This window comes from Populus alba, chromosome 7 (assembly GCF_005239225.2).
Source record: "Populus alba chromosome 7, ASM523922v2, whole genome shotgun sequence".
In the NCBI taxonomy this organism is placed as follows: domain Eukaryota; kingdom Viridiplantae; phylum Streptophyta; class Magnoliopsida; order Malpighiales; family Salicaceae; genus Populus; species Populus alba.
In genome coordinates, this window is record NC_133290.1 from 8135800 (window position 1) to 8207888 (window position 72089).

General features: G+C 33.1%; 3 protein-coding genes and 1 pseudogene across 7 annotated transcripts; 3 read left to right on the forward strand and 1 right to left on the reverse strand.

The window, feature by feature from the left end:
* Positions 1 to 1485: 1485 nt before the first annotated feature.
* Positions 1486 to 8337, reverse strand: LOC118030555 (protein S-acyltransferase 10). 2 transcript variants are annotated; one of them, XM_035034708.2, is made up of 11 exons: positions 8066 to 8333; positions 7869 to 7983; positions 7009 to 7083; positions 6779 to 6850; positions 6513 to 6650; positions 5925 to 5958; positions 4801 to 4910; positions 4255 to 4341; positions 3922 to 4005; positions 2175 to 2240; positions 1486 to 1922 (listed from the first exon to the last, which is right to left on the reverse strand). In XM_035034708.2, the coding sequence occupies exons 1-11, from the start codon at positions 8115 to 8117 to the stop codon at positions 1748 to 1750; spliced, it is 1008 nt and encodes a 335-aa protein (XP_034890599.1). In that variant the 5' UTR covers positions 8118 to 8333; the 3' UTR covers positions 1486 to 1747. The 2 variants fall into 2 exon arrangements, with proteins under 2 accessions (XP_034890599.1, XP_034890600.1); XM_035034709.2 differs by lacking the exon at positions 2175 to 2240 and having other exon boundaries at positions 8066 to 8337.
* On the forward strand, positions 8241 to 29677 carry LOC140955816 (uncharacterized; annotated as a pseudogene).
* An 18481-nt stretch (positions 29678 to 48158) lies between these two features.
* On the forward strand, positions 48159 to 55309 carry LOC118030514 (phospholipase D delta). 2 transcript variants are annotated; one of them, XM_073410467.1, is made up of 11 exons: positions 48159 to 49463; positions 49872 to 49988; positions 50231 to 50425; positions 50786 to 51091; positions 51200 to 51268; positions 51353 to 51500; positions 51991 to 52139; positions 52791 to 52943; positions 53787 to 53987; positions 54085 to 54138; positions 54950 to 55309. In XM_073410467.1, exons 1-11 carry the CDS (start codon positions 48504 to 48506, stop codon positions 55034 to 55036), a joined length of 2439 nt encoding a protein of 812 aa, XP_073266568.1. In that variant the 5' UTR covers positions 48159 to 48503; the 3' UTR covers positions 55037 to 55309. The 2 variants fall into 2 exon arrangements, with proteins under 2 accessions (XP_073266568.1, XP_034890537.1); XM_035034646.2 differs by lacking the exon at positions 54950 to 55309 and having other exon boundaries at positions 48160 to 49463; positions 54085 to 54920.
* Positions 55310 to 67324: 12015 nt separating this feature from the next.
* LOC118030566 (ankyrin repeat domain-containing protein, chloroplastic) lies at positions 67325 to 70466 on the forward strand. 3 transcript variants are annotated; one of them, XR_012170284.1, is made up of 8 exons: positions 67325 to 68073; positions 68420 to 68496; positions 68828 to 68926; positions 69071 to 69169; positions 69347 to 69445; positions 69542 to 69640; positions 69830 to 69955; positions 70164 to 70299. XR_012170284.1 is itself a non-coding variant. In XM_035034718.2 (7 exons), exons 1-7 carry the CDS (start codon positions 67377 to 67379, stop codon positions 70296 to 70298), a joined length of 1305 nt encoding a protein of 434 aa, XP_034890609.1. In that variant the 5' UTR covers positions 67325 to 67376; the 3' UTR covers positions 70299 to 70466. The 3 variants fall into 3 exon arrangements, 2 of the variants coding, with proteins under 2 accessions (XP_034890609.1, XP_034890610.1); XM_035034718.2 differs by lacking the exon at positions 69830 to 69955 and having other exon boundaries at positions 70164 to 70466; XM_035034719.2 differs by lacking the exons at positions 69542 to 69640; positions 69830 to 69955 and having other exon boundaries at positions 70164 to 70466.
* The last annotated feature ends 1623 nt before the right edge of the window (positions 70467 to 72089 follow it).

Here is a 72089-nt window from a genome sequence, read left to right on the forward strand (position 1 = left end):
ACTTGGGGAATAAGAGGCAAATCAACTCGAGTTAATTCAACAAACTCGTGGCCTCATGATATTGGGATAATCTAGTAGGAAAAAAAAAGATATAAAAAATCACAAAGCTGAAAAGAAAATAAAATAATAAAAAAAAAACAAACAATGTCAACTCATGATAAATTTTCAAACTCATGACCCAAGGTATTAGACTGAAAACACCATATCTAAAAAAACCATGAAGCTCAATTCTCAACCAATTAAATGTTGAAAGATCAAATTAGAAAAAGATATCAAAACAAAAAATAACAATTAAAAGAACGAGGATCAAAATAAAATTTATTTTTTATTGAAATGTGAAATTGAAAAGAAAAATCAATTCAACAAAAAACCTAAAAAATAATCAAAAGAATTAGGACTGAATTGAAAAAAATTATATATAGCAAATTAGGATGGAAGGAAGAAATTGATAATGAATAAAACTTTTATAAAAAAAGTCAAGAACAAAAATTAGAAATCAAAAGAGTAAGGACTGAAGTTGAAATACTAATAACAAAAAGGATCAAACAATAATTCTTAGAGAAAGAGAGATAAAATTAAAAGGGAATAAAAAAAAACCATAAAGAAAGAAAGGTCCAATGGCTACAAACTAGGCCACTACCACCTACTCATGTCGCTCCACTTAGAAGAGAATACAACAACATATCCTACCACATGGTGGAATAGAATTTATGGATGTCGAGAGGCACCACACACCCCGCCTGAAGGGTGTGGGTGCCTCCCATGCATGGGAAAGTGTGCTACATTTGTCTTTTCTTTTATATATATATATGTTCAAATACCAAGTAATCGTAAGCAAACTTGATAATGATAAAAAAAAAAAAAATTATGAAAAGATGAAAAAAAACCCTTTAATACTAATTTTAAATTTTTTTTTTACGGGTATTTTGATCCTTTCACTACCTTTAATTTTTTTTTTATATATCAAATACCAAATCTTCTCTCAGTTGGCATTATAATAATAATAAAAAAAACATTTGTGAATAAAAAAAATGTTCTTTAACACTAGTTTTAAATTTTTTTTCTTTTCAATGATATTTTGGTTGTTTCATTGTATAATTAAAATGAAAAAAGATTATTTATTCCTAGTTAATTTTGTTATAACTAATGGGCCTGTGAAATGACTTTAATGCCATTAAAAAAAAATTGTTAATTTTTTTGGTGCAGAGGCAAAATCATTATTACGAGTGAACAATGGGTGAAAAATGTTTTTAAAATGGGGTTTGAGAGTTAAAAATCTCATCCTGAAATTCTGGTATATGTTATAGTTCCATATAGTTAAAACTCAGTGTCAAAATCTCAGTTCCATAGCAAAATAATTGAAAAGGATTAAAAAAAAAAAAAAATCACGGTGACAACCAAATTAATGATTCTCAAATGAGCACTAAGCTTCCAGTCTCCCACTTGGAATCCTAATTATTATTATTATTTTACTTGCAATTTGAATTCGCAAAAAGATAAATCTGGGCATGAAAGATCCGTATACAAAACATTCTGAAATTTTCCAAGCAGAAAAAACAACAGAACCAGTTTCTACTGACTACAAAAATCTAAAAGCCCACAACAAGCTCCAACTTAACCACCTGCACTGCCATATCCTGTAGCTAAAACAACTGGATGCACAGGCACACACATTCACATGGATATCAGAGAACAAATTTGGGGGTAGAAGTTGTTGTAATTAATGTTACAATATGCCCTTACAACCTCAGCAACAACGGCCGGTCAAAAAATCTAAGCATGTGTAAGGCCTTGACTTTTCTTCAAGTTCCATTGCTGTGGGTAATCTTTCCAAACTATATATGCTGCTTCGAGCAAAACAAAAGTCATATAAATTTCTGCAGACTCCTTTACTGAATGGATACACTCGTTCAGGAATTCCTCTGCAGATCAATGAAAGTTTGAGGACAAAGAAATCAGAATATAAATAATGGTCAAATAATATTTGCTTTTGCTAGTAAAATATGGTGCCCATAGCAACAACATCCACCAGAACGCTGGCACCAAATAATGCAACAGTGATAATGAACCCAGCATATGGTTTGATTTTGATAGATGTCATTGGTCATTAAACAGAAATCCAACTCTAAATGAATGATGTAAAATAAAAGAAGATTACAGGACTGCTAGCAAACCTTAGATATGGAATGCGTCTACGTCTTACGAGTTCATAGGTAGTTTGATATGTCAGAATAAGATAGCTGCATCAAAACCCATTAAATTAGTATAATCCTGCTAAAGCAGGCCAGACGTATTTCATGCATGTAGACATTTTTTTATGATATGCATCTGATTTTTGGGATGAAAGGAAGTGGTTTTTAACAATAGTCATGGAAACTTTAGTAGTAAAAAACAAGTGCACACATAAAAGCCCTAATCTGCTTGTAGTTCCTTTTTGTACTGGCAAACTGTAACCAGGTATCATTTCCAATTCCTTGTCAGCATTTGCATGATCATTACAGCATGAGTAACTATTCTTGATCTATTTCCACCCATTAACATACATAGAAAAGCCATCAGCACGAAGAAACCAAAGGGGAATTGTTACCAAGGCCAAGGAAAGATTTTCTTTTCCTGCCTCCAGAACCTAGTAAACAATGGATTGTTTCCTGGTCGGTATTAGCAAACTGGACAAGCACTGTTGTAAGAAACACAATGTGTTAACTAGAAGTATTCACGGTCCAGTTCGGTTCAGTTAGGGCCCAAAATTCCAACTGAACCGGAATATGAAATTTCATAAGAAAATGACCCGAACCGAACCGGTTCGTTTTGGTTCGGTTCGGTCAAAGTTGTTTTTTTGGATTGAAACCGGAAAATCATCTATGAAATAAATAAGCAACCATTTTCCTTTTGTCCAGAAAAGATCTGGTCTTCTCTGTAAATGCATAAACAAGTGACTAAGGACAAAGCCAAGAATCCATAAAGAAAAAAGGAAAACAACAAAACCAGCAGTGGAAATGGAAAACCAGTAACATGCAATGAAGCCAATGGATTTGCTTCTACCAAATCAATACCACACAAACTAATTATATAGATAATAGTGGGTCTTCAATGAAAAAAAGAACAAGAAAGAGAAGGCAGAGGGAGATGGCATAATGAGATGTGGGGATGTGCAGCTACTGTAAGTCTGTATCCAATTGCTGTATCAAGAGGGCGACAACGAGAGGGGGGGAATGGAAGAGGAGGCAATCTATAACAACCTCTCAGGGGAGATAATAAAAAAGATTGAGAGAGAGATGGAAACGGGAGAGATGGAACAACTAGCGGCTGTTTTCACTGAGAAAGGGGAAATTTTTAGGGTTAGCTAACTTAGGCTAGGTTAGTTTTCTATTTATACCTCTTTTTTTTTAGCGGGTTTAAGGTTATATTGGGTCCGGTCTGGTTACCCGGTTTCAATTTCTAAAACTGAAACTGAACCGGCCCTAGTGAGTTTATGATTTTTAAATCAGTTGGAGCAGTTTTTTCTCTCAGTTTGGTGTTTTCAATTTTTTTTTTTTTTGTTTTTACAGTTTAATTGGTTGGTCGGTTTTTTTAAACACTCCTAACATCAACTAATCATATTTGGGACCTAGCCATTCTAATGGTCCTTGTCAAGTCGAATTCAGATTCATTCTTAAAATGGAAAACTTAATTCCATGCTCCTACTTTTCAGATCAAAACATGCCCATTCCATACAAATGATAGCATTAGAGAACTATAGAACCAAGATGACATAAGGATAACTAAGTCAGCTCCCTAGAAGCACCGAAAACAACAAATGGCATATTCTAGCTATGTGTCAATACTCTATGGCTTTTATGGCTAGCATAAAAGTGAAAGGAGCTGCGTCTGAAACCATGTATCATGCGGGAAAAAAAGTATTGAGTGAATGAAAACACTTGCCTATGGAAAATGAGGAGCAGCAGGAGAAAAATCAAGGCAATTGACAAAGTAACCAATAGCAGGATCATAATTGCATCCTTCCACCTGACAGAAACAACATAATTTAGGATCAAATTTAAAGATGCAGGAGAACTAAAAATTGATCCATGTGTAGCTAACTTAAAATTTCTTCATCAAAACCACTGGCACCAGCAAGATAATAAACTTGATGACTAATCATTGCCTTTTCTCCTTTCTTTGAAGGTAATGATTTTAGCAAGGAATCAGAGTGTTTCAACAAGAACAACAGAAGCTTCAGAGAAAAACAGAAAGGACTTCAAAAAGAAACTGTACCAAACTCTTGAGATGTTAGCCTTCAAGCACGTGATGTACAAGATGCCAGTCCAAAGGCATAGCACTGTTTCTTCAAAAATGTACCACCTAAGAAAAACACAAAATTAACAGAAGTACATTAAGAGTATGAGGCAAATCCTACATGTTTCAACTGATAGGTGTCATGACCAGTAAACCATATAGCCGACATGCAATGTTGGGAACACCAACCAATAACTTCAATCCATATGATCTGGTCCGCTGCAACTAAATTTGCAGCAAACAAAATTCCATGTTGTAAATCATTTTATCCAATGCATGTGAAATCAGAAATCTGATTATCTGAATGCAAAATGACAATGAAAATGGGAAAATTATAACAAAATGATAGATATTGAACTCAATCAATACTGAAGAGAAGGAAAAAATCAATCATAAACAGCTGCAGCTTAAGTTTATGATGACCATACAACCATCCTAATGGAATTTGAAGTAAGCCAACATTTTGTTTACAAGTCATCCATCACAATTTTGGCATAGAGAACTTTAGAAGGATAAAAAACTCACCAAAATCGACAATGATTTCCCCGGCCAATGCACGTCCCAAGCCAAACACAATGATGGTCAAACTGAAGAACACATTTGTCACAATCATGGCAATGCTTTGCTCGTGGAGGCTGCAATTATGGCAAAGAAAAATAAATAACAACCAAATATTAATTAAGGGTGAAATAGAATTCATTATAAAAAACAAAGCCAGAAAGCATGTTGTATAATCAACACAACTTCACCAGTACTTGGTAATGTATGCAATCAAAAGACTATTAAAATGCCACCATCATTAAAAATGAGATTGTAGGAGCAGGAAAAGCAGCAAGTCTGGAAAATGGTGAAGTTTCTCAGAGGTTTAAAGCAGCGCCAATTAGAAGCCAGATCGTTACTCTGCAACCTAATGTTTTCTATCAAAATTATTGCAACCAGCATGTGTGCGTAGTTACTTTTTATGCACAAATTTCCTGCAATCTTTGTATGTGTATGTGTATGTGTATGTGTGTGGTTACTTTTTATGTGCGTAGTGACTTTTTATGCACAAATTTCCTGCAATCTTTGTATGTGTGTATGTGTATTTTTCATTCATTGCAAAAGAAGGAAAAGTTGACCATGGAGGAGTTCCAGTGAATTTTGAAAGGTTAGTGATGGGTAAGTACTTCTCATGATCTCTGACAATTTTCCTGCAAATTTATTAGTAGATTGATGAGATGAACACTTAATCTGCTCTATCATGTATTGAGAAAAAAACAGTAATTTATGTCATAATTCCATGCTTGTGGGAACATGACAGCAAGTCTTGGGCTTGCAATCATAAGGGTGTATGTTCAAGTCTCGGAAACCAATCAATTCAGGGAAAAAATGTGGAGGGGTACAATGACCAAATTCTCCATCCAGAACTTTTCAATGAGCTCACAATTCAGTAAATGCCTCCATGAGTAATAACTTGGGAAGAAAATTCATTTGGGCACTTTTAGATGCTATACTCCCCTAAACAAGACAACCTTCTTTCTTATACAACAAACATAACAATATGGAAGCAGGTAGTTGTAGATGTAAGCATTCTAGAGTTGGAATGAGATTTATATTGATGCAACCAGGTGTACACACAAACTAGGACGTAAACATGAGATAACAAATACCTGTTCAACATTACAATATATACATGTCAAAGTTCTGCAAAGACCAAGGCAAAGCGGTTAGTTGCAGATTGCTAGTTTTTTTAAAGATATAGAATAGCTGCATTTTCTTTCCCCCTTTGTAATTATTGCATGAAATTATAAAGAAATGATCTCAGTGACATCACTATCTATTCAATTTCCTGATTTATACCTCTGCTATGATTTTGTTGAACATCACATTATCAAATGTAAGAAAACAAATGAAATTCAGGGACCATGCAAACTTTATCATCTTTCCTTTTCAAGACCTCATGGTCCAGACCTTTTCCAACACATCATATTCTAATTTCAAGACTCTGGGTGCAATTAAGGCTTAGTCAAGGCATTGACACCTTTTGAGCAAACTACAAGTACATTTTAGGAGTTGTATAGCTGTCTCTTATAGTCACCATTGACTTTTCATTCACCAAATGCAAGAAAACACGATGATTGCTTTTGGTCAAGTCAATAACAATCCTATTATCATAAACTAGACAGCCCATCAACTTGTCACATAAAAGACCAACAGGGCAAAGGAAGGGATTCCTGAGTGTACCCAGCATTGCATACCTAATAGATGTTCCAGGGGGATACATGTCCAGAACTAGCTTTGTCCAAGATGTAACATTACTTCCTGTAATATTTCTTTCATACTGACTTCCTTCCACAGTGATAACAAAGCTTCCACTTTTGCTTGAAGCAGGCTGTCTTTTCTTAAACATTATAACAATTGATAGTTAGTGAGATTGACTTAAATGCAACTGAGCTCCAGTTTATTTTAATCTGTGTTATTTGCAATGTGACCTCTTAAAAGAAAGTTCAAGTTTAGTTCTTACTTTGACAACATTGATGACCTTCTATATAATGAATTTTTCTCATTCAGATCCCTCATTGCATCAAGGACATAGCTGAAATTGTTATAAAATGGGCAAGATTAGAAAACAGGAGGAAGAAATAATATTAGGCAAGTAGTGAAATCAATCAAAGAAATTTATATTACAGAAATTATGTGTTGTAACCACAATGCAGATTCATCAAGAGGCATTACAACTGCAACAAAATTTACCCGGGAGAAGAACATGATGTAACAAAGTATTGAATCAATGCTGCAACAAACAGCAACAGATATATTGCAGTGTACCTGAATGAAGGAAAAAAGTTGCGACTAAATTCTTGAACGTTATGGTATACTGCACACTCAAGTTAAAAGCAAAAATAAAAAACCATACAACAGAATTTTAAAATGTTTTAAAAAACACTAGTAACACCCTCCTCGCATAGATTCCATAATGTCCGCTAACAATCACATAATTATGCACTCTACTTACCATAATTTTTACCTAAGATTCGAATCACAAAGTAACCATAAAAAACACCCTTGATTACTATAATAATTGATAACATAAATAAACATCAAAGGTTTGTCAACACATCCACAGAGAATAATTAAGAATCATAAGACTCCTAAACTTACTCTTATTGTCAAAAGAAAAAAAGGCATTTCCCCTTAACACTTCACAGCCCATTTTATATTTTCATTATTTTGTTCAGACTTGCAAATTATCGGGATGAAACAGTAATCAGCCATTCCTACCACGCCTTAAGTTATTGACTAAAATTAATTAACTCATTTTAATTCAACAACTCAATTAATCAAACTCATTCAATCAATCAAATTCCAATTCCAACATCACCAATATGATCATAACTAACCATTCCAACATCACCAATATGATCATAACTAACCAATCACAAGGCGTCTTCAGCTATATTTCAATAATTCAATAAAGGCATTTTAAGTTCCACTCCAACTTCAACCAATCAAAACCAAAGAGTAAAATACTTTCACTCAATAACTCAAATAATTACTCTCAAATTTCCAAACTTTCATCAACCAACCAGAAAAGAAAAAAAGAAACAACATACCATGGCTCTTCTTTGGTTTTCTCTATCAAATCACTATAAAAAAGAAAGAGAGTCCCTGCATATACAATATGCAACACCACTAATGCTGCTTTCAACCCCAATGAAGATCTCCTTGCTACACCAACAAAACAACAACATTAATTACAAAAACAAAAGAAACCCATTATTTCATTTCTGATTTTCTAGCAGAAAGTCACCTGGATCGGCGAGGCAGGGGACAATACGGTAGCAGAAATTGAAAATTGACATGGAAGCAAAAAAATCATTAATTGAGAAAAAAAATAAAGAAAAGGTACTAAAAATAATTCTGCAAAGCAAAACAAAGAAGAGAGTGTTTTAATTGAGAAGGGAATGTGATGGCTATCTTGAAAAATGAACGATTTTGAGAGAAATGTAAGTAGAAAAGGAGGTGAAAATATTTAAGAAAATAAATGAAGATGGGTATTAGTAGTAGTAACTGTTGTTTTATTTTTATTTTATTTTATTTTGCATTCTAATTGAAGAAGCTTTATAGTTGAAAGTTGATTTTAAGCTACTGTTTCGTTAGTATTTATACCTAATGTTTGGAAAGTTTGTTTGCGAGGAGCGGTGCTATTGTCACTATGATTTAAAATAAATGGATTTAAAAAAATATTGTTAGTTATGGTTATAAAAAAAAACAAATATATATATATAGGTAGTTAAAACTATTGTAGGATAGATTTTTGCATATAAAATAAATAAATAGTAGGTTTTCATGAATAAAAAACATGTTATTGTTTACTTTTATAAAATCAAGATTTTAAATGTAATTATATATGGGACTCAACATAAAAAATAGAAATAATATACTTAACCAAATGATTTTTTTTCTCTGAGATTAAGTATCAAACAAAAGCTAGCATGATCAAACTATATTGTAATTAATCCTAAAACTTTCTGTATATATGTTGTGCTTTTCCTTTTTTTTTTTTTTTCTTTTTCACTCAAATGTAATGATAAATATGAAAACCCTTTTTTTATGGTGATTGTTATAATTCATTTTGGCATCATAGCTAAAAAGGAAATTAAAAACAATATCCCTAAAAAAAAAGGATTTTAAAAGAAAAATTAAGCTATCACATTAAAAAAACCAGCTTCTCATAAACAATAGCTAAAACCTTAATTTTATGATCAAAATCAAGTTCATCGCATCAAAATTGATTTATCAAGGTCAAATTTGTTATTATATGGTCAAAATTGGCCAACACCATTATTTTATTGTTATCATCACATCAAAGTTAGTTAAAATTGATTTACCAAGATCAAATGTTATTTTATAGTTAAAATTGAATAAAATTATCATTTTGCAATCAAAATGTTAAAACTTATATAAAAAAATAGGATTCAAATTCATTAAAGCATTTTTTATAATAAAAAAAATTCTTCGACAATCAAAATTGGTTTTTCAATGGTCAAAATGGTTTCTTATATTGAATTTTAATGATTATTTTTCCTATATTAGCATAGTGGAAAAATTTATTTTCCAAACTAGCACAATAGAAAAAATAATTCTCACTCTAGTACACAAACAATGGTTATGCATGTACTAAATGTGCCACCTAGGTCACACATTTAGTACATACGTCACCTATTAAAATACCATTCACTCTCAGTCTCAACCGTTTCAGCTCCCTGCCCAACAAAAACCCAATTTCATTGTCTAAAAACAATAACAATATTTCAAGCCAACATTTCATAAAATCACAAAAAGAACAACAATAGCCAACAACCAATAAAATCACCTAGTTTTCATGGTAGGTAAATTTATAGGTAAAAAAAATTAATCTCAACACAAATATAATTCATTAAAATAAAAAATATCAATTCAATTATAAATTAATTAAATTGCATAGTTAAACATCTAATAAATTAACTTGTTGATGAGCCTCCACCATCGAACAACTATCATGTCATTGTCGTGCATGATAAATACGGTAATTTTTTTCTATTGCATTGTCCAAACGTTGAGCCTCCCCAACCTCATCAAGTGAACAATGGCATGACGAGAACCAAATATTGAAAGTATTGATAGCATCACGTATTGTAGTAACAGCTCCCCAACCCTCGTGTATTAAAAAATTTATCTAATATATTAGAAGACATCAATTTATCATTTTTAAGATATAAATACTAAAAAATTATTACATGTTAATAAAACTAGTCCATATATACCAATCTATTATATCTTGGTGTACAAGACTCATAATTATTTAAATTACATGTTGACTGATATAGAGTGTCACATGGATGTCTCGTAACACGCTCCTATGATGGAGTTATGAATCGCCTTGTTATGTTCATGTACTAAGACATGTAGAGATTTAATTCAATAGGCGGATACATCTGAGTAAATATGCAATCTCTTCTTACATGCCATAAATTAATATATTATGCATGAACCACCGACCAATTATCTTCCTTTTTACCTCGATGATTAACAGCATGTAGGTCATCAAGTGTGTCAACATTATCAGGTATGTTGATACAATCCAAATTGATGTATTATCCAATCAGGGCAATGCACCTTAACTATAGCAAAACAATGTATAGGAACCACTGATAGCCATAAATCACTTTCCTTCATGTATAATGAAGATGATATTACAATCAAATCGCTATTGTATGGTGTTTATCACCTATAAAACCATAAAACATATATATTAAAAACTTTCACACCAAGAAACAAAGTTAATAAGAAAATGAATAATTGATTTCATACATACCTAATGAGGCTCATGTGAATCCAACTCGTCTTGATAGAACTTGTTGAAATGAGTAGGATTTTGTGTAAAACACATAAACCTCTCCCCAACCCAACTAACATATTCAAGACAGTTAAGTTAGATGATTAGTACTTAAAAGTGCATTTTATCAAGGTTTTATATTATCATTTTGCACTTGAAGTATTAATAACTCCTTAATTAAAGCATGTTTTATAATAACATACCTAATAATATAAGATACCTTTAATTCATGGTAGACTTTGTAGGGTATTCTCATCATTTTCAGAAAATATGCCCGAAGAAGATAACCAGTCACTTTATAATGAGAATAACCGTGTTAGAACACTTAGAGACCACATGAATCCCACAAGGACAAGTGGACCCTCATGCATAGTTTTTCCTCCTGATGCATCTCATTTTAATTTTAAGCTAGGCATTATTCAACTTTTACCTTCTTTTCATGGCTTAGATATAGAAAATCCACACTTACATTTAAAAGAATTTGAAGAAGTTTGCAACACCTATAATGACTTAAATTGTAGCATGAGTACAATTATATTAAAGCTTTTTCCTTTTTCATTAAAAGATAAAGTTAAAACATGGCTACAAAATCTTAGGTCAGGATCCATTCGTGCTTGGGATGAAATGCAACAACAATTTTTAAAGAAGTTTTTTCCATCTCACAGAACCAACTCTTTCAAAAGACAAATCACCACTTTCACTCAAAAACCAGGTGAAATATTATACTAATGTTGTGATAGGTATCGAGACTTTCTTAATACTTACCCTCATCATGGTTTTGAAACATGGAGATTAGTTTCACAATTTTATGAAGGGTTAACACCTAAAGATAGACAAATGGTTGAATTGATGTGCAATGGAACTTTTGAAGATAAAGACCCTAATGAAGCAATGGAGTACTTAGACTTGCTAGCTGAAAATATGCAAAATTGGGACACTACGGACACTTATGAGGCACCAAGTAAAACCTAACCTCATACATCTAGTGGAGGTATGTATAACCTTAGGGAAGATCATGACCTTCAATCCAAGTTTGCATCTTTAGCTAGAAAAGTCGAGGCACTAGAATTGAAAAGGAGTGGTTAATTAAAATCTGTTTAAGACATTGTGTGTCAAATCTGTGAAACAAATGAACATGCAACCAATGATTGTCCAACTTTGCCTTCTTTCAAGGAATGCCTCCATAAACAAGCCCATGCTTTAAAGAGTTTCCAAATGCCAAATCATAACCCATACTCGCAAACATACAATCCTGGTTGGAGAAATCACCTAAATTTCAGTTGGAAGAGTGATAACAATAATGCACAAACTTCGCAGCCACCATTTCAAGCACACTGTAATTTCCAAAATCTCATCGATATGCACCTCCTTATGCTCCACCTCCTAGAAGAAATCTTGAGGAAACATTGCATGCATTCATTGAAAAGCTAGAGACAATAAACACTCAACTTGCTCAAAGCATGACAAATTTTAAAGATGCTCTTGCAAAATTCACATCTGCTCTCAGTTTTTAAAAGAAAGGTAAGTTTTCATCTTAACCACAACAAAATCCAAAGGGGCAATACAATGCAAATGCTAGTAGTTGGAAGTCAACACATGGATCAAGTCAAATCAGTCATCACTCTTCGCAGTGGTAAGGTTATTGAAAAACCCACTCTTAAACCTTGTGAGAAAGATGATGAGTCAATCTCTGAGGGTAAGGAAGGGGTTGAATATGAACATTGTAAAGAAAAGATTGATTCTCCACCAACACTTCCATTTCCTCATGCCATGACCAAACAAAGGAAAGTCAATCATAATTCTGAAATCCTTGAAACTTTCAAACAGGTAAGGATCAATATACCTTTGTTGGATGCTATTAAACAGGTACCTTCCTATGCTAAATTTTTGAAAGATCTGTGTATTGTGAAGAGAAAACTGAATGTGAAAAAGAAAGCATTTTTAGCTGAGCAAGTAAGTGTTATTCTTCATAATGCTTTGATATATAAAGACCCTAGTTGTCCTATAATTTCTTGCTTTATTGGAGAACATAAAATTGAAAGAGCTTTAATTGATCTTGGAGCTAGTGTGAATTTACTTCCATATTCGGTTTTTCAAAGTCTTAATCTAGGTGAGCTGAAAACAACTTTTGTAACTCTTTTACTTGCTGATAGATCTGTAAAAGTGCCTAGAGGAATAGTTGAGAATGTGTTAGTACAAGTTGATAAATTCATTTACCTTGTAGATTTTGTTGCCTTGGATACACAACCCGTTGAATTATGTAATTCAATTCCTGTTATTTTACGACGTCCATTTCTTGCAACCTCTAATGTATTGATTAATTGTAGAAATGGATTGATGAAGCTATCATTTGGAAATATGACATTGGAGATGAATATTTTCAACATTTGCAAGTAACCTAGAGATGATAATGATTTACAAGAAATGGACTTTATTGAAAAATTAGTTCATTATCAATTTCAAACCACTTCTAATGAAATTGAGATTGATGAACATGACGAGTTGCAAATGGTTTATTTTCAGGAAGAAGCAAAGACATGTAATTGGAGACCACAAATTGAAGAATTGCCACCACAATCAATTGAGTCTATACCTTCAAGTGTTCAACCACCAAAACCTGATTTGAATCCATTACCATTCAATCTCAAATACTCATTTTTGGGAGAAAATGAAACTTTTCCGGTAATAATAACTTTCAAACTTAATGCACATCAAGAAGGTAAGTTATTACAAACTCTAAAAATGCACAAAAATGCATTAGGATGGACCATAGTTGACATAAAAGGAATTAGTCCTTTGATTTGCACACACATGATTTATTTGGAAGAAAATGCTAAACCATCTAGAGAAATACAACGAAGACTTAATCCTATTATGAAAGAAGTAGTGAAAAATAAAGTCATTAAGCTTCTAGATAATAGAATCATTTATTCTATTTTTACAGCAAATGGGTAAGTCCTACCCAAGTTGTACCCAAAAAGTCTGGAGTCACTGTGATAACAAATGAGAAAAATGAGTTAATTCCAACTAGGACTATTACTAGTTGGCGCATGTGCATTGACTATAGGAAACTTAATTCAATGACTAGAAAAGATCATTTTCCTTTACATTTCATGGATCAAATCCTAGAAAAAGTTGCAAGTCATAAATTTTATTATTTTCTAGATGGTTATTCAGGTTATAACCAAATTGAAATTGCATTGGAAGATCAAGATAATACTACTTTCACATGTTTATTTGGTACTTTTGCATATCAAAGAATGCCTTTTGGATTATGTAATGCACCAACCACATTTCAAAGATGCATGCTTAGCATATTCAATGATATGATTGAACATTTCATTGAGATTTTTATGGATGATTTTTCTGTTTTTGGTGATTCATTTGATGATTGTTTAACTAACTTGGAAAAGGTTTTGAACAGGTGTAAAGAGAAGAATCTTGTATTGAATTGAGAAAAATATCACTTTATGGTAACAAACAGCATTGTACTTGGTCATATTGTTTCATTGAAAGGATTTGAGGTTGAAAAATCTAAAATCGAGTTAATTGCCAACTTACCAATACCAAAATCTGTTAAATATGTTAGATCATTCTTAGGACATGCTAGTTTTTACAGAAGGTTCATCAAAGATTTTAGTGTAATATCTAAACCATTATGTAACCTTCTAACAAAGAAAAATATTTATGAATGGACTGAACAATATGAAAAAGCCTTTGTTAAAATTAAAAGCTTGCTTACTTCTGCTCCTGTCATTCAACCTCCTGATTGGTCACTACCTTTTGAAATAATGTGTGACGCTAGTGATTATGTCGTAGGTGCTGTCTTGGGACAAAGAAAAGATAAGAAACCTTATGTGATTTACTATACAAGTAAAACTTTAAATAGTGCTCAAATGAATTACACTACCACTGAAAAAGAATTACTTGCAATAGTATTTGCATGTGACAAGTTCAGATCTTATCTTGTTGGCTCACCTGTTGTCGTTTTTAGTGATCATGCAGCTTTGAAATACCTTCTCTCTAAGAAAGATTCTAAGGCTAGATTGGTGCGGTGGATTTTGTTACTTTAAGAATTTGATATCACAATCAAAGACAAGAAAGGCACCAAAAATGTTGTCGCAGATCATTTGTCAAGATTGACAATCGATTCGAGATCTGACATCACACCAATCGATGACTACTTTCCTGATGAATCTTTATTTTTTGTCTCTACAATGCCTTGGTTTGCTAATATTGTTAATTTTCTTGTATCCATATGGGGCCTGTGATATCGAAAATCCAAAAAATGACAATGTTTTCAAGGTAAATGGCCATCATTTGAAAGTTTATTTTGATAATTTTTCAGTTGAAAATAACTCTATTGAATTGGGTGATCCTGTATATAAAGATTGATTCTTTTTTCTCACATTGTTTTTGTGTAACTTTTGTTTTGCTAGTCTCTCACCTCGATCAAATGGCGGATAACGGTACTCCGTGACTCTTAAGTTGGTTCTTTTAGTTTCCCATGATAACTGATATCTATGTGTATATTTATGCAATTCTTTGCTCTTTCTCCTTTCTTTGAATCTCTCCTCCAATTCTCATTTGAAAATGGACATCACTCTTGAAAAATTAAAAAAGTATTTTCCCGCTCTGCCTCAGAATGCGATTACAAAAATTTACCGTGCTAGATGTGCAAGATTGAGATTGTTAATGAATCATGGAATTTTTGAAGATATTCATTGGCTAATTGAAGCAAAGGTCTGATTATCAAGTGAGCCCTCCAATTCTTTCATTTCACACATGCTTGGAACAAGTAAAAGCACTTTTGCAAAGAAACGTCGTGCAAAATGACTCAAAGTCTGTCACAGATATGCCAGATAGACTTGTAATGCAACATGTCGGTCTTTAGGAATGGTATCTGTAAACCGTGAAGATAAAATACAATTCATTAAGGATGGCCTAAGTAAGGGGTCTTTAGATAATCTTCTATTGACTCCTGAGACGCACCCTAATGGAGATATGCATCGTGCAATTCATGATTTATGGTCACAATTCCATAAAGAACATGCTCGACTTAGTCTTGGGAATCTAACTAAAAAAGACCCTGTTTGCTAGTTTTTAAGAAAACTAGATGGGAAGCCTATCCCCAACCCAAAAAGGACATTTAAGTCGTTCTTAGACGTAAAACCAAGGAAAGATGTGAGCCACAATCATAACCATTGGCTAATTAAAGCAAAGGTCTGATTATCAAGTGAGCCCTCCAATTCTTTCATTTCACACATGCTTGGAACAAGTAAAAGCACTTTTGCAAAGAAACGTCATGCAAAATGACTCAAAGTCTGTCACAGATGTGCCAGATAGACTTGTAATGCAACATGTCGGTCTTTAGGAATGGTATCTGTAAACCGTGAAGATAAAATACAATTCATTAAGGATGGCCTAAGTAAGGGGTCTTTAGATAATCTTCTATTGACTCCTGAGACGCACCCTAGTGGAGATATGCATCGTGCAATTCATGATTTATGGCCACAATTCCATAAAGAACATGCTCGACTTAGTCTTGGGAATCTAACTAAAAAAGACCCTGTTTGCCAGTTTTTAAGAAAACTAGATGCGAAGCCTATCCCCAACCCAAAAAGGACATTTAAGTCGTTCTTAGACGTAAAACCAAGGAAAGATGTGAGCCACAATCATAACCATTGGCTAATTGAAGCAAAGGTCTGATTATCAAGTGAGCCCTCCAATTCTTTCATTTCACACATGCTTGGAACAAGTAAAAGCACTTTTGCAAAGAAACGTCATGCAAAATGACTCAAAGTCTGTCACAGATGTGCCAGATAGACTTGTAATGCAACATGTCGGTCTTTAGGAATGGTATCTGTAAACCGTGAAGATAAAATACAATTCATTAAGGATGGCCTAATGACACGACCAAAAGCTTGATGTCTTCTCCCAAGTGCAGGAGTGTCGAAGTAATAAATAACCCGGCAAGACCGGGGTCGAACCACAGAGAGGTTAATTGTATAAATTATAAATAACAATACAACAACAATAATAACAATAATAGTAATAGTAATAATAAAGAGAGCTTTGAGATGTAAAGTTGATGTAAGGATTAAACAACGATAAAAATAAATGTCAAGGTTAGAGGATCCATTAATGGTACTTCAAACAAGTATAATATAAAGTTTTTATTACTCAATTGGAAACCACACATAAAGGAGGTTCCAATCATATTATAAATTGTTAACATGATTACATTAGTTATCTTATTCGAATAAAGCTAATACTTGTAAATGTTGGCAGGCATTCATGATTATAACTTATGTTAACAACAAATCAAGTCCCTTTCATAGCTCAGGTGTCGTTATACCATACAGTATGGGCTATGAAAGTACCAAAGTATTTGTTGTACAAGTGTTATACAACATAAATCTAGATTAACCATTTAACAAGCAAAGTATTAAAAAGTGAACAAGATAACAAATATAAAACATGTTAGTATCCAACGTTAAGGTCCATATTAAGTTTATATTATACTTATTCTTACACCATTAGTGTACCCTTTTCACCTTGACATAATTAACTTAGCTAAACATAATGAAAGAAAGAAACATAAATGAACAAGATAAGAACATAAATGAGAAAGAAGTTAACTAAGTAAAGGAAAGGAAATGAAGTGCATAAACTTGATATTAATGAAAGCAAAACATAAGCAATACAAAGAGAGAAAGCAAGAGCATGATCTTGATCTGGAAACCAAGATGCCTCAATACATGGTAAGTGCCTCCTTTTATAGGCCAAAATTTGGAACTATTGATTTGTTGACTAATTGATGAGTGGGTGGCCACATCTTGACTAGATAACAATCCTTATCTTCTTGTCTGATCAAGATGTCATTGCTAACATCATAATTTGCCCAGAATCCTCAAGAATGTTCTAGGAAATTGTCTCAGCTTTCCAACAAAAAAAAGATGAGGTCATTTGGACTTCTAGAACTCAAGATATGGGCTGAACACTAAATAGTGTTTGGGCTGCAGGACAGCTTCGGACTTCTTCGTTGTTCCTTCAATTTGGACTTCAAAACGACCTTTTCAAATCTTGGGCTCCTCATGAAAGTTGTAGGCTTTTGTCTTACCTTTCCATCCATATAAAGTGGACTAAATCCGAAATCTAGAGCTCCAGATATGATCCAATTACCGAGCAATGTTCTGGTTTGGACTGCACCGGCATCTCTTTTCTAAGTTTTTGGCCATCTCTTTGTCCTTCCACTTTCAATACTTAAACTCATCAATCAATCCTTTTATTTATGTGATAAGGCCTGCATTTAAAATGAGCATTTACCAAAATTAAGGTATCTTATAGTATCAAACTTGTTATTAATAAAACATGCTTTAGTGAAGGAGTTATTGATACTTCAAGTGTAAAAATGATGATATAAAACCTTGATAAACATGCACTTTTAAGTACTAATCACACCCCCCAACCAACTTATTACTAGTCCCTAGTAATCTAAAGCATTAAAATAGAGAAACAATTTGCAAGTATCATAAAGCAAGGCATTCATCATTCAACTTCCATTAATCTATCCAGATAAACAAACTCTCATTAAATTTATATTCCTGCTTCATACTTCGTAAACAAGATATTAATAAACCTTCTTTTTGTGTGCTCAATGAAAACATAGATGATGGGGGCTTTTGTTGGAAGAAAACAATATTATGTTCAAATGTTTAAGTGAACTTCCTTGGGTTGGGATTTTTTTCTTCTTTTTTTTTTTTTTTTTCTTTTTTTATTTATATACACATACAACTTAAAACACAATGTATCTTTAACCCATGTAACGAGTTTTAGGCTAATGACTCCCAGACCAGTTGGTCTTAGGGCATTAGGTGTTGAGACACCCCTACGAGCTTAACAACTCGGGTTTGCAGATACTGATACGTAGATAGTGCAATGTTTGATTCCCCTAAGCTTTTCTCCTTAACCCATGTAACAAGCTTTGGGCCAATAGCTCCCAAGTCAGTTGACTTTAGGGTATTAGGTGTTAAAACACCCCTTCGGCTTAATTGCTTAGGTTAGGGAGGCTACGAAACCAAACTTATCCACGTTTTATTATCATCAATACTATCTTCTTTTCTTTTTTTTTTTTTCTCTTTTTTTTTTCTTTGCAAATTATATACTATCCTTTTCCCTTAGTTGTTACCTTCAACAAAAGAACATAATTAATGTAATAATCCAATGTGCAACCCACAATCATATGTTAAAGTGTGTGTGTGAAAATGAAGGTTTAATAATACTTGTTAAATGAGTATAGGAGCAAAATCAAGTGATAACAATGTGAGAGTTTGTAAACCTGAATATTTCAAGAAGTATTATGATAGACCTTGGTAATGAAACTTACTAAGATGCGTCTCTAGAGTCAATAAAATTGATTCCATACTCTGTCATCCTAATAACAATTTTGTCAAATGGTTTTAATAATAGCAAAAACAGTTAGCAAGTTAGTATTTTTGTCAAATGGTTTTAATAATAGCAAAAACAGTTAGCAAGTTAGTATTATTATTTTTTTTTTTAAACTACTACCCTCTCCCCCCAACCAAAACGAGACATTGTCCTCAATGTTCGAAGGTAGAAAGATAGAGTATAGAAGACATCACCTGAAACAGCGAACAATGACAAACCTGAAACACACTTAAACAAACATAAGAAGTAACAAAACAAAATAATATGCTATTAATAAAACCAAAAGACACAAGGTTTCACAAATGAAGGCTCAAATCTAATCTAAGCTTTTTACTTTATTTTGACAAAGCATGTATGTACAGGTAGTTGTGATTGTGGCTCACATCTTCCCTTGGTTTTACGTCCAAGAACGGCTTAAACGCCCTCTATGGGTCGGGGATAGGCTTCCCATCCAGTTTTCTTAAAAACTGGCAAACAGGGTCTTTTTTAGTCAGATTCCCAAGACTAAGTCGATCATGTTCTTTATGGAATTGTGGCCATAAATCATGAATTACACGATGCACATCTCCACTAGGATGCGTCTCAAGGGTCAACAAAAGATTATCTAAAGACCCCTTACTCAAGCCATCCTTAATGAATTGTATCTTATCTTCACGGTTTACAGATACCATTCCTAAAGAACGACATGTCATATTACAAGTCCATCTGGCACATCTGTGACAGACTTTTAGTCGTTTTGCACGACGTTTCTTTGCAAAAGTGCTTTTACCTGTTCCAGGCATGTGTGAAATGAAAGAATTGGATGACTCACCTGATAATCGAACCTTTGCTTCAATTAACCAACGGATATCTTCAGGAATTCCATGATTCATTAACAACCTCAATCTTGCACACCTAGCACGATAAATTTTATTAATCGCATTTTGAGGCAGAGCGGGAAAATACCTTTTCAACTTTTCAAGAGTGGTGTCCATTTTCAAAAGAGAATTAGAGAAGAGATTCAAAGAAGGGAAAAAGAGCTAAGAATTGTACAAATATATACAGATATCAGTTATTTGGGAAACTGAAAGAACCGACTTATGTCACGGAGTACCGTTATCCGCCATTTGACCGGGGTGAGAGACTAAGCAAAAACAAAAAGTCACACTAAAAAAGCAACAAAAAAAAAAATGTGAGAAAAAAAAATAATCAACCTTTATCAATAAGATTATTCAAACCAATGGATTCATTTTCACTAGGAAACTCATCAAAGTAAGCTTTTAAACGATGTTCATTTACCTTCAAAACATTGTCATTCTTTGGATTCTCAATATCAAGGGCCCCATAAGGATACACATGTGTCAAAATAAATGGACCGCTCCATCTTGATCTTAGTTTTTCAGGAAATAAATGGAGTTGAGAATTATAAAAGCAAAACTTTTTGACCAGTATCAACTTTTTGACAATTTTCACAAGTTTTTGCAGAATGCATGTGTGTCCTTGAACATGGTGGCCAATAAAATCCATTTTTGTAAGATTTTTGCAGTCGTCTCTCTTGATGAGAATTGACTCCCACATGCTTCAGAATGACAAAGTTTAATGACATTACTTACCTCATTGTCGGGAATGCATTTTTGAAATATTTGATCAGGACAATTTTTGAATAAGTAAGGGTCATCTAAGTAAAGTTCTTCACTTCGTTCAAAAACTTTCCTTTGTCTTCGGTACTCCAGTGAGCTGGCAAATCTCCTGTTGCAAGAAAATTGATGTTTTTAGCAAACCAAGGCATTGAACTATGAGAAAGTAAGGATTCTTCAGGAAAGTAATCATCGATTGGTGTGATGTCAGATATCAAATCTGTTGTCACTCTTGACAAAAGATCGGCATCAATATTTTCGGTGCCTTTTTCATCCGTGATTTCTTTCCTGAGAATAAATCATTTGCAAATCTTCATATTCATCCAACTCAATTTTACTCAAAGTAGATTCAAGTTGATCATGAACTAATTCTTCAATATGATCTACTTCTTGTAAATCATTATCATCTCCAGGCTGCTTGCAAACGTTGAAAATATTCATCTCTAATGTCATGTTTCCAAAAGATAACTTCATGAGTCCATTCCTACAATTAATCAATGCATTAGAAGTTGCAAGAAACGGACGTCCTAAAATAATAGGAAATGAATTACATGCTTCAACAAGTTGCGTGTCCAAGACAATAAAATCCACAGGATAAATGAATTTATCGACTTGTACTAACACATCTTCGATTATTCCTCTAGGCACTTTTACAGATCTATCGGCGAGTAAAAGAGTTACAGAAGTTGGTTTTAACTCACCTAGATTGAGACTTTGAAAGACTGAATATGGAAGTAAATTCACACTAGCTCCAAGATCAAGTAAGGCTCTTTCAATTTTATGTTCTCCAATAAAGCAAGAAATTGTAGGACAACCAGGGTCTTTATATTTCAAAGCATTATTGTTCTGAAGAATGACACTTACTTGTTCGGCTAAAAAAGCTTTCTTTTTCACATTCAGTTTTCTCTTCACAGTGCACAGATCTTTCAAAAATTTAGCATAGGAAGGAACCTGTTTAATAGCATCCAACAAAGGTATATTGATCCTTACCTGTTTGAAAATTTCAAAGATTTCAGAGTTGTGATTGACTTTCCTTTGTTTGGTCATGGCATGAGGAAATGGAAGTGCTGGCGGGGAATCAGCCTTCTCTTTGCAATGGTCAGGTTCAACCCCTTCCTTACCCTCAGAGATAGACTCGTCATCTTTCTCACAAGGTTCAAGAATGGGTTTTTCAATAACCTTACCACTACGAAGAGTGATGACTGATTTGACTTGATCCATGTGTTGGCTTCCAGAACTACTGGCATTTGCATTGTATTGCCCCTTTGGATTTTGTTGTGGTTGAGAAGGAAACTTACCTTTCTCTTGGAAACTGAGAGCAGATGTTAATTTTGCAAGAGCATCTTTAAAATCGGTCATGCTTTGAGCAAGTTGAGTGTTGATTGTCTCCTGCTTTTCAATGAATGCATGCAATGTTTCCTCAAAATTTCTTCTAGGAGGTGGAGCATAAGGAGGTGCATATCCATGAGAATTTTGGAAATTATGGTGTGCTTGAAACGGTGGCTGTGAAGTTTGTGCATTGTTGCTATCACTCTTCCAACTGAAATTTGGGTGATTTCTCCAACCAGGATTGTATGTTTGCGAGTATGGGTTATGGTTGGGTCTTTGGAAACTGTTTAAAGCATGGGCTTGTTCATGGAGGCATTCCTTGAAAGAAGGCAAAGTTGGACAATCATTTGTTGAGTGTTCCTTGGTTTCACAAATTTGACACACAATGTCTTGAACAGATTTTAATTGACCACTCTTTTTCAATTCAAGTGCTTCGACTTTTCTAGCTAAAGATGCAAACTTTGCTTGGAGGTCATGATCTTCCCTAAGGTTGTGCATACCTCCACTAGATGTATGAGGTTGTGTTTTACTTGGTGCCTCATAAGTACCTGTGGTGTCCCAATTTTGAGCATTTTCAGCTAGCAAGTCTAGGTACTCCATTGCTTCATTAGGGTCTTTATCTTTGAAAATTCCATTGCACATTAATTCAACCATTTGCCTATCTCTAGGTGTTAAACCTTCATAAAAATGTGAAACCAATCTCCATGTTTCAAAACCATGATGTGGGCAAGTATTAAGCAAATCTCGATACCTATCCCAACATTGGTAAAATGTTTCTCCTGGTTTTTGAGTGAAAGTGATGATTTGTCTTTTGAAAGAGTTTGTTCTGTGAGATGGAAAAAACTTCTTTAAAAATTGTTGTTGCATATCATCCCAAGCACGAATGGATCCTGGTCTCAAATTTTGTAGCCATGTTTTAGCTTTATCTTTTAATGAAAAAGGAAAAAGCTTTAATCGAATGGTGTTCATGCTACAATTTGAGTCATTATAGGTATTACAGACCTCCTCAAATTCCCTTAAATGCAAGTATGGATTTTCTAAGTCTAAGCCATGAAAAGATGGTAAAAGTTGAATAATGCCTGGCTTAAAATTAAAATGAGATGCATCAGGAGGGAAAACTATGCATGAGGGTGCACTTGTTCTTGTGGGATTCATGTGGTCTCTAAGTGTTCTCATACGGTTATTCTCATTATTCTCATTATGAAGCGATTGATTATCTTCTTCGGCCATATTTTCTGAAAATGATGAAGATACCCTACAAAGTCGACCACTTAATGTACGTGACCAAACTCTCATGCACGTGTAAAAAGGAAGAAAGGAGAAGAGAAGAAAAAGAAACAAAAGAAAACAAAAGAGACAAAAGTTAAATAAAATGAAAAGTGAAAAGAGAAAATGAAATAAATATTATAATTTATACAAGAATTTACCTCCCCGGCAACGGCGCCAAAAACTTGACACGACCAAAAGCTTGATGTCTTCTCCCAAGTGCAGGAGTGTCGAAGTAATAAATAACCCGGCAAGACCGGGGTCGAACCACAGAGAGGTTAATTGTATAAATTATAAATAACAATACAACAACAATAATAACAATAATAGTAATAGTAATAATAAAGAGAGCTTTGAGATGTAAAGTTGATGTAAGGATTAAACAACGATAAAAATAAATGTCAAGGTTAGAGGATCCATTAATGGTACTTCAAACAAGTATAATATAAAGTTTTATTACTCAATTGGAAACCACACATAAAGGAGGTTCCAATCATATTATAAATTGTTAACATGATTACATTAGTTATCTTATTCGAATAAAGCTAATACTTGTAAATGTTGGCAGGCATTCATGATTATAACTTATGTTAACAACAAATCAAGTCCCTTTCATAGCTCAGGTGTCGGTTATACCATACAGTATGGGCTATGAAAGTACCAAGTATTTGTTGTACCAAGTGTTATACAACATAAATCTAGATTAACCATTTAACAAGCAAAGTATTAAAAGTGAACAAGATAACAAATATAAAACATGTTAGTATCCAACGTTAAGGTCCATATTAAGTTTATATTATACTTATTCTTACACCATTAGTGTACCCTTTTCACCTTGACATAATTAACTTAGCTAAACATAATGAAAGAAAGAAACATAAATGAACAAGATAAGAACATAAATGAGAAAGAAGTTAACTAAGTAAAGGAAAGGAAATGAAGTGCATAAACTTGATATTAATGAAAGCAAAACATAAGCAATACAAAGAGAGAAAGCAAGAGCATGATCTTGATCTGGAAACCAAGATGCCTCAATACATGGTAAGTGCCTCCTTTTATAGGCCAAAATTTGGAACTATTGATTTGTTGACTAATTGATGAGTGGGTGGCCACATCTTGACTAGATAACAATCCTTATCTTCTTGTCTGATCAAGATGTCATTGCTAACATCATAATTTGCCCAGAATCCTCAAGAATGTTCTAGGAAATTGTCTCAGCTTTCCAACAAAAAAAAGATGAGGTCATTTGGACTTCTAGAACTCAAGATATGGGCTGAACACTAAATAGTGTTTGGGCTGCAGGACAGCTTCGGACTTCTTCGTTGTTCCTTCAATTTGGACTTCAAAACGACCTTTTCAAATCTTGGGCTCCTCATGAAAGTTGTAGGCTTTTGTCTTACCTTTCCATCCATATAAAGTGGACCTAAATCCGAAATCTAGAGCTCCAGATATGATCCAATTACCGAGCAATGTTCTGGTTTGGACTGCACCGGCATCTCTTTTCTAAGTTTGGCCATCTCTTTGTCCTTCCACTTTCAATACTTAAACTCATCAATCAATCCTTTTATTTATGTGATAGGCCTGCATTTAAAATGAGCATTTACCATAAATTAAGGTATCTTATAGTATCAAACTTGTTATTATAAAACATGCTTTAGTGAAGGAGTTATTGATACTTCAAGTGTAAAATGATGATATAAAACCTTGATAAACATGCACTTTTAAGTACTAATCACCTAAGTAAGGGGTCTTTAGATAATCTTCTATTGACTCCTGAGACGCACCCTAGTGGAGATATGCATCGTGCAATTCATGATTTATGGCCACAATTCCATAAAGAACATGCTCGACTTAGTCTTGGGAATCTAACTAAAAAAGACCCTATTTGCCAGTTTTTAAGAAAACTAGATGGGAAGCCTATCCCCAACCCAAAAAGGACATTTAAGTCGTTCTTAGACGTAAAATCAAGGAAAGATGTGAGCCACAATCATAACTACCTGTATATACACATGCTTTTTCAAAATAAATAAATAGAGAGAGAGAGAGAGAGAGAGTGAGACTACAACTGGCCTACATATAGGTGGTATGATTGCATTTTCCATTTCTTATCCATAAATTCTTCTCTTCCTTCCCGTCATTTCTACTCAACCAATACATTCATCAAATATAGAAGTGTGTAGAAATGGTAGGTTCCTCAAATCATTACATAAACAATATTTGTGTTTTCAGTGGATCCAGTCCTTGGAAAGAAAAAGAGTTTTTAGAATCAGCAAATCATCTTGGTCAGGTACTAGCTGAGTGAAAGATTCATTTAGTGTATGGAGGAGGCAGCCTGGGTTAATGGGGGGAGTATTAATAGCTATATTTTTAGGAGGTAGTCAAGTTTTAGGGGTTGTCCCCAAAGCTTTAACACAAGGAAACATCATTGGAAAAACAATTGGAGAGGAATTACATGCCCCCACAATATCTAATCGACTGAACGCAATGTTTAACCATGTTGATGCCTTCATTGCCTTACCAGGTGGTCTAGGCACATTGGAAGAGATTTTTCATATTTTCTCTTGAGCCCAACTGCACATTCACCATAAACCCATAGGTTTGTTAAATGTTAATGGTTTTTATGATAAGTTGTTGTCTTTTCTTGATCATGCTGTGAAACAGGAATTTCTAACATCTTCGGCACGACAAATCATAATCTCTGCTACTACTGTTAAACAATTGAATGACTAGCAACAATCTTTCATCCTTGTAATTAATCCCTCCATGAGTCGCATAAATTGGTCAATTAAGGAAAGCCGTAAAAAGATTAGATTGAATTTGAGCCTGCGTTTGTAAAAATTTGTGTCTTTTGGTTTTATTATTGTGTTTTGTTATTTATTATATTTGTTTAAGTATGTTTCAGATTTGTCAGTGTTTGCTATTGCAGGTGATGTCTTCTATACTCTATCTTTCTACCTTTAGACATTGAGGACAATGTCTCATTTTGGTTGGGGGGAAAGGGTAGTAGTTGATATATTAAAAAAAAAATTGTGTTTTCTATTTCATAAACTATTTGCAAAATTGTTATTACTAGGATGGTAGAGTAAAAGAAGTTCTTTTGTTAAAGTGATTCTTGAGACACATCTTAGTAAACATTCTTAACAAGGTCTATCAGAATACTTCTTGAAATATTCAGGTTTATAAACTCTTTTATTGTTATCACTTGATTTTGCTCATATGCTCATTTAACAAGTATTCTTAAATCTTCATTTTCACACACACATTTTAACATATGATTGTGGGTTGCACATTGGATTATTACATTTTTTATGTTCTTTTGTTAAAGGTAACAACTAAGGGAAAGTGATAGTATATAATATGTTTTCAAAAAAAAATAATGATAATAAAAACGTAGATAAGTTTGGTTTCGTAGCCTCCCTAACCTAAGCAATTAAGCCTGAAGGGGTGTTTTAACACTTAATACCCTAAAGTCAACTGACTTGGGAGCTATTGGCCCAACGCTTGTTACATGGGTTGAGAAGAAAAGCTTAAGGGAATCAATCATTGCACTATCTACATATCAGTATCTACAACCCGAGTTACTAAGCTCGTAGGGATGTCTCGACACCTAATGCCCCAAGACCAACTAGTTTGGGAGTCATTAGCTGAAAGCTCGTTACATGGGTTAAAGATGCATTGTGTTTTAAGTTATATGTATATATTATTAAAAAAAAAAAAAAGATAATAATCTCAACCCAAAGAAGTTAACCTTAAACATTAGAACAAAAAAAAAATTTTCTTCCAAGTAAAGCCCCATAACTATATGTTGATATTTTGAGCACAAAAGGAAGGTTTATTAATATATTGTTTAAGAGGTATTGAGTAGATATATGAATTTAATGAGAGTTTGTTTTTCTGGATAGATTAATGAAAGTTAAATGATAAATGCCTTGTTTTGTGGAATTTGCAAATTGTTTTTCTATTTTAACGCTTTGATTACTAGGGACTAGTAATAAACTGGTTGGAGAGTGTGATTAGTACTTAAAATATGCATTTTATCAAGGTTTTATATCATCATTTTGCACTCGAAGTATCGATAACACCTTCACTAAAGCATGTTTTATAATAACATACCTAATAATATAAGATACCTTTAATTTATGATAAATGTTCATCTTAAATGCAAACTTATCACATAAATGAAAGGATTGATTGATGATTTTAAGTATTGAAATTGAAAGGACAAAGAGATGGCCAAACTTTGAAAAGAGATGTTGGTGCAGTCCAAACTGGAACACTGTTCGGTAATTGGATCATATCTCTAGTTCTAGATGTCCAAATGATGTCAAATTTTAGGACTTTGTAAGACATAAGCCTACAAATTTTATGTGGAGTCCAAGATCTAAAAAGGTCGTTTTCAAGTCAAAATTATAGCAACAACGGAGAAGTCTGAATTTGTCCTGCAGCCTAGACATTGTTCAGTGTTCAACCCATATCTCGAGTTCTAGAAGTCCAAATGACCTAAATTATTTTTTCCTGGAAAGTTAAGACAATTTCCTATAACTTTTATACGTACAGGTGGATCCAGTTCTAATGCTAGCAATGATATTTTATTCAGACAAAAAGACAAGATTTTCACTAAGTCAAGAGTTGGTCACCCACTCAATAATTAGTCATCAAATCAATAGTTTCAAATTTTAGCCTATAAAAAGAGGCATTTGCCATGCATTTAAGGGCTTGGTTGTTCAGATCAAGAACTTGTTCTTGCTCTTTTTTTTTTTGTAATTATTAAGTTTTGCTTTCATTAATATCTTGTTTATGCTTTTCATTTCCTTTCCTTTACTTAGTTAACTTGTATCTTATTTATGTTCTTGTTTTGTTTATTTTTGTTTCTATTCTTCATTATGTTTAGCTAAGTTTATTATGTCAAGGTGAAAAGGTTACACTAATGGTGTAAGAATAAGTATATTGTAAACTTAATATGGACCTTAATGTTTAATATTAACATGTCTTATCTTTTTATCTTACTAATTCTTAATACCTTGCTTGTTAAATGATTAATCTAGATTTGTGTTGTATAACAATTTGTACAACAAATGCTTGACACTCTTATAGCCCAACCGTATGGTATTACCTACACGTGTGCTATGAAAGGAACTTGATTTGTTGTTAACATAAGTTAGCATCATGAATTTCTGACTATATTTAAAAGTTTGGTGTTACTTAAATAAGATAATTAATATGATCATGTTAACAATTCATAATGAGCTATTAATGAAAAATCATCCGATTGGAACCTCCTTTGTGTGTGGTTTCCAGTTGAGTAATAAGAGTTTATACTATACTTGTTTGAAATACCATTAGTGGATCCTCTAACCTTGACACTTGTTTTTATTATTGTTTAATTATCACATTGATCTTTCGTATCAAAATTTTCATCAACTTCTCCCTCTTCTTTATTATTACTACTACTACTACTACTACTACTAGTATTATTATTATTATTATTATTATTATTACTATTAATATTATTATTACTATTACTATTATTGTTATTGTTGTTGTTATTATTGTTGTTGTTGTTGTGTATTGTTATTTATAATTTATACAATTAATCTCCTTGTGGTTCGACCTAGTCTTGTCTGGTTATTTATTACTTTAACACTCCTACACTTGGGAGAAGACATCAATCTTTTGGTCATGTAATTAGTCAATTTTTTATAGGAAATTTAAATTTAATAATGTTTATAATAATTATTACTGATCTTCGAATGAGAGTCGTCTTCTTGTAACTGTGTTGAACGTCTAATTTCTCCAAACATCAGGATGACTGATGTGAAGATACTCCCACGACCACAACTTCATATTCACAATAAAAAAATATTAGTAAATATTTATATTAACTATATTTAATAGAATATAATACCAAATTATACTTGTAGAAATAATAAACATCCGCCTATTTGTTTCTCATCTGACATATATATGTGGCAAAGCTAGCAGTATAGATATGCAAGCATTGTCAAGCCTCAACTATAGTTATGGATGACAACAAAGTTTTCTAATAGTGGAGAAAGTAACATGGAATTGCATTTCATGTCAAACCGGTGAAGATCATGGCTTCAAACATGTGCATTATATATGCTCTAGCATAATCATGCAATATAATCTCTATAGCACCCTAATATAATCTCATTTATATCCCTCAAAAGGAGGCACTCTTCCAAATATACGAAGTCATAAATCATCTTTGTCGCAAGTTGAGCCTGTAACAACAATTCCATCTATTGGAAGGTTGACTAACATGATAACATATTATAATGTTTGAGAGTCTCTCACCTCCACTGCTCAACTAATGCTGTAATTAAACCATGATTGATACTTATGCCTTTTAGGTGACTGATCTTGAAAAATCTAGCCTCGATGACATAAGGACAAATAAGGTCATCTAGGTCCATCGAGGCATGATGACAAGGTTTAACCAAACCACAATGTCATTTTCATCAAAAAATATGAACATAATTATTAACGACATTTATATTTATCATATGATGATGTTATATAAAAATATCTATTTACTCGTCAAGCCCAAATGTCCTTAAATTGGTGCATGTACTACAATCACAAGACTAATAAATCATCAAGACTTGAAAATAATGAGGACTCATTTTCTCCCACGCCATGACATCCGTTCGTAGATCCACCTCCCCTAGTTCATACCATAACATGCACAAGTATAAACAGTGTTAAAGGATTAAAAAAGAAAACAACTTAACATAGAGATATGAAATAAAAGTCTCAATTTAAAACAAATTTTTTCACTTACATGGTCAACTTTGACATGTTTTTCTAATATGACTAATTACACTGCATAACCCATATTTTCTTTGTGTATGCCCCTCTCTGACATTCATCTCGTTTTGTAGACGAGTGGATCTACGTCAACCTTTTTCAACTCTCCATCTAGTTGGACATCCTTTAACTAGTGGCTCAATATAATAGGTCATGATGGAATATTAGGTAAGCATTCCAAATAAAAATCATATCAATTTCTGTAATTGGTGTTAGAAAATAAAAGGTCAACAAATTATTCAAAGTCAACATGTCGCAGTGTACAACATGTAATAAGTTGTGAACATGATCGATGATACAATTGTCATTTACTATATATACATATTCTATGATTAAATCAAATTGTTCATTGAACCTTTCTTCAACTACCAGTTACTAGGGGGTTTCAACTTGAAAAATACCATCTATGATAATATACTCGGATCATGTGATCTTGATTTTAATGCATCAACAATAAGTTCAGTAAACACTTGTAGAGGTCACAATACACTACGACTTTTCAATAAGAAACCCACAAACACTTTTCAAGACATTGTTGAAAATATTTAACAAATTTATGGTCACATTTCCATAATGATAATCACCATCATATGAGAGTGTTCATCTCTCTTTCGGTTCAATCTTAAGCCATTCTTTGATTTGATCATTCTTATCAAACATATTATCACACATAGTATCAAATCCTAATCTTAAAGGCTTTTGACACATCTTATCTAATAGTTTTTTCAATGCCACCCGTTTGAATCTTTTATTAAAGTTACTCATAAAATGGCAAGAACAATAACGATGATATACATTTGGCTTGATCCATATTTATGACATCACATTCTTAATTTATGCATATCTATCAGAAATTATACACAATTCAATACATCTACCTGTGACATGTTGGAGAATCAAATCTAAAAAACATGTTCTGTTACTATTCATTTCTTCTTCGACTAAAGCATAACACAACATAAAAGCCATATTATTTGTGTTATAAGCATCTGCAATCAAGATTTTTGCTTTTTACTTTCCATATAAGTGAGTGTTTGATGAAACCATATTATTCGATAGTTTTACCTATATTTACCTAGTAATTTGCTTATGTTCTATATATATAATGCCTTGATATTATTTGTTTTATGTTTTGAAGGCACTTCTGGATGTTAGATTCAAAAAGAAGTAAATTGGAGATAATTAACAGATTTGACCTCCGATCGATATTTTATGCAAAGCTTGAGCTCTAGAGGTCGAAATGAAGTGATTCCAATGGAATTAGAAAGCTAACATCCATACCTTTCTATACATATATGACAGGAAAAATAAAAAGAGAAAGAGCATGGAAATCACAGCCTTTAAAGACAAATCTCGCATTTTGCTAGTGTTGACCTTCAGCCATTCCGACTTGAATATTTTGAGTTAGAGAAGTCCATTAGATGCAAATTTTGTTGGATTCGTAACTTGAAGACCTATCAACCTACCAAATTTAAGTAGAAAAAAAGCTCATATAAGATAGATATGAGTTTTCTAAGATGACACATGAATTCTGCCAGCATACATGTTTTGTGAAGAAACAAGTCCAAAGTACTTTTCAAAGCATCTAAACCGACATCCAAGTCTTTATTTTGGCAATTTAGCTCCTCTAAGTCCAAAGTCAAAGATTTGAGATTTTATGCAAGGCTATTTCTTCTTTTTTAGGAAAATAGTTATTGAAATACTTAAATATAAATTGTCTACTTAGGAAAAGACTATTTTGTAGGAAAGGGGGATTAGTCTTTCCTATCAAATAAAAAGAAAGAGAGAAAGGAAAGGAGGGGCAGCTAAAAGGAGAAGACAAACCCACCATTTCCTTCAAAAACCCGAAATAATGTATTTTTCTTTCCTTTTAATTAGTTGTTCAATAGACATGCAAGGACATAAAAACCTTTGAATTTCAAGAACTATGAGATTTATTTTACCTTTTCTTTTTTCAGTTTATATGATGCATATGTTTGTTTTCCTATGCTTATTTTCTATGATTGTTTATTTTAATTACTAGAGCAGACTCTAAGTTATTATTATAAATAATTTATTGATAAGTTTGCTATTAAAACCAGAGTTGTGGTATATAAATTTATGAAGCAACTAAGTTTAATAATCATAGCAAATCTATATTATTAATCTTAGAGAAAACATTCGATCAAATCAAACATGTATTGCAGTAGTTATGTGTCTAGATTAATCAACTTATATAGTTCTTAAATCTGTCATTCAATTAAATTACTAGTGCGGACATTGTGGTTGTTTGATGGTTAGGGTTAGTTATACTATGGATTGGTTAACTAACTAATGTTAAGAAAAAATAAATATTCAGAATATAAATTGATTTATCATTTCAATGATCAGTTCTAATTTTTGTAGTTGGATGTCTACTTAAAACCAATGTTTATTATCTTAATAGTTTTCTGTTTTATTTAATTTTGCTTGATTGTTTTATTCTGTTATAGCTTAGATAACCTCAAACGCGCTCAAATTGCATATTGTCTAGCATAAAAATTTAAACTAAACCTTTCTCATGGGATCAACCCCTCATTTGCTCTATACTATCTTGTTTATTTAAGCTATGATAATTAATTTGTGTAACTGCAACATTGCAACAATGTCATCAATACTTATTAGTGAACAAATATATTGAAACCTCTAATTTGAAGGTCTAAATACCTAGAATTCTCTTTTAAATACTACTATATTACCATCATTCATCTTATGATCCTACTCAACAATTATACCAAGATTTGATTATTTTAAAGCTAACAACATCCTAGGAAGCATTAGAAAAGATTCCTTATATAATTCAACCAACCTCTCTAATATTTTTTGTTTAGCCAACCAAACTTTTTTATACAATATATCATACAAAAATCTTTATGGATAATTGCTTGAATAGTTGCAATTTTAATACTTATTTCAACTTTGACTATGTTCAACATCACATTGTTACAAAATCAGAGTCAATCTGATGGTGAGCTTACATAACTATTAGATTATAATATGTGTGGGACTCTTTCAATTTTGAAATCTCAAATGAATCAGAATTCTTGTGATATCCCCCACTCAAATACCATTGACATGATGGTTCATGCTTACATTGTAACTGCATATAAGTTGTGGTTGAATGTTACATTTTATATTGAAGTGAAATTTTTACATGTCACCGCTTACATGCATTGATTAAATCAGCCTTGGTTCAGAACATTTGTTCAACCCCTGACTCAATACTCAAGTCTAAATTCCTATGACCCAAAGCCCAATTAAAGCTTATCTTGTAAGTAAACCTATTAACATCTTAAAATTCAAGAAGATGGGATCTCATTATTTGGTTTATTGGCTTACCTTGCTTATCTTCCTTAACTAAATCATTAACATGACAATCATCTTCCTAATCACTCAGTTCAAATTCTTCATAATAATATGGAGTCGTTATGATACCTAACTAAGGCTCCATATGCACCATTTCTTGAACTAATCATCTTCCTAATCACTCCTCTGATTTCCCTTTGCTTTCCTTATTACTTTATTGCATCACTAACTATCCTAGATGGACTTGCTACATATGATGATTTTGTGGTCTTTTGACGGTGACTTGACACCCAAGTTAACTCCAAACTCGAAGAGTTTCCTACTTTAGATTTTTTTTACTTAAGTAAAGCTCTAATATTTACAACTTGTTTGCGGTGATCAATCTAATCATTGCATTAAAACTCATATCACTAGTAATGGGCACACCAATATAACAATTTAGATGACCCCCACCTAACATCCTTCAAGTAATATTAACATCAAATTCTGCCAAATTCCACCCAATTCCTCAACAAATTAAATTTTTTAATTTGTCAAATGAATTGTCTAATCTCAAGCTATATAACTCGATATTTCCTCCATGATAAATAATATCATTATCATAATTGATGATTTTACCACCATAATAACATAAAATTCCCACTATAAAAGATATGTTATATAAAAATCACAACAAAACATAAAGTTAATTTGTCAATGTAGCAAATTATTCAAGTTACATTAAAAAAATCCAAAATGAACAAAAAGCATAAACTAAACCTTAAAACCCTAACACTAACATAATAAGATAATAAGATAATATACACACTTACTTAACTAATTTTACATCTAATTAATCTTCAATTAGGCAAAATCAACAAAAACCTTAACTTAAACCCTAAAATTTATGTCCTAAGAAATTCATAAATTAACCAAGTAAAATAGCAAATTAATAGAGGAGAAGGTTAATATACTTCAAATTGGTTAAATAATGTGTTTATGTGTGGTAATGGTGGTGACAAAAAATGGTTAGAGAGATCGTTGGTTGTTGTAGGTGGATAGGTAGAGAAAGAATTGACAATTGAAAGAGAGAGAAAGGTGAGGTCCTTCGTGAGGATAAGATAAGGATTTTTTTTATGGGGAGGAGAAAGATCAGGTTGTTTGAGTTGAGAGCAATGCTAGGAGGATTGAGAGCTAGTGGAAGATAGAAAGAAGTAAAGGGAGAAGAAAAGAAAGGGAAATTGTCTTGAAATTAATTAATCGGGTGGCCACATATTTGCTATATAAGCGACCTATAGGTTGTGTATTTAGTACATGCGCAACAACTATTTATGTGCTAGAATGAGAATTATTTTTCACAACTATGGTAGTTCAAGAAATAAGTTTTCCCACTATGCTAATGTGGGAAAATACTTGATTTTTAACACACACACACACACACACACAAATATATATATATATATATATATATATATATATATATATATATATATATGGTTATAGCCTACGTGATTGGGCTTTGCGATGGGATCTGATTAATCACATCCCATTACTCAAATGATATACTAGCTATAAATAGCCAATGCATAATTTGAGGTTAGTTTCTTTTAAAAGATTGAAAGCTTTAAATGTTAAAAGCTTTACAAATAGTTTGACTCCTCCCTCTCATTTTTTACTTTTTCATCATCCTTAAAAAAGAAATCTATTGTTTTTTTTTTTTTTAAAGAACGAATCTAGGTTATTGATAAAAAGAAAAGAAATCTAGTTGTTAAATCTAAATACCCAATGAACCTCATAAATTGATTCAAGGATCTAATCTCATCTCACCTATACCCAATCAAAACCCAAACAAATCATAATATCAATTCCAAAAATCCACTAAATCCCAACCTTTGGTTCAAAAATTTCATCTAAGATTACCCATAAATCATATTGCTATTTTCATGTCATCTGACCATCATTCTCCTTAAGATCACCATAAAAAGTAACACCTCCTCTATTTAACCAAAGCCCAATCAAACCCCATTGTTAATGTCATCGATAACAATATAAAAAGCTAAGAAACAGCAGGGAAAACCTAAGTCTTCATAATTGATAATCTTTCTCCCTGTAACAAGATCGAGATCCCCCTAGTGAATAGATCGGCATGCCGAAACCTCATTAGGATCATCAATAACAGTGACATATGATGCACAAATGCTGAGTGAATAATGTAGGTGCACTGTTAGGGGCCAAACCATAATTTCATAATATTGAATAGGGCAAAACAATAATTTCACTTGGCCATCCAAAATTTATTTTTATTTTATTTTTCTTACATGTATTTGTGATTAAAAAATAATTATACGTGTATGTGTATTTGTGAATATCTAGTTGAATGAAGTGTTTGCAACACGCCAAACTCAAGGGTTTGAAATGCCATTTAATTTTGAGGAGAGGTAAGTATTATATCAATGTTTCATGATGAAACTGAGAGGATGAGATTGTAACTCGATTTTTTAGGATTACGCATAAGCAATTTATTTTGATCAATAGATTTTAAAACCTATGTTTTTCTTCTCGGTTCACCCATGAGTGGTTTGTTTTTAACTAATTTTTTTTTCAAATATCTTGTGTTTAATTAGTCCACCCACGAGTGATTTGTTTTGACCAATTAGTTTCAAAACCTTATTTTTTTGATCAGTTCACCCAAAAAACGGTTTATTTTTATCTAATCCTTTAAAAACTTGTGTTTTCTGACCAATTCACCCATAAACAGTTCATTTGATAATTTTTTCCTTTTAAATCTTGCGTTGATTAACCTTAGCGGTTTGTTATTGATTGACCACTTAAAAAACATTTTTCTTTATCATATTGTCATATATGTAATTTCTTATGTGATAATGTGTTGTATGCTATATATATATTTAAAGATTCAAAAGGGATGGTTGGCCGATGATGATGATACTTTGAGTAGAATGTGTCCGATTCCATTAGGTTTGGTATATCTCCTTTGTGTTAAAAAGGTGATAAGAATCAATAATTTCATCATTTGTGTTTAATAATTTGAATCTTACTTGCTTAGGTGTTGATTTTTATTGTGTGTGTTATCGAGTCATGAGAACACCATTTTTCTAAGGAAATGATTCATATATATTTGTTTTTGCTTCACCCCACTCTTTTTTTCCCATGTTCATTGTAACTGGAGATTTTTTTATGATTAATGTATGCACTATAGTTGGCTTTAGGTAAGATGCTACTAAGGTATCATTTATTGAGTTCATTTTAACTCAACATAATCAACATTTTCCCTAAACTCTAGTAGATTAGTTATTAGGTTCATAGGACTAATGAACCTAAATGGTGACTTTTTTACTTATTTATGTTACATGTGATCATTATGTTTCTTGTTTCATGAGGAAACCTTTATCCAACACCATCCTGCAACCATACAAGAATTGGAGTCAGGTCACTACCATCGACATTGATAAAAATTATTAAAAAATTTTTGTTGAAAAGAATGTGAATAACATTTATTCAATAACTTTGTAATTAGTAATAGGATGATAGATTAAGAATATCTTCTTCATGGATATAAAAAAAATAATTTTATGATTTTAAATCATAATTTAAAAAATAAAAATTTAAAAATTAATTTATATGAGTTAAGTTATAAGTATATTTGGTATAATAATAATAATAATTCAAGGAAACATTAATAATAATAAAAAGAGACTATAAATTAGAATTAACATATGAAAATAATTTTTTTTTGAATATAAGTGTTAAATTGTTTAAGGATAATATATTTTATGTTGTAATTGTTAATGGTTTTATCAAGTTTATAATTGTTTTTATTTTATTATCTAAAATAACCAATTAGTTAAGAGTAACTATAAGATTTTAAGAGAGTATTTGTTTGTAAGGGGCAACTCGCGATACATTTTTTAAACAAGAATACCTTCAATGTGTTTTTAGAAGTGTGGTGATGCGAGTTTGGGTTTTTGGGTGAAGTAAAAAAAATAAATTAAAAAGCATGTGTTTGTAGCTTTTAGTGTGTATTTGAAAGTGTGACCAGATGAGGTGAGTTTGAGTTTTTTTATGTGGTCTAAAAAAAATAAAAAAAAATAATGTATTTATAGCTTTTAGAGTAAATTAATTTGTGTGGCTAGACCATGCTTTTTAGAAATTTTGATTTTTTTGTTTCAAATTAATTTTTTTAGATGAGGTGAGTATTTTATTGTGATAGAGATTTTTTATTTTTATTTTTATTGTTTGGGCATCATCCTCCTTAATCTCTTAGGAGCTTGAACCATTAAGTTTTTAACACAAAGAAAAGTCAAGGGTTTTAACTACTTTCTTACATGATCCCATCTTTTTGTCCCCTACATTTCAGGTCTTGAATTTAAACCTCGGAAGAAAGTTTGTTGGTCTCTTCTCTCTACGCACCAGCCGGTCCAACATACTTTTCTGCACAATAAAATTCAGTTGCCCAAGGCACCTAACTATTTATTTCTTCATTCTAAAATCTAAAGTTTTTTTTTATTATTATTAAGAACCTACAATGATTGACTAGATAGTAAATGAACTTTTCCTCACGTTATTATTTCCTGAATAAGTAGTTTCTAATACATATATTAATTCAGATATAACTAATTTATATAAAATCCTAAAAGGATTTATTCTTATTACAAACCTTATCGCACCCGACATCGCGGCGGCCCATAAAATATATTCTCGATTTATTGGAAAAAGAACAGGTTTCTAGCATCTTGTTCTTTTAGGGGAAAATGTCTTGTTTGAGGAGTCGACACCTAGTATTATGGTCACTAGAAACCCTAACTGGTCAACAGAGATTCTATGGCTCGGGATTGGTTACGTAAAAGGGAAGATATTATTACCCCTTAAACTTTCTGTCTAAGGCAGATTGCATTGCTGGTTTTGTCTTGAATTGCTAAATGTTTATTAGTTTATGCTATGATGATTTGTTTATAATATTTCTGACTATGGCGCCAGTGAATATTCGAGCTCAAATAATTTCAACTCTGGCATTGCTAAAAATTCGTAGCTGAAAAAAGTTAGATCAATATTTTTTTTATTCCCTACTCTAGTACCAATGAATAAATAAATAAAAATAAATTTATTTTTTATCATGCACATATTTTTTTATCTTTTTAGCTAAATAAAATAAAATACAACGAATAAAAATAATATAAATTTAAACCGGTATTTTTATTCCTGACTCTGGTGTCAGTGAATAAACCAATAAATTTACATTATCTTTATTCATGCACACACATTTTTTATTTTTTTATTTTTTCTGTTTTTTTTTTATTTTTCTATTTATTTTTCTATTTTTTTATTATTTTTGGGGCTGGGCCCAGCGCAGCCCATGTGGCTGGGCTGGACCGGACCCAGCAGGCCTAGCCGGGTCACAGGCTTGACCCGGCTGGCCATTTTTTAGTTTTTCTACAGGAGCAGCATGTAATTAAAATAAACAGAAGGAAAGAGCAACTTACCTGGCGCCTTGAAGATGAGATGACGGTGATGGAGGGCTGGCTGGGCGACGTTCTCTCCCTTCTAACGTTGGCGCTGCACTGGGAGTTGAGGATGACGGTGATAGAGGGCTGACCGGGCGACGTTCTCCCCCTTCTTTCTCTTTATCTCTTGCTTTCTACTGCTCTCAGAATTCTCTCCCCCTCTCTCTCTCTGTATCTGTTTTTCTTTCTCTGTCTAGTCTCATTCCCCTGGTTTTTCTTCGGGTTCTCTCTGCTCTCTGTATGTCCTTGGTTTCGTGATTCCCCTGCTGTAGCCAGAGAATGGCCTTTCTTCACGCGTTCGTGCCTCACGATCGTGAGGCACGAATGCCTCTGTTTCTGTGAGAAGAAACAGGGGCAGAAAACTTGCTCCCCTCTGTACAGTTTCTATTCTTGCGTCTTGTTGTATTCCCGGTGTTACTTCCTCTCTGGAAGCAGAGAAACGGAGACGTGATGGAGGACTGGTGGGCTAGCTGCTTTCTTCCTCCGCTGCTCGTGGTCTCTCCGTGGCCTCCTCTGTTTCTTTGAGAAGAAATAGAGGAACGAAAGTTTTTTCTATTCTTCCCCCGGTTCTGTATTTCTCCAGGGGCTTTTCGGTTATACCCGCCTTTTTCTCCCCGTGTCTCTGGATTTATACTCTCGGTTCTGTGTTTTCTTCCACCCCTGGATTTGGTTTCTGTCGTTTGTGGTTTATTTCCTTTCGATTCTGCCATGTTTTCTCCCCAGTTTTTCCCCGATTCTGTCTTTTTTCTTCTTCCTTTTTTTAGGTTTTGTTTTCTCTAGCTTTATAGCCACAGAATCCCACCGTTACCAGGTAATCAATCGACTGTTATTGCAGGAGTAATGGTGGCGGCGGGCAGCTGAGGCGTTGAAGAAGATGAACAGTGCTGAAAAACGGCACCGTTTTGGTGTTTTGTGTTTTGATCCTTGATATTTTGAATTTTTGCATTCCAGTCCTTGGGTAAATTGTAATTGAACCCCTGCATCTCAACACCATTTACAAATTGGTTCTTGGATTTTAATTTTTTCAATTTGGACCCCAATTAAACTCCAAACCTTGATAGTTCTTCAATTAAGTCCCTGATTTCATTAATTTAATTAAATCCAAAGTCCAATTAAGTCTAAAACTTATCAATTCTCCAATTAAGCCCCTGATTGGATTAATTAAATTAATTCCAAGCTTAATTAAGTCTCAAAACTTATCAATTCTCCAATTAAATCCTTGAATGGATGAATTAAATTAATTTCAAGCTTAATTAAGTCTCAAAACTTAATCAATTCTCCAATTAAACCCTTGATTAGATTAATTAAATTAATTCCAAGCTCAATTAAGTTTAAAAATTTATTAATTCTCCAATTAAACCTTTAATTGGATTAATTAATTCCAAGCTTAATTAAATTAATTCCAAAGTTTAATTAAACTCCAAAACTTCCAATCATATTGCTCTTAACCCAAATTTTAATTCATTCTTCATTTATTTCATTTTACTTGTTTTTTCATCATTATTATTTTCATAAATTTTTTTTTATCCTTTTCAGTAAATAAAATAATAATAAAAATAAAAATAAAATGGTCAAAAATTGGGCTATGATAATATTAAGATAATAATATATTAAATTGATACCTAGTCTATCAAGAAAATTTTGAAAAAAAAAAATTGTCTATTCCACAATAAAAAAATTTGAACTAAAAATAACGAAAATCTAAAAAACACATTATTTTTTTAAAAGTACTATGACGGTGATATATTGGGTTAACCCGTATTTTGCAACCTAACTTGTCAAACTCGTGACTGGAGTTATGGACCCTAAAAGATATTTTTAGATTATGTTTTATTTAATGATATAAAGGTAATGAAATCAATTTGGTTTAATAACTTTGCTATTTCTAAAACTTTTTTTTTGTTTAATTATATCAAAAAAATAGAAATTCACGAAATTAAGCACTAATTAAATATCGAAGTGTTTGTTTAAAATCATGATAAATACACAAATATCAAACTAAAACAAATTATGTAGGCCAATTCAAAACAAATAAAATTTTAAATGATCATATTGAGTAAAAATCAGCAAGAAAAATAAATAAAATAAAAAAATCAAATGAAAATAGAGAAGTTCCGCTACCGTGGTTAGCCTAGCATGATTGGGCCTAATAGAAACCCAAGTGAGTGGGCCTTATGCAACCCATGCATGTGGGCCCATTATAATTTTTTCTTTTTAAGGGCACTACTTTGTTAAAAAAAAACAGGTAGAACGTCGCCTATTCTTAAAGATTTCATTCACAATTAAAAATGGGCAACCATTGCTTAAGAGTAAAATTAACCCATTATAACCTCCTTTTCAACGCCAAATATGTAGAAAACACTTTGGAAATCTCAAAAAACTCATTTTTTGTATTAAATCTTCATTTAATTGGTTAAAACTGGAAAAATCAACTTGAATCAAAATAAAACTTTGAAGCTTAATTTACGATTTTCAACAAGAAAAATAATAAAGAAAATCTAAATGGAACTTTTCTAAGCAAATAAACTTATCAACACTAAAAACAATGAGTTTCATAGTTGAAAAATAAGTATTTGTTAACTATGTCTCTCCCTCGCTATATGCGATAACTCTAATTTTTTTCTCAAACTTAAGGATTTAAATGAAAGAAAATTGAAGTTTTTGACCCAACCATGTAATTTAAAAAATAAAGGGACCAAAAATGATTTTTGACAAAACCAAAAGGCATAGAGGTGCTAACAATTTTTTTTTAAGGACCTTCAAATATTTCTCTAATATAATTTTAGTCCTCTCATTTTTAATCTTTCTTAGACAATAAAATTGGATTATTATTTGTGTAATCGAGGCCGGGAAAATGGTGAGATAGGTTTTTGTGATCGATATAGCAACATAAAAAATAAACCAAAATAAATTATCAATTTTAAATCCTTATCAACCCAATATTAGAATGATCCAATTGAAAAGAAAAAATAATCCATGACTGAAGGGCAGAAAAAATAATCCATGACTGAAGGGAAAAAAATAGAGCCAGAATTAACATTTTTTTTCATAAAACTCAAAGGAAAGCTAATTTTCTTTTCCCTCCATTTTGATCCCCTCACTTTTAGTTCCTTGCAAAAAAACCAAATTGAATCTTTTTTTCATGAAACTGAATACCAACCCGATGATGGGATTTGCTTCCCAAGAAATTAATAACTATATAAAAAGAAAACAATAATAAGTTATCAATTTTAAATTTCAATCAATACAACTTCTTGAAAAGGAAAAAAAAAATATTGCAATCACACTGAATTAGATTGCTGAGCTCTTTTGGTTTTTTAATTTTTAATATATATTGTGGCATTTCAACCATTTAGCTTCAAGACTGTATAATTAGAAGTTGACAAAAAAATAAAAATAAAATTGATGATGATGATATTTACGGGCCTTCTTAACAGTTTATGGAATGAACTTTTATATGGTCATGGACTTAATTTTAACAAGCCTTGATGAGGCTATTCAGCAGTAGACTAATGATTTTGGTGTTCACTAGGTAGAATAATGTCATGCTATTTGACTCTACTCGTTTAATTCTATTTCATCTTTAAGCCATGAATCTGCAAAACCAAAGGGATCAATGTTCTTCACTTCACTAAGAAACTGGAAATAGGGCTACTTGGATATCGCCATCAGCTTATGCATTCTAAATCAGATCATCGATGAAGGGTCGTTCAATTTAGTTATTGACTCAAACTGATAGATTGTGAAGTGCAGTATTAATAAGGAGTTGCGTAGACTGACAAAAAGTTTATGAAAATAGGTTGCGGTGAACTTTACCGATAAAATAGTTCCCTGTTATGTCCACCAATAAACATCAATAAAAATATTCTCTCAGTACCCAATAAATTACAACAAAAAAAGAAAAAATTTAGAAAAAAACCAAAAATTATAATGATATGTCATCTATATAGATGAAATTACTAATAAAATAACTCGTCGGTAAATCTATCTATAAACTCATCGGTAATATTTAAGTTATGACTTAGTGAACGACCCCCTCCTCCCCCCTCATTTCTTCTTCTTCCTATATCAGCTTTGTCATAACTCAAATTTTGACAACTTGTTTTTCTAAATATTTTCAAAATTAAAAAAAAATTAGAAACATATGTTCTTGATATATTTGCATCATTTTCATCGTCTTTTCAAATGAATTCAAAATTTAAAAATTTATTTATAATGCGTTCAGCTATTAATGCACACATTTCAAAACCATTGATTAATTCTTCTTATTAAGTCGATGTTGATGTTGATGTTGTTTTTCTAAAATGAAAATACAAAAAAAATTAAGAAAAATAAAAATAAAAATATATGAACAAGGGGAAAAAGATGCAAGGAAAAAAAGTAAGAGATTAAAGTGAATTTAAGTTGCTTCGTCACCAAATAATTGGATAATAAGATATAAAAATATTTTACCTATAAAATTATCAAGGAAATCTCATACAATGAGGTGAAGCTAGGGAAATCTAAAAAAAAAAAAAAAAATACTAGAAATAAAGGAAGAGACTCTCTCCCACCAAAAAAAAAAAAAAAACCTTAGCCCTGATCTTTACAACTACCAGCCACCGGGCACTAGAAAAACAAAAAATACAAAAAAACCCTCCATTGTGCAAACCTCCATCTCACGATCCAGCTTGCACCTTATCACTGTCAGCCGGTATTTCCAACCATCAATAGCAATAAAACCTTTCCTTTTCATTTTTATTTTCCTTCCCTGTTCCTTCAAGAACAAAAGAGAAACAAGAGCCCATCTTTAACCTTTCTTCAACAAGTTTAGCTGACTTTCCACCTACAAACCCATGTCATTATCATAATCTATTTTTGGATTCTTCCCCCACTAAAATTACCCTTTTCTTTCAAAAAAATAAAAATAATAATAACAAAAAGATTGACAACTTTATAAAAATAAACTGAGAAAGGTATTAAATATATAGAAGAATCAAGTTGGAGTTTTGAATGAAATTGGGAGCCTAATCATACTCCATTAAGCTCAAGATTGAAGAGACAATATAGATTTAATGTCAAATTAAATGATTATTTAGTGAATCTGTATAAAAATTAAGTCAAGGGACTTAATTACATTTTTAATAGGCCAATTTGATTTAATCATGAGCCAAATTAAAATTTGATTTAATTAGATGCAAGGCTTAATTAACTTTTAATGAGTCAAATTAATTTTATTAGGGACTTAATTAGTGAAAATTAAGTTTAGGAACCCAATTTGAGCTTAATCGAGAAGATTGTAATTTTAGAGTACCAAATTCAATTTTTATGAAGTCAAATGGTTGAAATCAAGGAAAAAAATGCAAAACAAAAATCAAAGTTTAGGATCAATTAAGGGTTAAATTAAAAAAATTCACAACCAAGAATCTATTTGAAAAAGGCGTCAAACTTTGAGGACTTAATTTGATTTAAAACAAGGGTGAAATTGAAGCAAATTAAAATTCTTCTTATTAAGTCGATGTTGATGTTGTTTTTTTAAAAAAGAAAATATTGTTGGGCCTTTTGTTAGACCAACTCGACTTGACCGGGCCAGGTTTGGGCCTTAGGCCTAAGCAACCCATCTGAAAAAATAATACAAAAACTCAAAAAATTCAATGACCATTTTAAAATTATTTGTAGGGGGCGTGTCTTTTCAACAATTTTGTTATTGGGTTATAGACTTACATTGTAAACTATGGACCTGGTATAAAAAACATCGGATATTTCTTTGAATGTTTTTTTTTTAAATAAAAATCCAAAAATCTAAAAAAAAAAGCTTTATTTTAAAAACAGAAAAATATTTTGTTTTTGTGTAACAACCATATCCTAAAGGTTTTTCATGCATATTTTCTAAAAATAAAAAAATCACATTTTTATCATGTTTTAAAAATGCAAAATGGATATTGTAACAGCCATATCCATTAGGGTTTGGTCAAAATACCAAAAATTCCACAACAATTAATTTCTTATTCGGATTGTTAGGATTTAGCTATAAGACTTTAATATTTTGAGAGTATAAAATTACATTGTAAAATATACTCTCCGGTATTAAAAATACAAAATAGAAAATAAATACGATACTAAATTTGGGTTTTAGAATGGTCAGGATTTAACTCAATAAGATAGAGACTTCTTCACGGAAGGAGATCTATCTTGAATCTTAGATGAGACCAATAAATAGAAACATGATCTATAAAAACAATTAATCAACAATGCAACTTACATTAGGTAGGGTGTACTGGAAATAATGTATTTTTCCCTTACATAACTAATCCCTTTACTCAAACTTTTACAGACCGTTAGGTTTCTTAGTAACTATAACATTATGTGGCAACTTTAAACCATATAATCATAACTTTATGATTAAACCCAAAACCTCTTCAATTCGAAGAGGCAACTCTATCATGTCATGTCGTGCACGTTACAATAGGATGTTGACTCCATTAGAGACTTGTCTGATTAGACTGAGCTTTGCTTGTTTATTTTGTTGTCCTGTTTAATTGAATTTAGACATATTTTTCTTTTTACTACTTTAGCATATGTTTTTATATATTGCTCATGCAAAATTATATCGGGTATGGATTAATACCTTCATGCATCTTAATTTTCAAATAAACCGAATTTACTATCTAGGTTAGGTAGGGAGTAACGGTTTGCTTCATGAATTTCAGTTAGAGTTCAGATTCGTGAAACATCCAACTATGAGCTGAACGTTTACCTGGTAATGATGATTACACTGTGCCCCAACAATTCCTTGTAAACCTCTATACCACTTTCATAAAATGTGGTCACTAAGCAGATTATAAACCCTTTTGAGACTAAGTAGTGAATTTACCTTTTATGTAATAACCTAAAACCTGCATTTAGGGTACATGCTCCTTAATAATTCATTTTGCGTCAGGAAAAACCTGATTAAAATCCTAAATTTTGTAGGGTTTTTTGAGTTAAGACCATGAATTCCATGACTTTTTTCCAAACACAGGGAAAGATCTAAGATGGTGTTATTCGTAATCGCCCGAGGATTGAGGTTAGGGAACTACCACACATGAACAAAGTACATTACTCAATGGATAATATAAAAAGCTTGTTTCAGTTTTGGGATATGTGGATGAAACTTTTTTTTGATAGAAAGAATATGAGAATTGTCCACTTAATAAGAATCTCAATTTAGATTTTAGCAGTCAAGGCCTTAATACATTTCTAGAATTCGAGTTATTGATGTTTCACCTTTGGAGATGTTAACTTGACCAAAACAAACAGGCAAACAATCAAGCAAAGTTTATTCCAACAAAAAAAGGCGTTCTCTAATGGAGTTGTTATCCTGTCGCGGCGTGGCACAATGTCGAGAATGACGGGTCTACCTCTTGCTGTGTTGAAAAAAGGGTTTGAGGATAATCATAAAATTATAATTATGAGTTCAGAAGTCGTTACTTAGTATTATGATTATTAGGAAACCTATGATCTACAAAAGTCTGGGTAAGGTACTGATTGTGCAAAGGGAGGACGCATTACCCCATGTGCACCCTCCCTAAACTAAGCTGCATTATTGTTTGATTGCTTTTCTAGTTCGTGTTTCTATCCATTGGTCTTGTCTATGATTGAAAGTAGATCTCTATTCGTAAGAAGTCTCTACCTTATTAGGTTAAAGCCTAATTGTTCTAAGGTTCAAAATTTAGAATCATATTTATTTCCTAAATATAACTAATTCCTAATATTCTGAACAAAATAATTGTCATGGTTTTTGTTTTTTGTATTTTGACAAAACCCTAATAGATAATTATAAACTAGTTACGAGATCAATTTTTGTATTTTTAAAACATGATAAAAAACGATTTTATCTTTTTTTGAAAATATGCATGAAAACTTATTTTTAAAAATTTTAGGATTTGACCGTATGCATGAAAACAAAATATTTTTTGTTTTTTGAAATGATTTTTTTATTAATTTTTTTAATTTTTTTGAAGTTTCGGAGGAAACCAAGTATTTTTAATATTGGGTTTGTACATTACAATATAAGTCTATAACCCGATATTATACAAAATTGTTGGAAAAACATGTGAGGGGTCCATAAATATTTTTTAAATGCCATTTTGAAAAAATTCTTTTTAAATATTTTTTAATATTTTAATATTATTATATTATTAAATATATTGAATTGGACTGGCCTGGCCATCCGGACGAGGCTAAAACAGGTTCAACTTGACTTAGTAAGGATGAGATGACTGGTGGCCTAATATACTTCTTCTTCTTCTTCTTGTTTTTTTGGTTGTTGAACTAAACCCAGCCTAATCATTTGAGTTGAGCTCAAACGGTCCGGTCGAGACCCACAAGATCGCAGACCTAGCCCAAATATATCGGATTGCGTTTATTTATTCACGTGCTTAGGCTAGAGGACAACATGTCTGTCTGATAAAAAACAGAGTGACAGAAGCAATGCCAAGAATTGCATGGATCGTGCCCCTAAGATAAAGAGACAAAATGACTTTAGGCATGTCAAAGACGAAAGAAAAGAAAAGCATTGGAGTATATACCACACGGGCGGGTTTCCATCACACTTCCTAATTTGGCCTTTGCAAGGTTTTATGCCTCTACTTTACTCCCACTTTTCATTTTCTTTCTGTGGCAGGGAGACCAATCTATATCCATGCTTTTACTTGTTCTAAAATCTTGACCTCATCGTCAGCAATTTAATCGTTACATCTAGACCACTATTCATCATCAATTTATTTTTTATTTTCTTTCGGTTCTAAAAAAATCATCTTTGAATCACATTTCACGTAGCTAAATCAAGTCCTTGGGTGATCGAATCTTGATATACCATCCATGTCCTAACATATGTATTTATAACTTTCAAAACCAAGAAATAATGACGAAGTGAGAGGCAAGAGGGGCTTTGCTGCCCAAATCAGGAAATCCGGGATGGAACTGCGTTTTATGACACTCCCAAATCTTGAGAAGCTGAAGGCCTCCTCTCATGCTATCATGCGTGCAAATGCCGACTGCTAATAAAATAATATTTTTTAAAATATGTTGGTACTAAAAAAAATATTATTTTAAGAAAAAGATATTCTTAAACACAGCAGACCCTAACACGGACGACGGCAGACGGCTAATGCTTGTTCCATTCAGGCATTACGCTCCCTCTTTATCCTCCGACTAACCGATTCAAATTTAAAAGAAAAATACCTCTGAAATCTCATGGAAAGTAGTATTTTATTGGAGAAAGCCAGGCGAGTCCTGAAATTAAAATATTACAAGTACAAAGTTTAACGCTAAACCTTTTCAGTTCTTAACCCAAAAATAGCCAGGCATTAAAATTAAAATTAATTACTAAAAAGACACCCAAACAGTCACGAGGTGTCACCTCTCATGTTACAAGCTAGCCAAGACTTATTGTTGTCTCCTCCCTCAAAATTCCCTTCCTTTCTCTCCTCCTCCTCCGCCCTTCTCTTACCATAAAATAAAAGCATAAAATCCTCCATGTTCAATTATACCCTTTCTCACAATCTCTGAAAAACCCCATCAAAATAATAATTAATGGCTGAAAACTCCAGTCACAAGCAGCAAATCTACCTTCACGGTGACCTGGACTTGTTCATAGTACAAGCCAGATCTTTACCAAACATGGATGTTATCTCCAAAAACATCCGCCAATGCTTCGGTGTTTGCACTCCTTCCACCACCACCACCACCACCACCACCAAGTCCATCGACCACCCGCACCACCACCCCAGTGATGCCGCCAAGAAAATCCGCCTCCACCGTCGCATAATCACAAGTGATGCATACGTGACAGTGACAGTGCCTCAGGTGACACTCGCCCGCACGCGCGTGTTGAAGAATGCAACAAGCCCCATCTGGGAGCAAAGGTTCAATATCCCATTAGCTCATCCTGTTAAAGATATTGAATTTCACGTCAAAGACAATGATTTGTTCGGTGCAGAGTTGATAGGGACTGCGAATATACCTGCATCAACAGTGGCGTTGGGGGAGGATATTAAGGGATGGTTTCCTATAATTGCTCCATCAGGGAAACCACCAAAGCCTGACACAGCTCTTTATTTGGAAATGAAATTCACACCTTTTGAGAAAAACCCTTTATACCGGAATGGATTTGGAGGCGATCCTGAAGTAAAAGGGGTGAGACATACTTATTTTCCGGTCCGAAAAGGTTGTCATGTGACACTGTATCAAGATGCTCATGGAAAGGATCATGACTTGCCTGAGATTGAGATTGATGGTGGGAAGGTTTATAAGCAAGAGAAGTGTTGGGAGGATATTTGTTATGCATTATCCGAAGCTCATCATATGATTTATATTGTTGGTTGGTCTGTTTTTTGTAAGATTAAGTTGGTTAGAGAGCCAACTAGGCCATTGCCAAGAGGTGGGGATTTGACACTTGGGGAGTTGTTGAGGTATAAGAGTGAGGAAGGTGTGAGGGTTTTGTTGTTGGTTTGGGATGATAGGACTTCTCATGATAAATTTGGGATTGAAACTGTAAGTGAGGATTTTATTTTAATTGGTACTATTTAAGTTATATTATTATGTGGGTTTGTTTGGTTGTTTTTGCTATTATGTATAATGTTTGTTTTGTTTGGTTGTTTTTGCTATTATGTATAATGCTTGTTTTGTTTAGTTAATTTAGCTATCAATGGTCAAATAATTAAGTGATAATTGTTTAATTTTGGTGATTGTTGCCACTTCCTTTTAGTGGAAAGTTAAGGTCAGATTTTGTCAGAAAGCTTTAAAATTTAATGCCAATTTGTTATGTGATGGTAGGGTACACATGGCACTTCTATTGGTAATAGTATATTTCTTTTTTTTTACTGTTTTTAGAGTAGTGATATTTGATAATGAAAGCTATCTGCAATAGTTTCATAACGTGAAGGGCTATTTTGGATACAGGCAGGAGTTATGGCAACACATGATGAAGAAACCAGGAGGTTTTTCAAGCATTCATCTGTCACTTGTGTGTTGGCACCTCGATATGCCAGCAGTAAGCTCAGTTTTCTTAAACAACAGGCAAGCTTGATTTCATTGTTGTCTTCTAAGAAACACATGCAGCTAGGTGTGTTGATCGTTTTATGAATGCACATCCTTTCATTAAATGGGTTCTTATTTTACATCTATTTATACGTACAAATAATTATTGTTTGGAAAGTTTTGGTTGGTGGAACGAATTTGGTTGCTCAAACTCTGTTTGATTGGAGAGGTCATTTTTTACTTTCTTTGAACAGTATATTGACGTGCAATGTTTTTTCCAGACTGTTGGAACAATCTTTACACACCATCAGAAATGCGTTCTTGTGGACACACAAGCATATGGTAATAACAGGAAGATAACTGCATTTATAGGAGGCATTGATCTCTGTGATGGACGGTACGATACCCCAGAGCATCGATTGTTTCATGATCTCAACACTGTCTTCAAGGATGATTTCCACAATCCAACATTTTCTGTAAGCGATAAACAAATCAAACTACTAGTTTTTGGTTTCGGTTGCCTTTTGGTATCTGCTATTTCTTTTCATATCAACAGTGCACAAATGGTGCTGTTTTAGTTTGTTTTCCATGGCAACATGCATCACTTTTTTCTTATCCATATAATGTACCTGTAATTTCAATGTGACTTGATGTTTAGGTTGCAATGAACTCAATCCATCACTTACAAGTGATATTTTCTTTTTCATTCCGAATTCCTGTTTATTTTGCTTTTGATATTCTTATACCTGATTCTTTTGGTACTGTCATGGTGTTTTTTTTTTATCCTTTCCCTTTTCACTTCTGTTGCCTTATCTCTCCTTTTTGGTGTATGAAAGGCTGGAACCAAGGCCCCAAGGCAACCCTGGCATGACTTGCATTGTAAAATTGATGGGCCTGCTGCATATGATGTTCTCATAAACTTTGAGCAGCGTTGGAGGAAGGCAACAAAGTGGACAGAATTGGGACTGCATTTCAAAAGAACATCTCATTGGAGTGATGATTCATTAATAAAGATAGAAAGGATTTCTTGGATACTAAGTCCTCCCCTTTCGAAAACAAAGGCTGGAACCACTATAGTTCCAGGGGACGATCCCACGGCTTTTGTTTCCAGCGAAGAAGACCCTGAGCACTGGCATGTCCAGGTTCATCACGTTTCTCTAACCTTTTGTTTAGTTAACAACACTACCTTATTATCATCATTATCATTATTATCTCATTGACTTGTGTTTTTACATATTTTGTTTTTGCAGATTTTTAGGTCCATTGACTCAGGATCATTGAAAGGATTTCCCAAAACTATTGATGAGTGTCAGGCTCAGGTTTACAGCAAGTTGAACATTTTATTTTCCATTTTTCTTTTCATATAAGCTAAAGCTAGCATAACTTTATTCTTTGTGTTCCAGAACCTAGTTGTTGCAAAGGATCTGGTTGTAGATAAAAGCATTCAAACAGCATACATACAAGCCATCAGATCTGCTCAGCATTTCATATATATTGAGAATCAGTATTTTCTTGGATCTTCATATGCGTGGCCATCATATAAGGATGCAGGTCAGGATTACTTTATTTCATTATACCATATCCATTTGTTTTTGTTTGTTTGATGATTCCTTTTTTGAGACCCATGGTGATGCAGCGTTTGTATGTACAAAATTTTGTGGATATTTGCATTTTCGGAATATATCTTGGGAGAGGTTCTTCTGCTTGATAAGATTTGAATTTTGGACCTCCCTAAATTCATAACATATCTTTTACCACTACCTATGACATGTTGGTCTCTTTACCTCGACAACTTAACTGTTTAGATTCTACCAGTCATCAAAGTTGTGAAATGATATAACTTAAATATGCATAATTTTTGAAGTTCAAATTCAATATTGCAATTCCAAAGTTGTTTTGCTCACTATCGCTTCTTATGTCATTGTCAAGCTCTTTTGAATGTAACTTTTTGCTATTTCTATAGACAACAATCATGGCTATAACTACATGCCTTCATTTTACACATTTGTTCTCAAGTTGTTTCCATTTTTATGATGTACAGGAGCTGATAATCTAATTCCAATGGAGTTGGCTTTAAAGATTGCTAGTAAAATTAGAGCCAAGGAGAGATTCGCAGTATATGTTGTTATACCATTGTGGCCGGAGGGTGATCCCAAGACTAACACCGTCCAAGAAATTCTCTTTTGGCAGGTAGTGTATTAATTAACTATGATGACTTGAAAGATCAATTCATTTGTACATACATCGAGAATGAAATGGGCAGTATATTTGGAAGCCACTAGCATTTTTATTATTCCTGAATCATGCCAGTCCTTGTGCACCTCTTAAACACCTTGCCTCAATGAGATGGGGATAGATGCACCTAAAACAATCTTGGAGCCAGAATAAGTATCTAGTTGCTGTCTTTAAACATGAAGTATTTAATTTTCAGTTCCATTTCTATACCTTCAATTGGCAATTGTTCATGATAAGATGTTAAGGGACTTGCAGCTGAGAATGGCTATACTGCTGCCTTTATTGTTATTATCCTTCACATTGACATGACCATGGTTTTAAATACATAATATAGTAATTTTCATATTTCATTCCTTTTTATTCTTTACAATAATAAAATGATCTGTTACTCAATTTCTTGCTGCATCTGAAAGCAGCTTTGTTATGAAGTTCTTAATGCAAATTGATTGGGTGGTTTTTGCCTCGAATTGTGAGTTGTTTTCTTTTAGCAATTTTGTCAGCCAGTTGGATTTGATTGTTGTGAGATGCCAAGGAATTTTTGTTGAAATAGTGCAACAATACAAAGCATTTTTTCTCTCTTAACTTTCAAAAGTTTATACTTTGCAGAGCCAGACAATGCAAGCAATGTATGAAAAAATTGCGCAGGAACTTAAATCAATGGATCTTGTAGATTCACATCCTCAAGACTACCTCAATTTCTATTGCATTGGTAAACGGGAAGAAATTTCCCAAGAATTGTCAAGTGATAATGGTGGATTGGTAATTATTTAATCATTTCATGGTTTTTGAATTGTATCACCTGTTTTCTTTCTCTGTATAGATAAAATAGATGGTAGGCTGGCACATGTGACGTCTATTATGGTTATAGCCGCCCCTGCACTTGCCTTCAAGTTTACACCTATAAATTGGTGTATGGGGTATTATATTGGCTATAACCCAATAGTTGCTTATAGGAACTAATATTTATGGCCATTGAAACTTTGAACTTTTGTTTAAATAAAGCCCAGTTCCATTTCCCAATTTTAATTGTCATAATAAAATGTCCACACAATGAAGCTATTAAATGGATGATATTCCCTTTGAGATTTCGTTATAGCTCGTACACTTTTTCCTTTGCTTGGAAGTGCATATGGATAGGTATCTGTGCTCCTGTCTGCCTCGTACTCTGGCAAATTCTGGATTATCCAGGCTGCACAGACTGCTGAGATTTTAAATTTCTGGACATAGATTTATAAGGCTATTTTCCCTTTCATATCTATCTTTGTTTTTAATTTTTTTCTGGTTGCCTAAATGATAGGAGAATTTTCATCGTTTCTGTTTCTGAAAATGGTGAGGCAGAAAACTTCCATGACCTGCTTCTCCAAGGCGCTGTTAACTTTATTTCGCAAAAAAAAAAAATGTCCTCTATTAATATACCCTTAATAATTGACCTCATTAGATTCATTTTGGTTCCTTGCTTCTTTAAATGCTTTATGGTAGATATTTAACACTGCTTTCAATCTTGCAGCAGTAGTGTTGGCTATCTTTGAAGTGTGATAGTTGAGGGGTTTTTTTTCTACACTGAACTCCTAATAATGTTCATGATTATAACATTTCAATCAGATTTCCGAGGCTTTTAAATTTCAGCGGTTCATGATTTACGTCCATGCAAAGGGAATGATAGTGGATGATGAGTATGTGATAGTGGGATCTGCAAATATTAACCAGAGATCCATGGCTGGATCTAAGGACACTGAGATAGCTATGGGTTCATATCAACCCCATCATACATGGGGTACAAAGAAGAAACATCCACGTGGACAGGTTTGTTTGGTATTCTTAATGCTGTAGCAAAATTTTTATTTCTGGCCTCTTTTAGCTGTTGCTTAGGAGGTATAGAATGACCAAATGTGCTTTGCAGGTTTATGGATATAGAATGTCACTATGGCGGGAGCATCTTGGTGAGGTAGATGAACTGTTCATGGAACCTGATAATTTGCTTTGTGTGAAGAGAGTAAATCACACTGCTGAGGAAAACTGGAAGAAATTCACAGATCCGAACTTCAAACTGTTGAAAGGACATCTTCTCAAGTATCCTTTGAAGGTAGATGCTGATGGGAAGGTAGGCCCCCTTCCTGGATCAGAGAATTTCCCAGATGTTGGTGGCAAGGTACTTGGAGCTCATTCTGCCACAATTCCTGATGCGCTAACGACATAATCCCCTTCCCGTCTCATGTTCTTACGAAGAAAATGTGCAGCATGTTTCTGGGTTTCTCAATTTGGTGCATTGGAGATGCGTGTTGCTTGATGTTTTGTATTTTTAATTCAAATTCATGCCTTGGGGAAGCTCTAAGTTTGTGATGTCATGCCATTGTGCAAAGTGTGACCAGGTGAGATGTGGTTAACATGCCCGGTTTATAAATTGCACTCAGATTGGAGAAAGTTAACAAAACTGCAGATAGCAAGTTCTACACGCTTGATTTCCCATGTACCATTTAAAAAATGGACTAATCACATTTCTACGCTCACCTTTTTTCCGACTGACCAAGCTCTCACTGTTTACCGATCAAGCTAGGAGCAACCAGTGGGTTTTGCTCAAAGCCTCCAATGATTATCTGGTGATGTACTTCTGTGATTAGTGGTTTGACAAAGGGTCAAGACTGTATGTAGACTGTACATATGAGTTTCTACAAGGACAGATATTGTAAACCTTGCTCTATATATATATATTGAATCAAGCTCGGGGGTGTTTGTTCATTCTAGTGTGGAAGCAGACTTAGAAACACTGTGGATTTGCCTTCGTATGTGTTGGGGGAGAGTTGCGACAAAAGGTATTTGATGCTGGGTGGCATTGGCAGATGCGGTTGGGTTGAAGTTGTGCGTGAAACTGTTTGGGAGGAGGATGAATCAATGTGCATGGTTGGTTCCTTCCCGTGATTCAACTACAGCTGGGTGTTGCAGGACAACAATTAGCTGTAAGTTCACACGGGGGGAATTTAAAATTAAGCAGTTGTTAGGACAGTGCGTTTAGAATAAGTTATTAAGTCCAAACGGTGTGTTTTATAGAATTTATAATTCTGTTACAATTCAGTTATAATCACCTGGAAAAGGAAGAAATCACGAGCTAGATGTTAGGCTCCACTATATATATAATAGCATTTTGTTGCAGCAGATGCAGGCATTGAATCAATTCCTTTTCTTTCGGTCATTCTTCCCACGCCTTCTCTGTGTTCACTCGCTTCTTCTCATTCCTTCTTTTGCTTCTCCTTCTACCCCTACTTCGGTTGCTCTATCTCTTGACAACCAAGTAGTTGCTCTAAGTGGTATCAAAGCTGCATCTTCATACTCAAAATGCCTCTTGAAATGAGATCCCAATATGCCAGAAGGGTGGATGAAACCACCAATCCGGAGCAACCCTAAGCATATGATCACATTCAACAACAACTTAATGATACCAGGGCCGATGCATTAATACGCTTCAGAGAACTTAAAGACGCTATGGATGCCCTTGTTTCTTGCGTAGACACGACATTGCAAAAGACCCAACTTTCTTCAGGGGAGTGCAGCTTACCTAAGGCTCCTCAGTTTCCTCCCACAAGAGATTCCCCTGCTCGTTTCAACTGGGTTAATGAAGGTACTCCTCAATATCAATTACGTAGACCAAAACAAGAGTTTCCTATTTTTGAAGGAGAGGATGTCCTTTAATGGATTTTTAAGTGTAACTAGTACTTTGATGTGGAAGAAATTGCTGAGCAAGACAAGCTCAAATTAGCTTCCTATTATTTAGACAACATGACCCTATGCTGGCATCAAATTACATGAGGAGCTTAGGAGGACATGTAGTATCCTGGTTAGAATATGTAGAGGCTTTATGCTGCAGGTTTGGGGGAGAGAAAAACCCTTTAGAGAAACTTAAACAAAAAAAATGACTTAGAAACCTATATCAAGGATTTTGATATCCTCTGGAATCGATCCGAAATTTTTGAGAAAAATGCTTTGGTATTCTTCATTGGAGGGCTGGATGTAGAAGTTAAGAATATGATGAAGATGTTTGAGCCAAAGTCCTTGAAGCAAGCATATACTTTAGCTAGATTACAGGACAACACCCTCACCCATAGACGCTATGGCTCTAATCCTAACAAACATGCTTATTACTCAACCACCTTTGCTTACCAAAACAAACTTGCTACCCCTTCCAACTATAACAAAAATTTCCCCACCAGATTCCTAAGTACCATCCTTAAACCACCATAAGCAGGTCTCTTACCAAACCCCCCACCTTACAATCTCAACATTACCCAAAGAACCACTAGACCCACCAGAAACAAGGACTTGGATGAGAAGAGGGCTAAGGGCCTTTGTTTTTGGTGTGATGAGAAGTTTATACCGGGGCATATATGCTATAACAAGAAACTGTATTCCCTATGTATTATGGAAGAGAATGGGGAGGGTAGTGAAGATGAGGGAGTCACTGACCTGGACCCTGACACCTACAATCCTCATATATCCCTTAATGCCTTAAAAGGAGTAACTGGCCTAAACACCTTACGGGTCATAAGTAGGGTCGAAACTAGCCTCTAGTTATCTTGGTAGATTCTGGCAGTACACACAATTTCATCAGCAATCACGTGGTAGATAGATTGCATTGTAATCTTACAAACATTAACGCTCTAACAGTGCAAGTAGTTGATAGGGGAATCATGACTTGCACTTCTGTGTGTAGCAACTTCCAATGGTCTATCCAGGGAGTTGATTTTGTGGCTGATGTATTTACTTTGGATCTAAAAAATTATGATATGATATTGGGCATTCAATGGCTGGCCACATTAAAAACCATCGTACGCAACTATGAAGAAATGTGGATGGCGTTTATATGGCAAGGTCAAGAGGTTTTTATCAAAGGAAATGATCCAGTAACCATGGAAACTATTAGGCTAAAACAACTTAATGGTTTGTTATGTAGTACTAGTCTGGTTTCTGAAATTAATCTGTGCAGCCTACGTTCTATTAACAGTCAGGAACAAGAGGAAAATCCAACATCCACTAGGTTACAACTTAGCCTTGCTGAAAATACAACTTTCACCAATATGCAGGCAGAATACCAAGAGCTGTTTGAAGAACCAAAGGGCTTGCCTCCTCCTCGCAGCCATGATCACAGTATACCTCTTAAGGAAGGCTCTAATCCAATCAATCTCAAACCCTATCAACACTTCAGTCTACAAAAGGATGTGGTCGAACATATGGTTAAAGAAATGCTGGGCTCAGGAACCATTCAACATAGCCATAACCCTTTTTCTTCATCAGTCATCCTAGTTAAGAACAAGGACGGATCATGGAGATTATTCATTGACTACAGGGCATTAAACCAATTCACAATCAAAGATAAGTTCTATATTCCCTTAATATATGAACTCCTAGAAGAATTGGTGGGAGCCTTAGTTTTTTCTAAGATTGTTCTTCGATCTGGTTACCACCAGATTAGAATGGCTCCTGAAGACTTTTATAAGACTGCATTCAAGACACACAATGGGCATTATGAATTCTTGGTCATGCCTTTTGGCTTGACTAACGCCCTTGCCACATTTCAAAGTCTAATGAATGAATTATTTAGGGACCACCTGAGAAAGTTTATTCTTGTCTTTTTTTATGACATTCTTATTTACAGTAACTCCATGACAGAGCACCTAGGCCATCTCAAGACTGTCTTCACAATCTTACAAACTAACCTATTGTATGCCAAGTCCAGCAAGTGTGTTTTTTACAGCCCCCAAGTTGAGTATCTAGGCCATGTTATATCGGCAACAGGGGTGTCGACTGATCCCAATAAGATTAAGGCCATCCTGGATTGGCCTCTCCCATGCAACATTAAACAACTAAAGGGATTTTTGGGTCTCACTGGATACTATAGGAGATTTGTTAAGGGTTATGGTATTATTTGCAAACCTTTAACCTAGCAGTTGAAGAAGGATGCCTATAGATGGAATGAGGAAGCCACCTTAGCCTTTAATCAACTGAAACATATGATGACTTAACCTCCAGTCCTAGCATTGCCAAACTTGACTCAATAATTCATCATCGAGATAGATGCTAGAAGTAGAGGAATGGGGGCAGTCCTTATGCAAGTAGGCGGCAATTGCATTCATTAGCAAATCATTTAGGGTTAAACAATAAGCACTTTTCACCTATGAAAAGGGAGCTACTTGCTATTCTACTGGCAGTTACTAAATGACGACATTACTTATGGGGTAAACATTTTACTATACATAGTGATCATCTTAGTCTCAAATATCTACTGGAACAGAAGGTGACTTTGCCCATCACAACATGTGTGGCTCGCTAAATTCCTTGGGTTTGACTATGAGATTAAGTTCAAAAAAGGAAAAGACAATGTGGTTGCTGATGCCCTTTCAAGGGTGTCTTGTGGAACTCTCAGTACCATGGTAGTCTCTTCCCTTTCCACTACACTCTTGGAAGCCATCAAGCAATCCTGGCAAAGTGATAAAGCTATATAGCTTCTCATTCCGAAATTAAACTAGCAGCCTAACTCTTATCCTCACTACTCTTAGGTCAACCAGCTCCTATGCAGGAAAGGTAAGCTTGTGGTAGGCCAACATGGACCTCTTTAGACTCAAATCATTTATCTATATCATGATTCAGCTGCAGGGGGCCATTCAGGCACTACTGTTACAACAAAAAGAGTGGCCAATGGGTTTTATTCAAAGGGCTAGCAAAAACATATTAGACAATACATTAGGGAATGCCCCATTTGCCAACAAAACAAATCTGAAAACATATGCACTCTTGGGTTGCTACAACCCCTCCCTATTCCTATAGCTCCTTTCATTGATATTAGTATGGATTTTATAGTGGGGCTCCCTAAATCTGAAGAGCGGGAGGTTATCTTTGTGGTTGTGGATAGATTTAGCAAGTATGCACACTTCATGGCTATTCCACACCCCTATACTACCTATTATGTAGCTCGAGTGTTTCTAGATAATGTCTACAAATTGCATGGGTTCCTAGCCACCATTGTTAGTGATAGGGACATGGTCTTTCTCAGTCTCTTCTGGAAAGAGTTATTTGATAGACAAGGTGTCAAGTTATGCTATTCCACAGCTTACCACCTCCAATTAGATGGCTAGACTGAGGTGGTCAACAAGTGTCTCGAAAACTACCTACATTGCATGACAGGTACTTCCCCAACACAGTGGGTTCAGTGGCTTCCCCTAGCCAAATGGTGATACAACACCAACTACCATACGACCACCAAATCCACTCCCTATGAAATCCTTTACGGCTACCCTCCCCCTTTACACATTCCATACTTCCCAAAAGATTCACCTGTAGACACTATGGATAGTTTCTTATGCAAAAGGGAACAAATTCTATATACAATCAAGAAAAACCTACAGCATGCCCCTCATAGAATGATTCAACTTGCAAACAAACATAGAAGTGAAAGACAATTTGCTATTAACAATATAGTCTACCTCAAATTGCAACCATATTGACAACAAACACTAGGCCACAAACATTCTAAAAAATTAGCTTTAAAATACTACGGTCCATATGAAGTTTTAGCAAGAATTGGTACAGTGGCCTATAAATTGAAGCTACGTACCTTTGCCTCCATCCACCTTGTGTTTCATGTGTCCCTGTTGAAGAAGAAGGTGGGCAATCGAAAAGCGCACACCACATTGCTTGCTCTGCCATTAGAACCTCTTCTCCTTCCCTAAGCTATTTTGGATTGCCGAATGGTCAAGAAGAACCTATAAGCAACCACTCAACTCCTCATTCATTAGACCGGTCTTACACTTGTAGAAGCCACCTGGGAGTTTGATGACGAACTAGCCCTTCATTTTCCCCAATTCGACCTTGAGGACAAGGTCCATTTGAAGAAGGGGCAATTGTTGCAGGACAACAATTAGCTATAAGTTTGCATGAGGGGAGCAGTTGTTAGAATGGTACGTTTAAAGTAAGTCATTAAGTCCAAACAATACGTTTTATAGAGTTTATAATTTTGTTACAATTCAGTTATAATCACATGGAAAAGGAAGAAATCACAAGCTGGTTGTTAGGCTCCATTGTATATATAATAACATTTTGTTGCAACAGATGCAGACATGAAATAATATTGAATCAATTCCTTTTCTTTCGGTCATTCTTCCTACGCCTTCTCTATGTTCACCCGCTTCTTTTCCTTCCTTCTTCTGCTTCTTCTCCTTCTACCCCTACTTCGGTTGCTCTATCTCTTGACAACCAAGTAGTTGCTCTACTAGGTGGGTGGCATCTACTATGTGGTGGGCTCTCGATCAATTGACTCGGCTTGAGGCTATGTTAGGGTTTTTGTGGTTGTTGTGTGACCATGCTAGATCAACGAGGATTGTTGGTGGCAAAAATACTTTAGGATCTCATGACCTGTCTTTGATTGCCATGCTTTTTTTTTTTCTTTTTGGTTTTATGCTCTGTCTTTGCCTTTTTTTGCTTGCCTGCATGGTCGATTATTGGTCTTGAGGTTGAAATGAAGAGGTTGTTTTTATGATATGTTGAGTTGTTTGCATTTTTTGGCTATGATTTTTCAGGATGATTTTGTGTTTAAAAGGGGATTTCAGTCTTAAATTGGTATTTGTTTGATCTGTTTGCATCCTTTTGGATTTGTTAGAGGGAACTTGGGTTATCATCATTGCTATGTTTTGTTGTTTATGTTTGACATTCTGCGAAGAAATTTTTAGTGAACTCTTTATATCATCAAGTCCATCCTTTGGTGACCGCTTGCATTTGCTCATCTGTCATCTAAGAAGGCGTTGTTTTCAACCTTTTTTTTTTTTTTTTGTTCTTGGTCTGTTCTACTTTTTTTTCTTTGCTTTTTTTTTTTTAAAAAAAATAATATTTTGGTCTACTATTAAAAGGCATTTTTTAATTTTTATGCTTGACCTTACTATAGTTAGGTTGTCGGGTTTTGTGTAGTTGTTCATGTCTCTTTGAGCGAATGATTCTTTGCATCATGCAAATGTCTTATGGTTGCAGGTGCCTTTTTTCCTTTAAAAATGATCCATGTAAATTAGCATCTCGACATTCTTTGATGGGAGAAAGTCAATTCTTCTAATTCTCTATGATCTGGCTAATCCATAGGGCGAGGACTTTTCCTCGCCTAATAAAGGAGAGAGGGAAGAGTTGATGTTAGGTCTTTTAAATTTCTCCGCTTGTATGGTAAACTATGCTCACCCTATTCAAATACATATATTCTTTCTTTGCTAGCGAAAGTCAAAACGAATACCGAGACTCCTTTCTTTTACGCCTTATTTGTTGCGATCATAGATCCATTGTGGCATGGGAATTCTTATTTTTGTTTGCTTATTATGTAATAATTGAAATAGCAACCGCAGTCTCATCTTTACTTGTAAGTTTTACAAACTTTAGAAATTTAATTAATCAAGTCCCTATTTGATTGTTCTAGGACTATAATTATAACATATGCATAAATTTAGGTCTCAACTCTCATCCTTACAAATTTGGCCACCCTAACACTTAGTAGTGTTAGGAGCATCACTGTCTAGGTTTAATTGTTTCTAAATATTCTCTACCCTAAGTAAACAAACCTATCCATTTATGTTTTAGGTTAATTTATTGATATTTTTGTGTAGTATTTGTAGTTTACTTGTACATTTAAATGTTTTACAATCTTTTCCTAGAGAATTTTATTGTATTAAATTATTATATGTATGTTAGGATTTGTTTGGGATTTAGAGGAAATTGAATTTGTTTGTCATTTAATGAAATTGAGTTTGATTCTGTAACTTAGATGTGTTATATTAAAAGAAATCATGAATTATTTAATGATTTCCAATCATATTTTACCAATTTTATTGTTAAGTTGGGAATTTAGGTAAAATTAATTTTTTATGGAATTGATAATAATTAAATGATATTAATTTAGATTGAATAAGTTTGAATTGAAAAAATAGATAAATAATTAGTTGAGTACCAAATACTTGTTAATTTGATTTATTTTTTAGTTCATATTTTGACACAACATTAAATTTTTATACAAATAATAATTAGTTATTAGATTGAGAATTCATTTTTAATTACCAAATTTGAATTTTGAATTAATGGTTATATTATTAATAGATATTATCATCAATATTCTATATATATTTCATAAGTAATAGATGATCGTTCTTGGATGTATCGAGATTCACCCATAGGGTTATTATATATAGAAGATTATTATAAAAAGGTTGAGGGTTTTATTTTTTTTTATACCTTTTAATTTGAATAATATTAATGGAGGAGGAATTAGATTTTCATGTGTGAAGTGTAAAAATAAAAAGTTCCACCAATTGAATGTTATGATGATGCGACTTCTTAAAAAAGGGTTTATAGAGACGGATAACCTTATGTTTTGTATGAGACCATGTTAGAAATGATAGTTAGCTCAACTTTCTAGTTCTAGCAACATACATGGAGTTATAAATGATAATAATAATAATTTTTATGTGAGTATAGTGATGGTTGCAATGTGAATGAATTAGAGTTATTTAGGTGAAATTTCATATGTCGATGAAGAACTAAATGTAGATGTAGCTAGGTTTTTTAAACTTTTAAAAGATTTTGATGACCATAATAAGATGTATGCACAAATCATAATAAATTATCAATCATTTCATGAGTTTTTACAATCAAATTAGATTATGGGTTGAGTAAGGCTAGTTATGATTATATTATCAAATGAGTGAAAATCATTTTTCTTAAAAGGAAATAGGCTGAAAGAGAACACTTATATATTGAAAAATCCATTCTGAAACCCCCTTGGCTTAGGATATCAAAAGTTGATATGTGCCTAAATTTTTGCATGTTGTACTACGATGAAGATGAAAGTTGTACTAAGTGCAAAACTTGCGGGCATGCTCAATATAAACTCAATACTGGTAAAGAAAGGACACTTATTGTATACAAGAAACTGAGATACTTTCCAATAACTCCTAGGTTGCAAATGTTATTTATATCTCTAAAAACTGTTGATCATATAACATGACACCATTCATATGTTATGGTGCACCCTTTCAATTATGAAACACAGTTTAATAGGATGTATCCTCAGTTTTCAATGAAACCACGAGACATATGTTTTGGTTTGTGTATATATGGCTTTCATGTATTTGGGTTCTTTGCTACATCATATTCTTGTTAGCCTGTCTTACTAACAATTTACACATGCCCTTGAAGATGTGTCTGAGGCTAGGATTCATGTTTTTATTTACGGTCATACCCAGTTATTACAATTCAAGTAGGGAATAGATGTTTGTCTTTAATCATTAATTGATGAGTTGAGTAAGTTACAATCATTTGTGGTATTGACCCATGATGTCTCAAGAAAACAAAATTTTTAAATGAAGCAACTTTAATGTGGACTATAAATGATTTTCCTGTGTATGAGATGGTTTTAAAATGGAGTATATAAAAAAATTAATTTGTCCATACTGTATAGAAAATAATAATGCCTTCACTTAATGAATGGTGGCAAAGCTTTTTTTTTTTTTTTTATTGCCACTAAAAGGTCTATGTCATCATCGATATAAAAAATAACATAAAGAACTTCTTGAAATAGCTAATAGGATGTTGCTTCGCTGATATTATAGGGTGAAATTTTTATTTTTGTGTTGTTGAGAATTCTTATATCCATGTTTATGAGTTAAATGATATATTAAGTACTGATGGACATACAAAAGTTAATAAAATTGAAGAGATTGACCAACTTCAATTAAAAAAAGAAGAGGATGATGGACATGATGATGATGAAAATAAAGATGAGGAGGATTTGAATTAATTTTAGATGTAAAACATCATTATGTAATAAAATTGATATTATGTAATAAAAATATTTGTTTTCGCCTTACAAAGTATATGCATTATATTTTTTGCATTTATCAATGATTTATTGTTATGTTGTGGTTTTAATAAGTTGTTGAATATGATTAGTGTTGTTGTATAATTAGGTTGGATAGGAGATTATAATAAATAGATGAAAAGGAAATAAAAATTAGATAGAATCACCGGAAAAAAAATAAAAAAAAATAAAAAAAATATCTCATGGTAATTTAAAATTATGGTATTACAAATGGAATTAGTGATGAACGTTAAAATGGTTAAATAATTACAAAGACTTAAAGAAGATATTAATGAATGGCAAACAAAATTGTTCACAGGTAATTTTACATAACTTGGGCTAAAGCCAACTCAGATGAAGTTATTTATGGAAACACATATATAAAAGGAGGATATGCAGGAAAGGATGTAGTAATTCACATACAGCAGAGCCAAGACATTTTTTGTAAGTAAACTTTGAAATCTTTTGAATATTTTTTGGAATAATTTTTTTTAGTCAATAACTTTGACTTGTTTTTTATGTAGGAAACATATAACGCCAAAATGCATGCCAAACATAAAGAGGACCCTTCAACCCATATGGACTACAATCTAGAGTTGTGATTGGAGGCTAGAGCTACTAATAAACTCAATAGGAATCAGATGTACAGTATCTCTATGACTAAGACCTGAGATATGAGAGTGAGTTGTAGTGCTTTGATCATAGGCACCCCACAATCCACCCTAAGGCAACCATCACTGGTCATTCAAAAGTTGGTTCAAGAATAAGTTGCTACTACAAAGGTTGATTTGAAGGTCGGACTAGTGGTAGAGTAAAAACAACAAAGTATGAACTAATGAGAGAAGATGATGACATACCTATCAACTATTTATCCTTCAGCTCATAGACAGTAGCGGAGCCAGAATATTTTAAATGAGAGGGCAAATATATTATATGGATATGCATTAAAAATTAATTTGAAATAAATATATCAGCTCATATAAAGAAAAATTAATTTAAAAATACCTTTTAACATAAAAAAGCTTACATTATAGTCATTCTCTTTAAGTTTTCATAATAACAAAATTAAGTTCAGTTACATAATAATTGTAAATCTTCCATATGAAATTCATGATAAAATACACATTAATTCATCAAAACTCATTTCACACACCCATTACCATATAACATGCTGTATATAATGCATGGATATGGATCAACATTAATAGTTTAAATTTATCATGATAAAACATTTTTAAAAACAAAAAAATAGTTTCTTTTTTTTTTTTTAAAAAAAACAACCTTTAATTTTTCAAAAATCAATCTTTATTCACTGACAACAATTAAAATAACAATTAAAAAAATTTAATTCCATACCTTTATTAATTTAATTAAAAATAATATAACTTTTAATTAATTCAAAATAATTAAATTAATACCTATTATTCAAAAATAATTAAGGGGGCAATTGCCCCCCTAATATACTATGTGGCTTCGCCACTGCTCATAGACCTCCAGGTAATTTTTCTCCCTCTCTCTACACCTTCACCTCTAGCTTATTTCTAATGTGTTACAATATTTCTAATTAATTTTATGATTAAATTAATAATATAAAAATATATTTTTCAATTTAATATAGTTGTTTAATATCATCTTGTTTAATCCAAATAAGCATGTATTAAAAAACAAAATTACTAAAAATACTAATAGAATTGCAGATAGACATAAAATTGTTGTCAGTGATTTCATTGGTTATTTCAATGTACTTTTGTTGGAGAATTACAAAGAGTTATGAGCTTAATAATCAATTAATTTAGTTGTTTAATATTGTTTAATATCAACTTGTTTAATCTAAATAAGAATGTATTAAAAAAGAAAATTACTAAAATACCAACAGAATTGCAGACAAACATAAAACTTATGTTAGTGATATCATCGGTGATATCGATTAATTTTTGTTGGAGAATTACAAAGAGTTGTGAATTTGTTTGATATTACCAATAGAATCATTGAGAAAATTTTTATGTCGATGATAAATGATCAATTGTTGATGGTTAGTCTATCAGTAATATATACTGATAAATTGTTCGATATAAAAATGGTCGGCAAATATTTTTTTTTTGGCGTGAATATTATGTTAGTGTTTCCATTGGTAAGTTAGTTTACTTAGTGGATTACTTATAGAAATGAAATTCTTGATGACAAACTTTTCGATGATAAGTTTTAATCAGCAAATCTATCAATAATATAAATTTTGATAGAATACAACTTAAACGCCGATAAAATATTTAGTTGGTGTTTATCAATTTTATTTGATTGCTATTTTTTTTTTTACCTTGACAAAATTTTTAAATTGAATTTTTTTTCTTCTAATTTCATCATCGAACATTAAATTGGATTAGAACTAAGTTTCTTGATTGAGTCCGGGTCTATGATTCCACAAGTTGCAATTTTAGGAGAATTGTTTGGGTATGTTGGGTTTTTTTTTTTTTTTAACTTTTTTTAAACTTATACTTTTTCAGTTTTATCCTTTAACATTTATTTAATTAGAGATTAGGTTTCACTATTTTTTTTTTCTTTCTATAGTGTTTTCCATTAATTTTGAAAATAACTCAAGTTACATTGAGTCTTTTTATTTGTCGTTCTTTATTAAATTTAGTTTTTTTAAAATAAATTTAGTTTTTAAATTAAAAAAATAATTGATTACTTATAAGTATAAGATGTTTGCTTCATAATATTTTGTTTAGTTTGTTTTTTAGGTCATTGTTTTAATGACACGTGCAATCTCTTTTGGTGCTATTGTGTAGCTTGTAATAGTGGCGATAGAATAATCTCAATGAACTTTTTTTAGTGGTGGGGTGGTGTCTACAATAGAGCATAACAAAATTTTCTGCATAACAAAATTTTCTTTTTTCTTCTCTAAAGTATATGGTATTAACAATTTATTTTTTATAGATAATTACTGGCAAAAAAATTTTGTTTGCATATATTTTTTTAATCTAACTATTAAATTAACTAAATCTATTAAATTTAGTTAAATCAATAATTTGAATATCAAATAATTTATGTTTCTTTGAAAATATTAGCGTCGTATGAATAATTTTTTCATGTTAAATTTTTTTTTTTACCTGTGAACATCGTTGCGCATATAACCTGTATAGTGAAATTCTAGATTGAACAACATTATTCAGTATAGTGGCTGGCCAAGAAAAAAAAGAAATGAAAAAATTAACTAAAACTTATCTCACAGCATCAGCAAATTGTTCTGGACTATAATAACCCTTGTTCTAAAAGACACACAGCCGTAATCTCCTCCACTTCATACCTCCAGAATCAGACAGACCATGTCCCTGCCAACTCTGCTAAACCCACAAACCCCAAAACTACACGTTCCTCTATCTCTCAAGTTTCCATCTTTCAAAACTCTAAAAATCCCAACAAAAATCCACTCCTTCTCACCTTCTTTACAATCCCAATTTCCTATACGAAATGACAGTTTTGAAGACCAAGACCATGCCATTGGTGACTGTATAGTCTTTGAAGAAGGCATTTTTGAAGACCCTTTTTTGGAAAACAATTCAAATGCCATTGAGGATTCAAAGTTTAGGTCTGTTCAGAAAAATATAAAAAGGGTTGTTCCTAAAATTGAAGAAGACAATTTGGTGCCAGAGAATTGGAGAGAAGTGCAAGCAGAGATTAATATTGGTAAAAAAGAAAGGAGAAAGATTGCTCAAGAATTGGAATATAATAAAAAATTTGAAAGGAAAAGGAAAGGGTTGGTTCCTATTAGGAATGTGAATTTAGAGGAATATCAGGCTTTTAGAGAAGCTAAATTGGCACAGTTGAAGCCACTTGTGCTTGATTATCCACAGAGTATTAAAGAGGAGGAGGAGGAGGAGGAGGAGGATGAAGTGAGGGAGATTGTTAGTGAGAGAGTGAAAGGGAAGAATCCTAGATGGGCGGTCTATGGGAGAGGTTTAGATGATGTTAGAGAGTTTTTTAACGGTGAGGATTATGAGCCTGGTGGACAGAAATCTGAAAGTTTTAAAATTTTCAAGTTTTAAAATTGGGTTTCGTAGTGTTTGTTGTTTTCTTGTTGATACTATGGTTTATTTGTTTATTGATTGAGTAATTGAATTTGGTTTTATTGGTTTGATTGATACAAAACTAGTAAATTTTAGTTGTAATCTGGTATAAGCTGTGAAGAATACGTGATGTCAATTCTCTCAATTTCTCACATAATGCTATTTCGCTGTATGTTACATAAAGTATTGAGAATTCGGTGGAAGCTGATGTTACATTGTTTCGTTCTATGTTTTTCCATGCGAGCTTCAAGATCTTGCCGTTCATAGTGTTTTTTTTCTTTTTTGTGTGTTTGAATAAATAGGTAAGCGCAAGTTGTTTACGAAAGAGGAAAAGGTTTTGTTAAATAAGCGGGTACCTGATCTAGCAGTTGCTACCTCTGTGAGTTCACTTTCTGTTTGAAACACTCTAGTTAGTGTATTTGATTTTGATGTATATTTATTGCTGTATAATCATTTGTTGCCGCTTTCTCATTTCTTAGTTATCCAATTGCCAGCTGATGTTTCAATCTGATTAGAGAACCAAATGAATAGTTTTTTACAGTCACAAAGACAATATTTCCCCCTTCATTTTTCAGCCATGTATGTCTTTCTTCTTTGAAGAAATCATGAAGGCTATACATGGTGCATTTTTATTTTTATTTTTGGATAAAATACATCATGCAAACCAGCAAATCGTTTATAGTTTTTTATTTTTATTGGATTCTTTGCAGAGAAAATGGCTGCCTGTCCACACACTTGCTGCATCAGGAGAATTCTACCTTATGGATGCGTTGTTGAAGCATAATGTTGATATCAATGCTGTGGATGTGGTAGGTGGAATGACCATGTGCTGAATTATTGGATTCTGCCAGTCTCATCAAGTTTTATACACTTCCCTCCCTATATTTCATATTGGATGCAAAAATGCTTGGAATTGGTCAATTTTGAACTTTGGATCATTATATTTTCTCCAGAATGGTTGGACTGCACTTCACAGAGCAATAATATGCAAAAAGCAAGCTCTAATCAGCTATCTGTTGAGAGAATCAGCAGATCCTTTTGTACAAGATGCAGTGAGTATTGACACAATGACTATTTCTTGAGTTTATTTGCTTTCGATATAATCATTATATTTTTTTATCTTCTAATTTCACCATGTTTAACTTAAAAACTTATCAATTTTCTTTATGCAGCCATTTTCTCTTGTGACTCATACCATCTTTACCTTGCTCGTTTCTTGCTGATGACAGGAGGGTGCCACCTTGATGCATTATGCAGTTCAAACAGCATCTGCTCCAGCTATCAAAGTTCTTCTGTTATATAATGTCGATATAAACCTTCAGGACAATGTGAGGATGATATATCCCTACCTTTTTTTTCTTTTATATTTTCTGTTTCAGTTTTGATGCTGTATTGGTGAGCACTCTCATTTATTACCCTTTTAGGATGGATGGACACCATTACATCTTGCTGTTCAAGCCCGAAGAACAGATATAGTGAAGCTTTTATTAATAAAAAGAGCAGATAGTACAATTAAAAACCTGGTAAATATCTAACAATTCGAGGGATCTCTCATATCATTTCATTGTATGTATATTCATCCATGTTAGACTGCTGCTTGTATGTGTAGGTTTTTCATACTATTATTTACGTCATTTAGATGATAGTAAAGCTTGGTTGCATGCTGTCACAACTGGTAACGTACAAGAAGATACTGACAAAATTGCTTGCAGTTTGAAACCTAACGCAAACTGTCAATAAGGATCAGCAGACCTCTTTATGTGGAGGATCCATGATCAATAAATGAACATGATGCAATGTATTAGCACGAAGGATTTCTTGAACTGGTCTTGTTTAAGGTGCTGGAGAGACAGGCATCCTTTTGTGTTTTCTTAAGCTAATAGTTGGGGATTCAAAACAAGAAAAAGCTTAATAGTTGGGCATTTTTGGAATGTCCTCTTACCAGTAGTTTCCGCAACCTTTTTTTTGTTACAATGTCATCATAAATTCCTTCTATTTACCTCCATCTTCAAGTTAATAATGCATCGAAATTATTCGTTTGTTCAGGATGGCTTAACAGCACTTGATCTCTGCCTCTATTCTGTCAAAGACACAAGGACTTGTGAGCTTATCAAGCTGTTTAAGCAGTTCGCGAAGAAATCAACTTTGGCCAAAAACCCTTATAATGCTTCAGCTTCCTAACTGCCTTAATGGAGCCACTTTATATCTTCCTAATATTCAGATTCACTGGAAAATCATTGCTCTGGCAGTGAGAATCTATAATTTCAAGCTCCCTCGTGTATATGATTTATACATTGTAGTATGGAGAAATTGGATGGATGCAGATAAACAGTGCGAAATGAACAAGAACATGGCTTCTCCACTGACGCGGGACAACAAATAAAAAGAATTAAAGCAAGAAAAGAAAGAAGTTTTGGAGAAAGAAAGAAGCTAGAGAAGAGGAAGAGAGGGGATTGGAGATATGCAAAACTTGCAAATTTTCATTAATTATCAAAAGTCCCTTAACATTTAGAAAAGTAGGGTATTTATACTAAAACCCTAACTTGAATAAGCGATTGGGCTTATGGCCCATTAAATAAAATATCCAACAAATAAAGCCAAATTAATAAAACTCAACTGAAAGTCCATATAAATTAAACCCAAAAACATAAGTTAAAGCCTAATTTCTCAATGGTTTTGGCTATCCTCCATCGTCTATGATCATACACGTGTGTAAATAGTGTTTCTTATTCGGTGTCCCCATCAATTCTCCTAGGGTTGGAAGAACTTGACCCCGTCGAGTATAGGTTAAGGCAGCTCTGATAATGCTCTCAAAGATAAGGATCAAACTGTTGTGATGTCTCTGATAATCCAAGTATAGTATGAATCTGGTCGTCGAGTCCATATACTGGGATTTGCTGAAGTTCACTATCCCTGGTAAAAACAACTTGTGCATTCAAAGTAACATTAATATGTTCCTTTTGTGCCAAAGATATGGATAATGAGGTAGGGGTATCAAAAGGAGCATCAGGGGTAGGTTGTATTTTATAAATACTGAGGTCTTTCATGTTCAAAGTAGAGCTAATATCAAAGTTTAATGGCAATTTAATGACATAATTATTTGATGTAATCATTTGCAACACTTTGAATGGTCTAGCACTACTTACTTGCAATTTATGATCGGTTTCCAAAGGACACTGTTCAGGAGACCGTTCAGGTCTAATCTGTATCATGAAATAATCTCCAACATTAAGTGCATCATTATATTTAAGTAAATCAACTCAAAATTTGTATTGTTCATTACTTGCTTGAATTTGTTTCATGATCTCAATATGCAAATTATGAACCCTACATGGTAATGACTCAGCTGACTTAGACATCCTATTGTGAGGAGATATGGGAAGGTGTTCTATCAGTCCTCAGGTTTGTAACTATAAACACTAAATGATTGAGGGTATGGAATGAGACAAGCATTGTCTGAAACCTGTGTAGATATGGTATTGACACGATTATCTTCATCTTCCTCATCATGTGCATGTGGTAAGAAGTCAAGAAGTTCAACATGTTGCTCTAAACTTATGATGTCCTGGACACCAAGCATGTGGGATGAGGAATCAGGTAGTTTAGGAGGACTAATATCATGAAACTCTTCTAAAACCATACTCATCTCTATAGGCGGTTCCACTAAAGAGTTTCCTAAAATTTCCTCCACCATTAAAGCAGACATATCAGACTCTTTCTTAACCTTAGTCTCAAGCTCATGTGGACTCATTGTGTTAAGTCCCTCTTCTTGCACATCCTCGTCATCAAGGTCACTAAAATCCTTAAGATTAGGCTCATACACTTCAACACTACAATATTCCTCTTTACCTAGATCTTTATATTTTTGGATGACTAAAGGTTTAGAGGTTCAATCTAAAGAGATATGACCAAAACCTAGACAATTAGTACACTTAACCATAGAACTCACTTTAGACACTTCATTAACAACTC

What these genes read in the sequence shown, in the direction of transcription:
- LOC118030555 (XM_035034708.2), bottom strand. Translation starts at nt 8,117, where the DNA reads ATGTCAATTTTCAATTTCTGCTACCGTATTGTCCCCTGCCTCGCCGAT. An exon ending in CCCCCTGGAACATCTATTAG is followed by an intron (nt 5,959 to 6,512) that starts GTATGCAATGCT and finishes TGGTCTTTGCAG; the next exon opens with AACTTTGACATGTATATATT. An exon ending in AGACGCATTCCATATCTAAG is followed by an intron (nt 1,923 to 2,174) that starts GTTTGCTAGCAG and finishes ATTGATCTGCAG; the next exon opens with AGGAATTCCTGAACGAGTGT.
- LOC118030514 (XM_035034646.2), top strand. Translation starts at nt 48,504, where the DNA reads ATGGCTGAAAACTCCAGTCACAAGCAGCAAATCTACCTTCACGGTGAC. An exon ending in CTGAGCACTGGCATGTCCAG is followed by an intron (nt 51,092 to 51,199) that starts GTTCATCACGTT and finishes TTGTTTTTGCAG; the next exon opens with ATTTTTAGGTCCATTGACTC. An exon ending in GCCATCATATAAGGATGCAG is followed by an intron (nt 51,501 to 51,990) that starts GTCAGGATTACT and finishes TATGATGTACAG; the next exon opens with GAGCTGATAATCTAATTCCA.
- LOC118030566 (XM_035034718.2), top strand. Translation starts at nt 67,377, where the DNA reads ATGTCCCTGCCAACTCTGCTAAACCCACAAACCCCAAAACTACACGTT. An exon ending in ATCCTTTTGTACAAGATGCA is followed by an intron (nt 69,170 to 69,346) that starts GTGAGTATTGAC and finishes TGCTGATGACAG; the next exon opens with GAGGGTGCCACCTTGATGCA. An exon ending in ATATAAACCTTCAGGACAAT is followed by an intron (nt 69,446 to 69,541) that starts GTGAGGATGATA and finishes TTACCCTTTTAG; the next exon opens with GATGGATGGACACCATTACA.